Source organism: Stegostoma tigrinum, unplaced genomic scaffold (genome assembly GCF_030684315.1).
Source record: "Stegostoma tigrinum isolate sSteTig4 unplaced genomic scaffold, sSteTig4.hap1 scaffold_88, whole genome shotgun sequence".
NCBI lineage: Eukaryota > Metazoa > Chordata > Chondrichthyes > Orectolobiformes > Stegostomatidae > Stegostoma > Stegostoma tigrinum.
In genome coordinates this window covers 1,405,541-1,466,570 of record NW_026728813.1, presented here as the reverse complement: position 1 = coordinate 1,466,570, position 61,030 = coordinate 1,405,541, and the positions used below count along the sequence as shown (strand labels likewise).

The following is a 61,030-nucleotide window of genomic DNA, read 5'->3' as shown; positions in this document are numbered from 1 at the left end:
GGGACCGGCCCCCGCAGCCCTGCCGCGCTCCCGGGGACCGGCCCCCGCAGCCCCTGTCGCGCTCACTGGGGACCGGCCCCCGCAGCCCTGCCGCGCTCCCGGGGACCGGCCCCCGCAGCCCTGCCGCGCTCCCGGGGACCGGCCCCCGCCGCCCTGCCGCGCTCACCGGGGACCGGCCCCCGCCGCCCTGCCGCGCTCCCGGGGACCGGCCCCCGCCGCCCTGCCGCGCTCCCGGGGACCGGCCCCCGCCGCCCTGCCGCGCTCCCGGGGACCGGCCCCCGCCGCCCTGCCGCGCTCCCCGGGGACCGGCCCCCGCCCGCCCTGCCGCGCTCCCCGGGGGACCGGCCCCCCCGCAGCCCAGTCCCGCTTGACGGCGACTTGCCCCTCCTTCCTGATCTGCTCACAGGCACTTGTCCCCTCTGTCCTGTCCCGCTCACAGCGTCTTGCCTCCCATCCCTCTTGCACAGGTCACCCCTTGCTCAGAAACGGTCCCAATTACCCATGAGCCGGAAACCCTGCCCCCTGTGCCAGTTCCTTAACCATGCATTCATCTCACCTATCTTTCTATGACAACTCTCTAACATGTGGCACTCGTGGCAACCCATAAATTATTACCCTCTGTGTCCTGCCTTTCAGCCTCTTTGCTAACTCCTTGTCCACAGTCCGCAGGATGTCTTCCCTCTTTCTGCCTAGGTCATTGGTATCAACGTGCACGGTGGCCTTTGGCTGCTCACCCTCCACCTTAAGGATTTGTTGCAACCACTCAGAGATGTCCTTGACCTTGGCACCAGGGAAGCAACACACAGCCCTGGTGTCTCAAATGTGGCGACAGAATCTATGCCCCCCAATGAATGAGTCTCCAACCACGCTCGCTCACTTGGATTTGCCTGACCCTGTCCCACAGCAGGGTGGTTTGTCCCATGGACCTGGCTACTGCTGGTTATATAACTGACCCAGTTTAGTTTTAGATCAGTGTTAACCTTGGTTTAGTGGATAGCCAAGCACCTCAGTAGTCTACAATACAGGAGAAATACATTCTTAAGCTCACGGATTCTGTGACAGTCAAGGACAAGCACTGAATTGTTCTAACCTGATTTCCAACACCTGGCCCGTAGCCTTGCATGGCTTGCATAGCACTTGCACATTTAAAAAAAAATAAATGTAAGGATGATGTGAGTGTAAGGACATGGAATTTTTTTGATATGGTCATATTCTCACTTGTTGGAGCTGATTGCTGCTTAGCACTTGTATGGTGCAAATGTAACTTATCCTTTATCAGGCAAGCCTGATCGTTGTCCAAGTCTCACTGTATTTTCTCATCGTTGACTTCACGGTTGGGTCTAACCAACATTTTGTACATACCCTGCATATTCTGAAACTCTGTCACTTAATATTAAGTCGAATAAAGACAAGTATCCAATGTGCCTTCCAAACCCCTTCAACGACCTCGTCCATTACGTTGGGGGATCAACAGGCATACACATCAAGATCCTGAGATCCCTCTGATCATTGGTGCTTGTGAGGTCCCTATGATTCATCATGGGCTCCAAAATCTGTTTGTGCTGTGTCACCTAATCCTTATCCCGTTTGTCCTTACATGAAATAATGTTCTCAAACGCTGCTCAAAAATTCTTCCCAATCCTACTTTTTGCAATCATGATACAAGTGAGCATAAAACATGGAACACTACAGCAACAGGAATGTGCCCTTTGGCCCACCGTGTTGGGCCAAACATGACAAGAAATGAAATAATCCCTTCTGCCTGTCCTTGATCCATAGTCCTCCATTCCTTGCATATTCGTGCACTTAACTAAAAGACCCTTTTAAATGCTTTCATCGTATCTGCATCCACTACCACCCCGGGCAATGTATTCCACACTTTTAACATGCTCAGTGTGAATATTTGCCCCTCACATCTCTTTTGAACTCCCCCCCCGCCCCCTCTCAGCTTAAATGCATGCCCCCGAATAGTGGACACTTCAACTCCGGGGGAGAAATTTTCTGACCGTTAGCTGTATTTATGTATCTCCTAATTTTATAGACTTCTATCAAGCCTGCCCTCAGCTTCTACTGCCCCAGAGAAAACGAAGAGTTTTTCCAGCTCCTCCTTCTCGTTCATACCCTCTATTCCAGTCAGCATGCTGGTAAATCTCTTCTGCACCCTGTCCAAAGCCTGCACGTCCTTAGTGTAATGTGGCGGCCAGAATTGAATGCAATACTCTGTGTGGTCTCAACAAAGTCTTGTAAAGCTGCAATGTGACATCCTGACTCTTGCACTGAGTTTCCCTCAGCATAAAGGCAAGCATGCGATATGCCTTCTTGACCACCCTATCTACTTGTGTGGCTACTGTCAGGGAGTTATGGTCTAGGACCCCAAGATCCCTCTGGACTTCACTGCTGTTTGGGGTCCTGCCATTAACTGTGTATCCCTTTCCTTAACACTTGGTCTCCTAAAATGCAACACCTCATGCCTGCCCAGATTAAATTCCATCGGCCATTTCTCCGCTCGAGTTTGCAATTGGTCTGTATCTTGCTGTGTCCTTTGACAGCCTTCCATGCTGTCCACAAGTCCATTGGTCCTTATATCATCTGCAAACTTACTAATCCCCCGTCTACATTTGCCACCAAGTCATTTACATATATCACAAACAGCAGAAGTCACATCGATGCGGAACACCACTCGTCACTGAGCTGCAGCCAGAAAAACAGCTTTCCACCACTGAGACGGCAAGAACTGTAGATGCTGTAATCAGAGTTAACCAAGTGTGGAGCTGGAGGAACGCAGCAGGTCAGGCAGCATCAGAGGAACAGGAAAGCTGACATTGTTGATGCTGCCTGGCCTGCTGTGTTCCTCCAGCCCTACACTGTGTTATCTTTGTTAGCCTTCCACCGCTACCGTCTGCCTTATACGGGCAGGCCAAGTCACCATGGATCTCATGCATCCTAATCTTCTGGATGAGCATACCATGAGGAACCTTGTTGAAAACGTTCGTAAAATCCATGTATATGTTATCAACTGTTCTACCCAAATTGATCACCCTTGTCACCTCCGTGAAAACTTCAACTGACTTGGTAAGACATAACCTGCCCCGCATAATGCCATGCTGGCTGTCCGTTATTAGCCCATACTTTTGAGACATGAGACACTCACCAGTCTGTAGTTTCCTGGAAAGTCCCTGTTTTCCTGCTTGAACAGAGGAACGACTTTGTCCACTCACCAGTCTCCGCAACCCCTCCAGTGCCTGGCAAGGATATCAGATCCTATTGAAAGTAGTGTGTTGATGCATTTGTGTCATGATTGTGTTTTGTTTGAGCCCTAACATTCAAAGCAGTGTAAGAATGTCTTTGCGCAGCAGGCGAGGTGTGATGAGACTGAGCCTTCATACAATTGCAAGATGTTGAAAATTTGCCATTATTTATGAAAACAGTGATAAATTTCCATGATCAACATTTCTGTTACACTGCAATGATTATCCCATGGCGTGTAAAATCAGAAAGATACGATAAAATGAGACTGGGTCATATGCAGGGAGAATGTTTGCCTTTCATGTCTATAGAAGTAGTGAAATATTTCCATGAATCTAAAAGTCACTTTTCCGTTCATTGAAGGACACAATCATCGCCTTGGAAGCTTCATCACGATACTACTTTGCATTTCTGAAGAGGGAAGAAGAAATCAATGTGCAAATTCAATTCCATGGTTTTGGAAGTCCCATTAAGAACACGATTCATTTGCGCCGGCATAATGCTCTGACCGAGAAAGAATTGAAGGTGAGTTTGTCAGTTTAGAAGATCGCAGCAATTTATGCATCAACTTCTTCATCGATAACGTTCCATTGCTTTCAAACTGCATTTTCCACTCTGCGAGATAATAACTGTTAGAACAAGCAACAGCATCGGTAGATGGTCTATGGGGAATGCAATGTTACAAAACCCGATCCATTCAACAACATATTTCAGATATGTCAACAAATTAAATATTCCAGCACAGGATAAAACAAGGAAGATGAGAGTGAGGAGGCAATAGTTCTGATGACAAAAGAACAGAAATTTACCTTTCTCCATTCGAGCAAAAAAAGCAGGCACGCAAATAAATAATCATCTAACAATGCACGTGTGCAACGGAGGCTACAGGGGGACTAAAAATGCCGAATTGTTGTCATGCGTATTGCTGAAAGGGTGAGTGAAACCGATTCTGTGGTAAATTTGAAGAAATACAGATGATGCATCTCAGGATGTTGGAGAAAGAACATTTATGGACTGAGGCAAATCGTATTGCCCTTTTCAGGAGTTAAGAGGTTCAGATTGATTTGAAACACTTCCTTGTGTGCTGAAAGCTTTAGTTTCGTTGCAGCTGGATCGCAATTTCTGTTCCTGGTAGTATTTCGCAAACTGTTAACAGTGAATGTCACTGCACAGAATTCCAAACATAACTCCAATCAGTACAGAAAATATCCAAGGGGTATGATGAGTTGTATCCTCTCATGTTTAGCAACGCAGCTACAGATACAATGGAGGCACTGATGATAATGTTCCAAGAATCCTTAGATTGTGGAAAATTCTCAGAGGATTGAAAGATCGTGAACATAACACCATTATTACAAAGATACTTGGACAAAATAGTAAGCAAGTATTGCCAATTTAGGTCAACCTGGGTAGATGTTCATGCCGGCAATGAAAGATGAAATAACAGGGTACTGAGTGTGCTATAACATCCTACAGAGTTAACATCCTTTCATAAAGGGGAAATAATACTTGACAAACTTGCTACAGTGCTTTGAGAAGGAAACAAACATTACTGACGAAGGACCACCAGTTGATGTAGTACATTGAGATTTCAACAAAGCATTTGATAAGGTCCAGCTCATAAGGTGTCTCAAAAGAAAAGAGCCCGTGTGTTCAAGGGTAGTATGTTCGGATGGACGGAGGACTGCATCGTAAATAGAAGTAGAGTCGTAGCAGCAGGATGGTAACTTACAAGTCGTGTACGGCCACAGAGCGAGTGCTGCGGAGGCCGAACACCTCATGTTGACTGGGTTGATTTCAGAAATGGCAGGGGGGATTGCTATGCTTAGGAAAGTTGGGCTACGTTCATTGGAGTTTATAAGATTGAAAAAAAACTTATTTTTTCGACATTTATGTTTCTTAAGAGGCTTGATAGTGTATATCGGTAGAGATTACTCCCATTTGTGAAAGATTTTACGACCAGAGGCCACATTTTCAAATTGGTTGCCTATTAATTCAGGGAAGAATTACTTCTTTCAGGTTGTAGCAATTTATTGAACACTTCAACCAAGAGTTCAGGCAGACCCTCTAATAAGAGACACTTCGTCTGTATTAATTCTCTAGATTTGACAGAAGATCGGCCCTGTGAGAGCGTCAGTACTGAGGTATTGAAGCTTTGTCAGAAGGCGAATAATGAGTGCGGGCACTGAAGAAGTGCCTCATTGACAGGGGTTCAGTCCTGACCCCTGTGAGAGTTCATCATTGTCAGATGGTCAAAACTGAGACAATGGTTCCTTGTAAAAGGATCAGCACTAAAGATCTGCCACACATTTTTAGTGTCAGTATTGAGGAAATTGAGCAATATGAGTGGGTCCGAACTGTGGGAGTGCATTATTGTCAGAAGGTCAAGACTGAGGCAGCACCTCATTCTAAGGTGAGGCAATGCCATACAAATAGAAGGTCAGTCCTGAGATATTGCTACTGTGAGAGGGTCAGAAATAAAGGTGCCTCCTTGTCAGATGGTCAGAACTGAGGGATTGAAGCATTGTCAGAGCTTCAATACTGAGGCCTTGCTTCGTTGTCAAAGGGTCAAATCTGTGGGAGTTATTCGCGATATTGTCAGAGGATCAATGCTGAGGCAGTGCCTCATAATAATGGTGTGTTTTTGATGACAGCGTGCATCGAAGTGGTTCTTTTGTGATTCTATCAAGTGCAGTTAAAGGAATGCTTGCCAATTTTCTGAAAGATGAACATTTATTGAGGAAATAAAAGATGGAGAAAGAGTAATTAAAAAGAATAACAAGTAGAGAGTAAAAAAGAATAAGCCTCATGTTCTTGTGGCCGTGAGGGACCCCTCGATCAACGGCTGGCCTGGAGGCTGAGGTTGTTCCTGGCACCGTTCGCGGTCTCATTCCGAGATGACGTCCAGTGCCGAGGAACAAAATGCTCCCTCTGCTCCGGTGTAACAAACGACTTGGCAAAGAAAAAAACCAGTTACAGAAATAAAATTAACTGTAAAACAGGAATGCTGACAGGACTCATTCAAAGTCAACCATTTCTCAAATATCAAGAAATGTTACCCTTCAGCCCATCCTATTCATGGGGTTGGAACTGCTCGTACCACACGAATGCAGCATTACGACTGAGGCAATGCAGCACTGTGCGAGGGTCAGTATTAAGGGTCAGTTTTGAGGCAGTGCCTTGATGTTATGGAGTCAGAACATTATTGCCACATGTTCAATACAGACAGTGTGTTGACCCTCTGTCAATGCTTCAATGCCTCAGTGCCTACCCTCTGAAAATGAATCACTCCAACAGTTCTGACCCTATCTTGCAAGACCTCAGTATGACCTTTCTGACCCTATTACAGTGGGCCACTGCTGCAGTATTGACCATCTGATAATGATGCAATACCTCAGTTCTGACCCTCTGACAATTGTGCAACACCTCAGTCCGCACTCTTTCATCATTCGGCACTTCCTCAATTATGAGCCCTTTGTGAGTTCGTTGTGAGGCAAGACTTCATTGCTGCAGTGTCAGTGCTGAGAGCGGCCTTTTTATTAGCTCATCAGTACCTCAGCTACTGGCTAATTGTCAGCAGGTCAGTTCTGAGGCAGCGTCTCTTTGCCCGAACCCTGACTCAAAACCCAGCCTCAGCCCTAAACCCATACAAACGCTCGCCTCAGGCTAGCCCTCACCTCAGCATTAACCCTAACCCTAACCCTATCCTCAGCGTAAACCCTCCCTACCCTCAGCCCTAATGCTGATCCTCAGACCGAACATCTAGTCTCGGCCCTAAAGTGAGCCTCAGTCCTACCACTAGCTATGGCCTCAGCCCTAAAATCAACCGTAACACACAGCCCCAATTAACGCTTAGCCTCAACCCCAACCCTCGCCTAAGCTCCAAGTCTAACCTCAGCCCTAACCTAACCCCCAATACTTGCCTGCCAGAGAGTTAGTACTGAGGAAGTGCTTTAGTTTCAGAGATTTAGTCCTGAGAATGCGCTTCGTTTTCAGAGTGACCATCTGAAACAGCGTCTCATTGAAATGGCGTCAGAATTGCTGGAATGCTACAAGGAATGGTGACAGATTGTAGGACTGTCGGTGGGTCAGATCTGAGGTAGTGCATCAACGGTGGATGGTCAGTCTTGAGGGAGTTCAGAGGATCAACGAAGAGGGAATGCCTCGATGCAATGGCGACAGAACTGAGAGAGGGCCACAGGATTAGAGATATGCCACATGATTCGAGATGGTAGGAAGTGCCTCATTGTCAGCAGGTCCGTTTTGTGGCCGGTCGCCATAGCTGTAGAGTCAGTTCTGAGGCAGTGCGTCTTTGTCAGAGGGTCTGTACTGAAGCATTGCCTCGTTATTCGAGAGGGTTTGGTGTGAGGCAGTATCTGATTGGTGCAAGGTCAGCCCTAAGGGAGTGCCTCTTTGTCAGAGGGTCAGTACTGAGTTAGCGACTCATTGTGAGGAGTTCAGAATTGAGGGACTGCCACGTGATGAGAGGGTCAAAACGGAGGTAGTGTGGCTGTATCTGACAGTCCGAAGGGAGTGCCATTGTTAGAAGGTCAGTTCTGAGAAACTGCCTCCGTGTAATGGCATCAGCGTTGAAGCTAACCACGTGACGAGCCGATAAAAACTAAGTTATTGCAGTAGCATCAGAGGGCCAGATCTGTAGGAGTGCATTATTTTCAGAGGTGAATACTGAGGCACAGCCTCAGTGTAAGGGGGTCAAAATTAAGGGAGTGCCACACAATTACAGGGCAGTCCGGAAGTATTACAGCACTGTGTGCGGCGCAGAATCGATGGAGTGCATCATTCTTATACAGCCACAAGTGAGGCAGCGCCTCATTGTAATGGATCAGAATAGGGTCAGTACTGAGAGTCAGTACAGAGGTAGTGCAGAACTGTGGAGGTGTCAGAACTGAGGGAGAGCACCACTGTCAGCTGGTCAAAAGTGCCCCATTGTCGTAAGATCAGAACTGAGGGTGTGCCGCACGATGAGAGGGTCAATATAGAGGAAGTGACTCTTTGTCAGTGTTAATACTGAAGTATGACCTCATCTTGAGGGGATCAGGCTTCAGAGAATGCACTGTTGTCAGAGGGTCGGCACTGCAGCAGGGCTATGTTGTAAGGGGGTCAGAATTGAAGGAGTGCCACCCGTTTTAGAAGGTCAGTACAGAGGTAATCTAGCACTGTCAGAGGTAAGTCCTGATGGAGTGCCTCATTGTCATTGGATCAGTTTTCAGGCAGTACCTCTTTGGCAGAGCGTCAGTACTGACGCAATGCCTGATTGTAATGGGATCAGAATTCAAGGAGTGCCACTGCCTCACTGAGGTACTGCAGCTCTATCAGAGGGTCAGTGGCCTATTGTCAGAGGGTCTGTTTGAGCCAGTGCCTACTTGGCAGAGTGTCAGCAATTAGGGAGTTTGCCTTTATCAGAGGGTCAGCACTAGAGAGTGCATTTGTAGCAGAGTGTCAATACTCAGCCTTGTCCGCCCAAGTCCAACACCAGCACCTCCACATCATCCGCCCACCCTGAGGACTGACCCTCCACCAATGAGCTACTGCCTCACACTGGACTGACCAACAATGAGACACTATCCCTCCAGACCCCCTGACAAAGAAGCAGTGCCTCAGTACTGACCGTCAGGCAAGGAAGGCTCTCTGTCAGTACTGACCCTCTCACAAGGAGACATTGCCTCAGATCATGACCCTCTGACAATAATGCACGCCCACAGTTCAGATTCTATGACACTGTTGCAGTACCTCAGTACTGAGTCTCTGTTAGTGTGGCACTGCTTCAATTCTGACCCTTCTACAATGAGACACTGCCTCAGTATCGACGGTCTGACAATAGTTCACTCCCACTATTCTGATGCTCTGACAGTGCTGCTATACCTCAGTACTCACTAATTAACAATGAGGGTTAGCGTGAGAGGGTGGCGAGGGTTAGGGTTTGGGTTAGGACCAAGGCTAGGGGTTAGGTGTGAGGATTGGACGAGGTTTTGGATGAGGGTAGAGTTAGGGTGAGGGATGAGACTTGTGTTAGGGTGACTAATGAGGTTAAGTTTGGAGTTCGGGGTAGGGCTCGGGAGAGGTTTTGGGTTAAGGCTGAGGTTAGGCTTAGGGCTCAGTCTATGGTTAGGGTTAGAGCTCAGACCACATTTAGGTTTGGGGCTGAGGCTTCTGCTTAGGTTGAGGGTGAGTGTTAGGCCTGAGGCTAGGCTTAGGCCTGAAGCCGCGGTGAGGTTTGGGGTTGGACTGATTAGACCCACTCTGACCCATTACAATGAGGTACTACCACAGAACTGACTCTCTGTCGATAAAGAACATGAGATGCTGTCAGCTTGTCCAATCAGAGGTCCAATATTAAGGAAATAGTGCACTGTTGGAGGGTTGATAAATATAATATAATATAAAGGGAGTGCTGCACTGTCAGAGGGTTAATGACGTGGGAGTGCTGAAGTAGCGCAGAATCAGACCTGAGAGAGTGCTGCACGTTCAGAGAGTTAGAACTGAGGGAGTGCTATAATGTCAGAGGATTGATATCAAGAGGAACCGCCAAAGGATCAGTAGCGCAGCACTGTCCGAAGGCCAATATTGAGAGAGTTCTGCTGCGTCAGTGGGGGTCGACATTACAGAATTGCGACACTATCAGTGTATGGATGTCAGACGGTCAGTTCTGAGGGAGGGCTACGCTGTTGGAGGGTCAATATTGAGTGTGTGCGCGACACTCAGATGATCACTTTGTTGGAGCTCTGCACTGTAACGGAGTGCCACACTGGCAGCGGGTCAATATTAAGGGAGTGCTGCACTGTCAGAGGGTTAAAGATGAGGGAGGGCTTCTTTTTGTGGGGGTGGGTATGAAAGAGAACCTCCCGTTCGGGGATCAATATTAATGTTGTAGAGTCAGTAGAGAGGCAGTGCTGCACTGTGGAGGGTCAATAAGAAGCATGTAGCTCCACTGGCAAGGTGCCAATGATGACAGAATGCTGCACTGCCAGAGGATCAGCAATGAGGGAAAACTGTATTGTCAGAGTGTCTTCGTCAAGAAAGTGCCACTCTGTCGGAAGGCCAATATTAAGGGAGTGCTGCACTGTCGGAGGGTCAGCACTGAGGTGGGCTGTACTGTCAGATCGTCAATATAAATAATAATGTCAGGGGAGTGCTGCATTGTGAGTTGGTCCATATTCAGGGAACGCTGAAACTGTCAGTGATGCTCAGGGTGTGCAACACTGTCAGAGGGAGTGATGTACTCTGAGTGTCAGCACGGAGGCTGACCTTCACTGTAATTGTGTCAGAATTAAAAGACCGGTCAGAGGATATAAACTGAGGCATCTCAGAGCCATCAGAAGGTCGAAACTGAGGTGTTTCAGATCAGTTTGAGGGTGCCTCATTTTAATGTGGTCAGACTTGAGCAAGTGCTTCATTGTCAGAGGCTCAGAACCAAGTGAGTGCCTCGTTATCAGACACTGTCCTAAAGAGGGCCTTGTTGTTCGTGGCTGTGTTGTAAGGCAATTCCTCATTGCTGCAGGATCAGCCTTGAGAGTGTGCCAGTCTGGAAGGAGTGCCTAAAAACTGAGGGAGTGCTACACAATTAGAGATTCAGCGCTGAGTAAGTGCCTCATTGTCACAGAGTTAGTTCTGAGGCAGGGTCACATTGCCTTAGGGTCAATTCTGAGGGTGTATTAGGAGCAGACTGTAAATACTGAGTCAGTACCTCAGTGCATTGGATTCAGAGTTGATGGAGTACAAGATGATTAGAAGTTCAGTCCTGAAGTATCGCAGCTCTGTCAGAGGGTCAGAACTGAGGGGGCAGTGCTTTACTGTCAGCGGATCAGTTCTGCGGTAGTACCTCATTGCTGGAGGGTCAGATGTGGACGAGTGTCACATTGTCAGAAGGCCAGTTCTGAATTAGTGACTTTTTGTCAGAAGGCCAATACTCAGTCAGTGGCTCATTTTGAGCAGATCAGAATTGAGGGTTTGCAACACTCTTCGAGATTCAGTCTGGAGACATTACTGCTACACGCCTGAATTGAGGGAGTGCTGCAAGATTGGAGGGTGAAAATAAACCCGAAAACAGTGACCCCTTTCAATAACCTGTAAAACACAGGGATGACTGTAAATAATCCCTAAAACGCAGAGGCCTTTGTAGGAGTGCCTCAGTGTAATGTTTTCAGAATTGAGGGAGTGCCACGTGATTACAGATTCACTGCTGATGGAGTAGCTCATTGTCACAGGGTCAGTTCTGAGGCAGGGCTGCTTTGCTGGAGGGTCACTTCTGAGTGAGTGTACTAGTGTCAGCCCCATGTTGTAGGGACTGTACTTTTCCAGGAAGACAGTTAGAATAATCTTTAATTATAAACTAATCTGAAATACTGTTTGACTTGTTAAGGTTACAATACATCCTGAGTCACCTACAGAATACGCACTTGCTCTCCCTGTCTCTCTCGGTAAGCAAAGGTAGTTTCTTTCAGACTACTCTCAGAAATAAAGTGCTGCGCTGCTGGTCAGTATTGAAGGAATGCTCCATTGTTGGAGGATCAGTACTGAGGGAGTGCTGGACTGTCACAGGGCCAAGATTATGGGTGTGCTGTGCTTTCAGAAGGTCACAAGCAAACAAGCACTGCCAGACATAAAAAACAAAAGAACTGCGGATGCTGTAAGTCGGGAACAAAAAGAAAGTTGCCGGAAAATCTCAGCAGGCCTGGCAGCATCTGTGCAGGAGAAAACAGATTCAACGTTTCGAGTCCATTGACCCTTCCTCAGAACTGGGGATCTTCCTCAGAACAGTTCTGAGGAAGGGTCACTGGACCCGAAATGTCAGCTCTGTTTTTGCCTCCACAGATGCTGCCAGACCTGCTGAGCTTTTCCAGCACTGCCAGACAACTGACGCTCTGATTGTGAAACACTCCCTCAGTACTGACCCTCCAACACTGCGTACTCTCTGATGACTGATTCTCTGACGGTGCATCTCTGCCACAGAATTAACCCTCCGTCATACTGGTGTTCTCTCAGCAAGAACACTCTGAGAATGCCGTGCTCCCTTACCATTGACACTCTGGCCGTGGGACACCACTTCAAATTTAACCCTTCAGCAGTGCAGCACACGCTCATCATTGCCTCTCTGATATTGCAGTGCTGCCTTCATACTGACCCTTTCACAGTGCAGGACACACTAATATTGAACATCTTAAAGTGCCGCTCTCCCTCAGTGCTGACCCCCCTCTCGTTTCTGACCCATTCAGTGTAGCATACCCTTTATTCTGAGCCCCTCAGTGCAGCACTCCCTCAACGCTGACCTGCTTCAGTGCTGACCCCCTTCAGTCCTGATCCCCCTCAGAACAGCACTCCCGCAGTGCTGACCCCACACTGTGCTGCACTCCCTCAGAGCTCACCCACTTATCGCTGACGACCCCCTCACTTCAGCACTCCCTGATGACCTGGTCGTGCGTCACTCCCTTTCTCCGACCCCTCGGACGGTGCAGCACTACGTCAGCGCTGACCCGCCAGCAAGATAATGTCAGAGAGATGTTCTCCCATCACATTGACCCTCTGAGACTGGAGCATTTACTAATGTTGGCCCTCTCACAGTGAAGCTCTCCGTTTAGTCCCTCTGACAGGCCGCATGCCTTTTATTACAGGTCTTTTCACAACGCACTGCCCCGTCATCATTGATTCTCTGACGGTGCAGCCCTCTGTGAATATTGAATTTGTGACAGTGCACAACTCCATTAATATTTGCCCTCTGATAGTGCAGCTCTTCCTCAGTCCTGACTCTCTGACAATGCAGCAGTCCCCTAATTACTGTCAGAGGGTCGATACTGAGAGAATGCTGCACTGTCAGAGTCAGCTGCCCGCAGTCCGATCAGACATTCAGTATTGAAGGTATGGGAGAGGGTGAGTGTCAGTGAATTCTGCGCTGCAACAGGGCCAACAGTGTTGTCCCATGGCCAGAGTGTCCATGGGAAGGAAGAACTGCAATGTCAAGGTAACAGGGTCAGGACTGAGGTCAGAATTGAGACAGTACTGCAGGATTAGAGAGTCAGTGTTGTGGCTGAGGAGCACTCTGAGGTCCAGGACTGAGGGAAAGCTTCATGATCAATGGGTCAGTTCTAAAGCTGTGCTACTTTGTCAGAGGGCCATACTAATGCAGTGCCTCATTGTAATGGGATAAGAATTGAGGGAATGTCGCACATGCATCACTAGCTCATCATTGACTGTCTAACAGTGCAGCACACTCTTAGTATTGACCTTCCAACAGTGTAGAGCAGCGTGACACATTCAGTATTAAGAGAGTACTGCACTGTCAGAGGGTCAATGATGGGAGAGTGCTGTGCTGTTGGAAGGTGTGTACTGAAAGGGAGCCGCCGTGCCAGAGGGCCTATATTAAGGCAGTGCAGCATTGTGAGAGGGTCGATATTTAGTGCATGCTCCTGTCTCAGAGGGTCAATTTGATGGGACAACATGCCTCTGAAACTAACTTGTTGGAGTGCTGCACCGCCTGAGGGTTCGTCTGAAGGGAGTGATGCCCTGTCAGATGATGAGCTTTCCCTCATCTTTAACCGTCTGACAGTGCAGCACTCCCATAATATTAACCCGCTACCAGTGTGGCAGTTGCTTACAATTGAACTTCTGACAGTGCACAAGTCCAACAAAATGATCCTCTTGAGTGTCGCACACACTCAATATTGGCCCTCCAACAGTGCAGCACTCCCTCAGGACTGACCGTCTGACATTGATACGTGGATCGTGTAGCAATCCTGTAATATTGACCCACTGACACAGCAGAACTCCCTCAATATTGTTTTTCTGACAGTATTGCACTACTGATCCTTCTGCAGTGCCCCTTGATATCCATCTTTTCACATTAGACCACTCTCTCAGCACTAACTCTCTGAATGTGCAGCACTTCTCAGGACTGATTCTGTGATATTTCAGCACTCCCACATCATTAACCCTCTGACAGTGCAGCCCTCCCTTTATATCAACCCTCCAACAGTGCAGTGTTTCCTTAATATTGGACCTCTGATTGTGTGATACTCCCTCAGTGCGAAACTCTGACAATACAGCACTCTCTCTGAAATAACTCTCTGATTAAGCACTTCCTCTGTGCTAACCCTCTGAAAATGGAGCTTTCTCTCATTACTGACCCTTTGCAGTGCTGCACTGCCTCAGTACTCACTCACCACAAGTGCAGCACTCCATTAAGAGTGATCCTCTGACAGTGTGGCACTCCCCTAATATTGGTCCACTGACTGTGTGGCACTCCCTTAATACTGACCTGCTCGCGGTGCATCACTGCTCTAATATCAAACCTGCAGCTCTATCAGAGGGTCTGTCCTGAGCAAGTGCCCCATCATCAGCATGTCAATTCTGAGGCAGTGCCTCTATATCAGTGAGTCAACATTGAGGTAGCTCCTGACGGTCAGAATTACGGGAGTGCCTCATATTTAGAGGGTCATTAACTGAGGGACAGCCTCACGATCAGCGGGTCAGTCTTTACGGACTGCCTTATAGCCAGTGTGTCAGTTCTGAGGCAGTGCCCTCAATGTAACAGATTTAGAAATGGGGTAGGGGGCACATGATTAGAAGGTCAGTAGTAAGCTATTGGAACTTTGTCAGAGGGTCAGTACTCAGCGAGTGCCTCATTGACATGGGGTCCATACAGAGGGTTTGCACTGAGGGAATGCTTCCTTGTCAGAGATTCAGAACTGAGAAAGTGCCTCATTGTCAGAGGCTCATTCCTGAGGCAGTGCCTCATTGTCAGAGTGACATAATCAGATAGCACTCCCTCAATTCTAAACCTTAATACTGACCCTCTGACAATGAAGCACTGCCTCAGGACTGACCCTATGATAATGAAATGTTCCTCAGGATTGAACCATTGACGATGTGACTCTCCATTCGTGTTGACCTTCTGATAATGGGGTTCTCCTTAAGTACTGACCCTCTGACGGTTGTGCACTGCCTCAGTACTGACCCTCTAAATATCTGCCACTCCGTCAATTCTGACCTCCTTACGATGAGGCATTACCTCAATACCGACTGGGGTGCAGGTCTCTGGCACAGAGTCTGTCGCTCTTGCAACGAAGGGAAGGGGGTATAGGAGGAGAGTGTTAGTCATTGGGGACTGAATAGTTAGAGGGACAGATAGAAGGCTTGTTTGGAATCGAAGAGACTCAGGATTGGTGCGTTGCTTCCAGGTGCTAGGGTCCGTGTTATCTCGGATAGTGTCTTTGGGATCCTGAAGGGAGAGGGTGACCAGCCCCAAGCCATGGTCCACATAGGTACCAACGACATAGGTAGAAAGAGGGATAGGGATGTCAGGCAGGATTTCCTGGAGCTCCGCTGGAAGCTGAGAGCTCAAACAAACGGAGTGGTTATCTCTGGTTTGTTACCCGTGCCAAGTGATAGCGAGGCAAAGAACAGGGAGCGATTTCAGCTGAACACGTGGCTGCAGGGATGCTGCAGGTGGGAGGGCTTCAGGTACATGGACAATGGGGGCTCATTCTGGGGAAGGTGGGACCTCTACAAACAGGACGGTATCCACTTGAACCAGAGGGGCACTAATATCCTGGGCGGGAAATTTGCTAGTGCTGTTCGGGTGGGTTTAAACTAGCTTAGCAAGGGGATGGGAAACTGTGGTGTAGTTTCAGTACACAGGAGAAAGAGAATAGAGAGGACATGGACAGGATCTCAGTGTCACAGGAGTGTGCTGGCAAACAGCAAGCTGAATTGAAGTGTGTCTACTTCACTGCCAGGAGTATCCGGAATAAGCGAGGTGAGCTTGCAGCATGGATAGGTACCTGGGGCTTCGATGTTGTGGCCATTACGGAGACATGGATAGAGCAGGGTCAGGAATGGATGTCGCAGGTTCCAGGGTTCAGATCTTTGAGTAAGATCAGGTAAGGTGGGAAAAAAGGGGGAGGTGTGGCTTTGTTTGTCGAGGACAGTATAACGGAGGCTGAAACAACTTTTGAGGAGGACTGGTCTACTGAGGTGGGATGGGCTGATGTCAGAAACAGGAGAGGAGAGGCCACACTGCTGGGAGTTTTTTAATAGGCCTCTGCAAAGTTCCAGGGATCTGAAGGAGAGGATTGGCAAAACGATTCTGGGCAGGAGTGAAAGGAACAGGGTGGTCATTATGGGAGACTTTAACTTGCTAAACGTTGACTGGAAACGCTGTAACTCTCGTACGTCGGATGGATGAGTTTTCGTCCAATGCACGCAGGAGCGTTTCCCGACACGGTACGTCGAAGGGCCGACAAGAGGGGAGGCCACGCTGGATCTGGTACTTGACGGTGAACCAGGCCAGGTGTTTGATTTAGTGGTAGATGAGCACTTTGGAGAGAGTGACCATAATTCGGTTACGTTTAGTTTAGCGATGGAGTGGGAGAGGAACATGCCACAGGGCAAGACTTACAGATGGGGGAAGGCAATTATAATTGGGCAAGACTTAGGAGGCAAAGAATGGGGTAGCAAAATGCAGGGGATGGGGACAATCGAAATGGGGAGCTGGTTTAAGTAACAGATATTGCGTGTCCTTGATAGGTACGTCCCTGTCAGGCAGGGGTCAGTGATAAGGTAGGGGAACCGTGGTTTACTAAAGAAATTGTATCTCGCGTTAAGCAGAAGAGCGAGGTTTATGTGATGTTGAGATGAGATGGATCAGTTGCTGCGATGGAGAGTTGCAGATGAGCAAGGAAGGATTTAAAGAGAGAGTTAAGAAGAGCAAGGAGGGGTCCTGAGCAGTCATTCGCAGGTAGAATAAAGGAGATCGGTAAAGTTTTCTCAAGGTATGTGAGGAATATAAGGATGACTGGGGTAGGAATAGGGCCAATCAAAGACAGAAGTGGGAAGTTGTGTGTGGACCGGGTAGAGATCGGAGAGGTGCTAAATGAATATTTCTCATCTGTTTTCACTGAGGAAGAGGAGAATATCATCGAGGAGACGACTGAGATACGTGCTATTAGACTTGAAAGGATTCAGGTTAGTAAGGAGGAGATGTTATCAATTCTAGAAGGTGTGAAGCTAGATAAATCCCCTGGGCCTGAGAGGATTTTTCCGAGAATTCTCTGGAAAGCTCGGGCGGAGGTGGCGGAGCCCTTGGCTTTGATCTTTGAGTCCTTATTGTCTGCAGTTTTAACACCAGAGGACTGGAGGATTGCAAATGTTGTGCCCTTGTTCAAGAAGGGCAGTAGAGATGAGCCAGGCAATTACAGCCAGTGAGCCTTACGTCTGTTGCAGGAAAAGTTTTGGAAAGGGTTATAAGAGGTAGGGTTTATAATCATCTCGGAAGCAACAATTTGATTGGAGATAGTCAACATGGATTTGTCAAGGGCAGGTCGTGTCTCACAAACCTCATGGAGATTTTGAGGAGGTGACCAAGCATGTGGATGAGAGAAGGCCAGTTGACGTAGTATACATGGACTTCAGTAAAGCCTTTGATAAGGTTCCACATGGTAGGCTATTGGAGAAATTACGGAGCCATGTGATTGAGGGAGATTTAGCAGTTTGGATTAGAAACTGGCTTTCGGTAAAAAGGCAACCAGTGGTGTTTGATGGAAAATATTCAGCCTGGAGTCCGGTTGCTTGTGGTGTGCCTCAAGGATCTGTTTTTGGCCCACTGCTGTTTGTCATTTTTATAAATGACTTGGACGCAGGCATAGGTGGATGGGTTAGTAAGTTTGCAAATGACACTAAAGTCGGTGGAGTGGTGGACAATGTGGAAGAATGTCGCGTGTTGCAGGGAGACTTGGATAAAGTGCAAAATTGGGCGGAAAGGTGGCAAATGGAGTTCAATGTGAGGTGATTCGCTTTGGGAGGAATAATAGGAAGGTACAATACTGGGCCAATGGAAAGATTCTTGGTAGTGCGGATGTGCAGAGGGACCTTGGCGTCCATGTACATAGATCTCTGAAAGTTGCCACCCATGTTGATAGTGCTGTGAAGAAGGCATACGGTGTGTTAGACTTTATTGGTAGAGGGATTGAGTTCCAGAGCCGTGATGTCATGCTGCAACCGCACAAAACGCTCGTGCGACCTGTTCTGGTCGCTCCATTGCGGGACGAATTCGGAAGCATTGGAAAAGGAGCAGAGGAGATTTACCAGGATGTTGCCTGGTCTGGAGTGAAGGTCTTATGAGAGAAGGCTGAGCGACTCGAGTCTGTCCTCATTGGAGAGAAGAAGGCTAAGTGGGCCTTTAACAGAAACATACAAGACGATCAGAGAAAGATGAGTCAGGGTGGACGGTGAGAGTCTTTTTCCTAGGATGATGATGTTGGCTTGTACGAGGGGGCTCGGCTACAAATTGAGGGGTGATGGATTGAAGACAGATGTCAGAGGCAGGTTCTTTACCCAGAGAGTGGTAAGGGCGTGGAATGCCCTGCCTGCCAATGCAGTTAACTCAGCCACATTCAGGGCATTTAAACAGTCCTTGGATAAGCATATAGATGATGATGGGATAGTGTGAGGGAATGGGCTTAGATTAGTTCACAGGTTGGTGCAACATCGATGGCCGAAGGACCTGTTCTGCACTGTATTTTTCTATGTTCACAGATGACACTAAAATGAGTGAGAGAGTAAAGTCTGAAGAGGACGATGAAAATCTGCGGAAGTATGCAGAAAGTTTAAGTGAATGGACAAGGGTCTAGCAGATGGAGTCCAATGATGGTAGATGTGAGGGTATCCATTTTGGTAGCAATTATGGAAAAATGGAGTCTTGCTTAAATGGTGAAAAATTGTAGCATGCTGCTCCGCAGAGTGAGCTGGGCAGCCTTGTGTCTGAATCAGGTAGTTTGCAGATGCGGCTGGTAATTGAGACAGCAAATGGAATAGTGTCCTTCATTGCGAGAGTGATGCAGTTTAAAAATCGGGAGGGTATGCTACAGTTGTATAGGGTGCTGGTGAGGCTTGGCGTGGAGTAGTTTGTACAGTTTTAGTCTCCTCACTCGACAAAGGATGTACTTGCACTGGAGGGGGTGCAAAGGAGGTTCACGAGGTTGATTCCAGAATTAAAAATGTTGCTGTATGGGGAGAGATTGAGTCGACTAGGATTGCAGTCACTGGAATTTAGAAGAATGAGGGGTGATCTAATAGAAACTTTTAAAATTATGAAAGAAATGGATCGGAAATTGTTTCCACTGATGGGCGAAATTCCAACTCGGGGGCACAGCCTCAAAATAAGTGTGAACAGATTTAAAACTGAGTTGAGGATGAGCTTCTTCATCCAAAGGGTTGTGAATCTGTGGAATTCTCTGCCCACTGAAACAGTTGAGGTTCCCTTGTTGAATGTTTTGAAAGCCAAAACAGATAGATCTTTGAACAGGAAAGGAATTGAGGGTTATGGTGAATGGGAGGGTAAGTGGAGCTGAGTCCGCAAAAAAGATCAGCGGAACGAGCTGGAAGAGACAGATGGCCTACTCCTGTTTTATTTCTTATGTCCGTATGTCCTTAGATTGCCATCCTTGTCATTCCTCCTTCCCTGGAATAGGCCAGTTCTGAACTGAAGAGTAGGTCTTTAAATAACTCCCACGTATCAAATGTTGACTTGTTCAATAAAAGCTCCTCCCAATTAATACTGCTCAGCTCCTACCTAACACTGATGTAATTTTCCCTCCCCCAATTTCGTCCCTTCCCACAAGGTCCTGATTATCCATGGCTCTCTTAAAATGTAAGGAGATGCGATCGCCCATTTAAGAAGCTCCTGGTTCACTGTTTTTCCCAAGTGGGAATCGGCTGCAGGCTTTCTTGTTCCACGATGGGGGAGGAAATGGCCTAGTGGTATTATTGCTGGACTGTTAATTCAGAGACTGAGATAACATTCTGGGGACCTGTGTTCAAATTCCAGCACAGCAGATGGTGGAATTTGAATTCAATATGAAAGAAAATCATGAATTAAGAATATAATGATGACCATGAATTCATTGCCAAATGTCAGAAAAACTCACCTGGTTCACTGATGTGCTTGAGGGAAGGAAACTGCCACCCTTACATGATCTGGCCTACATGTGACTGCAGACCCACAGCAATATGATTGACTTTGAACTGTCCCCTAGGCAATTAGGGATGGACAATAAACACTGGGTAGCTAGGGGTATCCTCCTCCCATTAACAAATAAATAAAATTGGATTCTACATCTTCCGATCCAAGATCGTTTCTTGCTCTCGTACTAATTTCTTCGCTTATAGTCACTTTCCCTCCTGCCTGTCTTTTTGGAATGTCGTATAGCCCTGCGCACTTAGCTCCAGTGTTGATCTCCTTGTAACCATGTTTTTGTAATAGCTATAAAATCATGCCCGTCAACCTAGAAATGTGCTATTAATTTGTTGATTTTGTTCTGAATACAATGAGCACGCAAGCAAAGAGCCATGAATTTAGCTTTATCACTTGATTTCACCTCTTGACACTATTTACAGCTGTTTTCTGTTTGTACATGCTGTCTTTTCCAGTACCACGCTGAGTATTGTTATCCCGATAGTTCTTTCGTATCAGTCCGTGTGTATTCCTGGGCGAATGTGCTCGTGTGGTCTCAGGAGTTGCGGAGGTCACGGCTCTGGGACAGCCGTTTCATGGCCCTATGCTGCGGGTAAGAAGAAAAGAAAATCTCTTGCTCTGAGCTCTGCAAACCTGGGCAATGTCAAAAGGGAAACAAGGTCAAAAGAATTTCAACAAGAATCTCAAAATTAACTGCTGAATTCATATCAACATTACGTGGATCGCCCAACTCAGTGGCCACAACATCCCACTTTCTATTCTTCACAAACAATCCAAAGGCTCAAGTATCCGGATCCCTCTTTATTTTTATGGTTTTTGAGCTAATTTCTTGTTTTTAACTTGTGCATATTTGTGGTACCTTATGACTTCTTGCATTTAGCAATTGATAAACTCACTCTCTCACGAGTTCAGGAGAAGCTAGTTTTATCGAATCCCCAGTGTGGAAACAGGCCACTCAGTTCAACAAGCCCACAGCAAGCCTCCAAAGAGCATCCCACCTAGACCCATCCCCATTCCCCTACTCTATCCCTGTCAGCCTGCATTTCCCATGGCTAATGTACCTAACCTAGACATCCGTGGGCACTGTGGGTAATTCAGCATTGCCAATCCACCTCACCTGCACATCTCTGGACTGTGGGAGGAAACCAGAGCACCCAGCAGAAACCCACACAGACAAGGGGAGAATGTGCAAACTCCACACAGACAGTCATCCGAGGCTGGAATGGAACTCGGGTCCCTGGTGCTGTGAGGTAGCATGACTAACTACTGAGTCACCGTGTCACCCTGAGTTATCTTGACTCCTTCTGAAACATAGGAAGGTATCCACAAGACAAAGATCCTTTTTAATCAGCTTAATTCGTACCAACTGAGGTGGATCTAGTTGGGTGTGTAAAGAAGGGGAGTCTTTCACGAGGGAACTTAACAATTTGGGAGACTCAGTCACCGAGGGAGCCTGACCCGAAGACTGGTCAAAACAATAATGATTCGATATGAATTAGTTAGAATGCAGCTGTTAACAGTAATCCTCCATCCCTATGTGGGAGCGAGATTTAACATTCAAAATCAAAACTGAAACTCTTGAACAAGGTAGTTCAAAACAGCCAGTTCTCTGATTGAGGTTGTGGACTTGCTCGCCGAGCTGGCTTCTTCTCATTCAGACGTTTCGTCACCATGATCGGTGACATCATCGGTACAGCCTCCAATGAAACGATGTTATTCTACTCTGTCTGGAATTGACACTGTCCAGTCTGTTACCATGAGAACTGTCATTTCCGGTTTTGATCTGTATGGGTTTGTGTGTGGGGGTCCAATTGTATCTGTTTGTTGGTTGCATTATGGGTGGAGAATCACGCCTCTCAGAGGACACTGCGACAAGGTAACCGTAGTAGCCCAAGCCAAGCATAGACACGCACAGGAATTCCGAGAGGCATGGTTCTGCACCCATTCTCCAGCCTCACGTTCTTGGTCTCTTCAGTCTGAATATGATCACTCAACCATATCCTTGATGACAAACAACAGAGTCTTAGTTCCCAAAATCTACAAACAGGACTGTCCAGACAGATCCATTTGTTCTAATGATATCATCTTCTGCTGGAGGGATTCCGAAATGTCTGCATTCTTCCTCAACTGAGCATTCCTTGCATTCGTGGTTGACAGAGCTGTCAGCCATGTCCATTGTGCTGCAGGGTTCCCAAGCGGAATATGAGTTGCTGTTCCTGCAACTTTGGGGTGGCATCATTTGTGGCACTGCAGGAGGCCCATGTTCAGTTTGGTTATGACTTTTGAGGAACGGATGGTCCCTTTGAGATTGAAATTGGAGAAAGATTTCAGGATTTTTTCATGTTCTTGTCTTTCTGTTATGCCCCGAGGAAAAAAGCAATGAAAGTGCCGTTAATTTTTTGCATGGCGAGCTGCTGCATACTAACCGGTCTCACACCATTACCGACACCTTGCCCTTTTGAAGGCAGATATGGATAAGGTTCTCAAAGCTGATAGAAGATTGAAACCACTCTAATCCTGTGACGATGGTAAGTTTCCCTTCTTTAAAAAAAAATGCTTGCAGCTGAATTCGCATAATATAGAGCACAGTGGCTCTGGTTAACACCACTGTCTCAATTCCACCCTTTGGTGACTTTCTGTGTGAGTTTGCACATTCTCCATGTGCCTGCATGGGTTTTCTCCGGGTGCTCGAGTTTGCTCCCACAGTCAAAAGATGTGCAAGGTCGGTGGATTGGCCATGCTAAATTTCCCAAGGTGTTCAGTGATGTGTAGGTTAGGTGAGTTATAGGTGGATGGGTCTGGGTGGGATGCTGTGAGGGGCAGTGTGGACATGTTGGGCTGACCGACCTGTTTCCACACTGTAAGGGTTCTCTGATTCATGATTCCATGATTTTACTGAGCGCAAAGGTGCAATATTGACTCGTCATATTTGTCTCACCTCTTTACACATTGATAAGAAAGCTTTAATGTCAGTTTCTATGCATTTGCAACTTGTCTGCTGTCTCTGACAAGGCTGACTATATCTCCTTCTCTAATGCACATCTCCTGTCCCCTAACACTGAGAGGTGACACTTGCTTTTCATTCAGTACAATCTTCATTCAGTACAATCAATAAAACAATAGCCTCCATATTACATCCAGCGGCTTCTCTTAACACTCACACACTGTTCTTTTTTTCCTCCAGGTATTGACCACTCATCATTTCTAATTCCTCATCTCATCTCTCTCTCATGCGCTCTCTCTCTCTCTCTCTCTCTCTCTCTCTCTCTCTCTCAGTCTTTATCTCTCCTCTCCCTGTTCTCCCCCATCACTTCACTCACAGGCACCAACAGAGGCTCACAGTCACACTATGTTGCACATGCATATTCTGTCCCTCATGCACAAACACTACACACACACAAAAAAAAAGTCAGGAACACAGTCTCTCACGAACACAGTCTGTCACATTCTCACTCATTCATACTCCATACCGTCACACAGTCGTACACGGTCTTGCACACATTCTGTGGCACACTTGCATGCACTGTCGCAGGATCTTTTGCCAATGCTCTTACTCTCAAGTACACACACACTACCACAAATCTCTCCCTCACACACTTAGGTTTGCAAATTCACTTGCTGTCAAGCTCACTCACACTTACAGACACACTCACTCCCTCATGCATGCTGTAACACTCCCTTGGTGTGCTAACTCCCTTTCACACACTCTCAAGCACAGTACTGGCGCACACATTCTGTCGTGCGCACACACGCACTTTCATGCACTGTCTTTGCACTCTTGAGCACAATCATATGCTCACCTCTCTCTTGCACACAGTCAATTTGATTTGAGTCAGAGATAATGGGAGCTGCAGATGCTGGAGAATCCAAGATAATAAAATGTGAGGCTGGATGAACACAGCAGGCCAAGCAGCATCTCTGATGAAGGGTCTTGGCCCGAAACGTCAGCTTTTGTGCTCCTGAGATGCTGCTTGGCCTGCTGTGTTCATCCAGCCTCACATTTTATTATCTTGATTTGAGTCATAATTGTCACATGTGCCCAGGTCCAGTGAAAAGTTTTCTTCTGCATGCAGTATAGACAGGTGATATCAAACAAGGCGCATTAGTGAAACGGAACATAGTGACAGCTGCAGAGAAGATGCACAGAGAGCAAGATCAAAATTAGATTTAAGCTTTTCAGTGTCCTATTCAGATGTCCAATAACAGCGGTGAAGAAGCTGTTCTTGAATCTTTTCACGCATGTATACAAACTTTTTTTACATCTTCCCTTCAGAAAAAGGGAGAAGAGAGTGTAATTGTGGGGTGAGAAGGGCCTTTGATTATGTCAGTTTCTTTCCCGAGGCAGCGGGAAGTAGAGGTGGAATCAACGAATGGAAGGCTGGTTTGCATGATGGACTATGCTGTGTTCATGACTCTGCAGTTTCTTGTGGTCTTAGGAAGAGCTGTTGCCAAACCATGCTGTGACATGCATCCAGACAGGATGCTTTCTCTGGTACATGAATGAAAGTTGACCTTGCGGACACTCCAAATTACCTTAGCCTGCTGGGGAAATAGAGACATTTGGTGTGCTTTTTTGCCCATTGCGACGATCTGGGTGGACCAGGAGAGATTGTTGGTGATCGACACTCTCAACTATCTCCACCTCAGCAACATCTCTCTCACTGTCTGATGCAGGCACTCACACACTCACATTCTGTCACCTATTCTGTCTGTCTGTCTCTCCCTCTCTCCCTCATCGCCCATCTCTCTCTCTCGCTCACTCTCTCTCCCTCGCGCTCTCTCTCTCCCTCGCGCTCTCTCTCTCCCTCGCGCACTCTCTCTCTCTCTGGCGCTCTCGCTCGCTCTGTCTCGCGCGCGTGCTCTCTCTTGCGCGTGCGCTCTCTCTCTCTCTGTCTCTCTCTCTCTGTCTCTGTCTCCCTCCCCCACCCCCCCAACCTCTCTGGCTTTGTCTCTCTCTCTCTCTTTTTCTCACACACCAACTCATTGCTCAGTATTCCATGGTATCTGAATTGTTGGAAGAATTAACTTAGACTGAGCGTGGATTTTCTCCCAAATTAGTTATGACAAAGCAGAACCAATTCTGCCTGGAAGAAGAAAGGCAGGAGCCATAATAATTAGGGATTGTTTTGCTAGAGGAACCGTGCTGTGATATGCATCCAGATAGGATGCTTTCTGTGGTACATCAGTGAAAGTTGCCCTTGTGGGCACACGGAACTGCCTTAGCCTCCTGGGAAGTAGAGACAACGGTGTGCTTTTTTGCTCATTGCGATGATGTGGATGGACCAGTGAACTAATCTAAGCCCATCCCCCTACACGATCCCATTATCATCCGTATGCTTATCCAAGGACTGTTGAAATGCCCCTAATGTGGCTGAGCTAACTGCATTGGCAGGCAGGGGGTTCCACATCCTTACCACTCTCTGAGTAAAGAACCTGCCTCTGATATCTATCTCAAATCTATTATCCCTCACTGTTTAGCTGTGCCCCCTCATACAAGCTGACGTCATCATCCTCGGAAAAAGACCCACACTGTCCACCCTGTCTCATCCACTGATCATCTTGTATGTCTCTATTAAATCCCCTCTGAACCACCTTCTCTCCAATGAGTACAGACCCAAGTCCCTCAGCCTTTCTTCAGAAGACCTTCGCTCCGGACCAGGCAACATCTCCTCTGCACCTTTTCCAATGCTTCCACATCCTTCCTGTAATGGGGCGACCAGAACTGAACGCAATATTCCAAATGAGACCGCACCAGCTTTTTGGACAGTTGCTCTGGATCTCAATCCCACTGCCAATAAAACCTAAAACACCGTAAGCCTTCTTCACTGCACTATCAACCTGGATGGCAATTTTCAGGGATCGACATCGATGGACACCCTCTGCACAGCAACACTACCAAGAATCTTTCCATTGACCCAATATTCTGCCGCCTTATTATTCATCCCAAAGTGAATCACCTCACGTTCATCCGCATTGAACTCCATCTGCCACCTTTCCGCCCAATTCTGCAGTTCATCCAAGTCTACCTGTCACCTGCAACATTCTTCCACATTGTCCACCACTCCACCGACTTGAGTGTCATCTGCAAACTTACTAACCGATCTACCAATGCCTCCGTCCAAGTCATTTCTAAAAATGACAAACAGCAGTGGTCCCAAAACAGATCCTTGAGACAAACCAGTAGTAACCAGACTCCAGGCTGAATATTTTCTATCAACCACCACTGGTTGCCTCCTTAGCCAAAGCCAGTTTCTAATCCAGCCTGCTAAATCTCCCTCAATCCCATGTCTCCATGTTTTCTCCAATAGCCTACCATGTGGAACCTTATCGAAGGCTTTACTGAAGTCCACGTCCACCACGTCAACTGCCCGACCCTCATCCACATGCTTGGTCACCTTCCAAAATTACTCAATGAGGCTTGTGAGACACGACCTGCCCTTGACAAATCCATGTTGACTATCTCCCATCAAATTGGTGCTTGCTCGATGATTATAAATCCTATCTCTTGTAATCCTTTCCAAAACTTTTCCTGCAACAGACGGAAGGCTCACTGGGTTTATAATTACCTGGGTCATCTCTACTGCCCTCTTTGAACAAGGGCACAACATTTGCAACCCTCCAGCCTTCTGGTCCGAAACCTGTAGACAATGAGGATTCAAAGATCAAGGCCAAAGGCTCCGCCACCACCTCCGTAGCCTCCCAGAGAATCTGAAAGTTTCGAAGGATGATGCGTTGTATCCGGAGGTTGGTGGGGTGGTACGTCAGGACGAGGGAGACTTTGTTTTGGTTGTTGTTGCGGGGTTGGGTGAGAGGGATTTGTTGCAGGAAATGCTGGAGACACCGTCGAGGGCGTTATCAACCACAGAGCGGGGCAAGTTGTGGTCCTTTAAAAATGAGGACATCTGAGATATACGGGAATAGAATACCTCATCCTGGGAGCGCAGATGCAGAGGCAAAGGAATGGGGAATAGGGGATGAATTGTTGCAGGAATATGGTGGGAGGAGGTGTAATCTTGGTAGCTGTGGGAATTGGTGGAGTTGAAATGGATATTTGTTTCTCAGTGGTTGGAAATAGAGTGGTCCAGGTAGGAGAGAGAGGTATCAGAGATTGTCCAGGTTAACTTCAAGTTCGGGAGGAAGGTGTTGGTGAAGCGGATGAACTGTTAGAGCCCCTTGTGGGAACACAAGGTGGTGCCGATACAGTCATCAATGTAACGGAGGAAGAGGTGGGGTTGAGGGCCAGTGTAGGTACGGAAGAGGGAGCGTTCCGTGTAACCTACAAAGAGGCAGGCATAGCTTGGGCCCATTTGGCTACCCTGGCCACCCTCTTTGTCTGTAGGAAGTGGGAGGAATTGAAAGAGAAACTGTTGAGGGTTGTTCAAGGACCGGAACTCCCCCCTCCTCAGTGGTCAAAAACGCCCTCGACCGTGTCACCCGCGTTTCCCACAACTCATCCCTCACACCCGCACCCCATAATAACTACCAAAACAGTGTCCTCCTCGCCCTCACATACCACCCCACCAACATCCGGATTCAATGCGTCGTCCTCCGACCCTTCTGCCATCCGCAATCCGACCCCACCACCAAAGACATTTTTCCCACCACCCTTAGGTGACCCCCTTATCCGCTCCACACTCCCCTCTAGCACTCCCTACACCCAGCACTTTTCCCTGCATATCCATAAATGTTGTCATCACAACGTTTAAAATTCACTGGTCCCGATACCTCACCCCCATCCCAGGCCCCAGGAAGAATTTCCTCATCAAACAGATGTTTACCTGCACATCTGCTAATGTGGTAGACTGTATCCACTGTTGCCATTGTGGCCCCCTCTACATCGGGGAAACCAAACAGAGGTTTGGGGACCGCTTCACCTGTGCTCAGTTTGCACTAAAGAACTGCACCTCCCAGTCGCGAACTGTTTCGACTCTTCCTACCAATCTTCAGGTAACATGTCCATCCTGGGCCTCCTGCAGTGCCACAACGATGCCACCTGAAGGTTGCAGGAGCAGCACCTCATATTGCGCTTGGGAACCCTGCACTCCATGGTATCAATGTGGACTTCACAAGCTTCAAAATCACCCCTCACCCTCCCGCATCCCAAAACCAGCCCACCTATCCCATCCTGCCACCTCAAACCCCACCCCCATTTCCTACCTCCTAACCTCTTCCCGCCCCGGAGACCTGTTCGTCCTCCCCGGACTGGCCTATCCCCTCCCTACCTCCCCACCTACACTCACCTCTGCTGGCTCCATCCCCACCTCTTTAACTTGTCTGTCTCCTCTCCACCTATCTTCTCCTCTATGCATCTTTGATCCGCCTCCCCCTCTCTCACTATTTATTTCAGAACTCTCTCCCCCTCCCCCTTTTCTGATGAAAGGTCTCGGCCCAACGTGTCAGCTTTTGTGCTCCTCAGATGCTGCTTGGCCTGCTGTGTTCATCCAGCTGCACACTTTGTTATCTCTACATCTCTTAACAACCTCATTAAGTGAGTTCTAGAGCGAACTATGCAGGGTAGACTTTGGGTTTATCATTCTAACTTGCCAGTCCTGAAAGATGAAAGTTGGTTTGTGTTGGATGTTTGTCTCATAGCTATGAAAGATATCCTGAAAGGATTTTTCAAATCTTTTGTTGAGAATTGTACCCATTTAGTCACTAATCCTTTTCCTTCTTTAAAGTTTCCTTGGTAGTGACAAATTTCAAATATCTGCAGAATTTTATTTGGCTTTGTATTGGTTCTCTGTGATTCTCTGTTAATGGCTCCGCGACCTGCCAGCTAATTACAGAATTTATCATTCATGTGCCTGTACCAAAATCTTTCATCTGATACTATATATCCCAATTCCAGGAGAAAGTCCATAGAGACGTTTTAAAGGAAAGGGGATTAGAAAGAAAATCTATCGATCAAAATCATGAATAGTTGATAAATTGTTTGCATTCCATATTTCCAGAACCTGCCCCGGAAGAGAGAGCCCAGAGAATTGCCAAAGCTGTCCGCAAACAGTCAATAGAAGTGAAGGAAAATTGGGAACAACTGAAAATCCGTGCGAGCAACTGGCAGAAACAGGTGGAAAAGGCGTTGGAGAAACTTCAAGAACTGGAGAAAGCTCTGGATGATCTTGAGGCTCATGTGATAACAGCTGAGGGGGTCCGCACTGATCGGCAACCTGTGAGTGACCTGCTTATTGACTCATTGCAGGATCACTTTGATAAAACCACAGTAAGTGCAATTACATTACACTTCACTTATGAACAGATGTAACCACAATGTCGTATCGAGACGATCAGTAATATGAGTACTTCAGTAATATTGATTGAATGGTTGTTAACTTAATTTGCAAATTAAAACTTAGTTGAGCATGCCTTCTGATGATATCACATCGTTAATATTAGTATAGTTGAGGATTCTATTAGTCAGTTACATCAGCTGAGTTATCTGCTTGTTGCCATGTTATCAGGGTTAAAGGTAAAGTCTTAGCACGCCATTTGGCGACTCCTTAGAGAGAGACAACTGGTTATGATTTAACCTGAAGATCACCATGCCTCAGGGAAGTGGAGGGGTTGAGGCGATGACCCTTTGTGGTCAGCTCACTGGTGTGGCAATTGAGCCCTCTGTGCAGGGCATCAGTCTGCATCACAAACCAACTGAATTTGAATAGAGTTTAGGATTGGAGAGCAATCCATGCAATTATTTTTTTTTAATGAATGTTTCTCACTGGGACTCTCTCACGGGCAAACTTTTTAAAAGCCAGCTCAGCCATACAGGCGAGATCAGTTCCTGATCTCAGCTGAATTTTTTGACCTGGGGTGGGTCAGGGTTAGGAGTTCATTGATTGGAATGAATTCTCATTAAGTTAGCGAGAGGGATACTACACGTGAATAGATCGATGTTTTGAAAAGAGGATGAGATATGAGCAAAAGTTGAATTGATGTGGAAGACCAGCCACAATCATCATCGACGGTGGAGCAGGCTTGAGCGGCCATGCAACATTGTGCTGCCGCTATTTGACTTGTTCTGTGGAAAGGAAGGAAAATGGTCCAAGTGTCAAAAATGCCGAAGACCACATCATTCTACAACCTCAAAATTTGATTGTGTTCAGCATATTATCACTCCTGGTACCCCTAAATCCTGGTCTATCATCTCAGCAGCTCGACTCTGCCCAAAAGCTGGTTACTTGTGACATTTTTGAGGGATCTTCCCAAGTCTGAAAATCATTTTTGTTTTTGTACAATCAGAGTTGGCCAGTGTGGAAGGAGGTCGTTTGGCATATCGTAGCTCTTTGAAATAACTCCCCAATTCGTCCCCCTCTGCTTGGCAATGACTTCAACCACTTATAAAATCTCTTTAATGGAGGGAGACTTTGAAGGCATCTGATTGGAGTATTAACGATCCCAGAATACAACTGAGCCTTATTAAGTTGTTAGTTCTGATGATCAAGAGCTTGATGAAAGAGGATTGTTTGAAAAAGTGCCTTAAAAGAGGAAATGTACAGAGGCTAATAGGTGTAGGAAGTTAGCGAGTTTTGAGAGGATTTGTTGCTTGGGTTGAGGTTCTGGATGTGAGTTTGCTCGCTGAAGGTGTAGGAAGTCTCTTCTTGGGTTTGAAGCCGACACAATTAAATGTTTGGCAACTAGTAGTGGGCCGTTTAAAATCAAGAGTGGGCAAGAGGACATAATTAGACGAGTGCAGTTATCCTGAAGTATGGTTGGACTGGTGGAGATTACCAAAATAGCGATAGGCATAGCCAAGTAACGATTTCTAAACAAAAATGAGAATTTAATAAAATTACTGTTAATGGTATCAGTCAGGTGGAAAGTACAGAGAATAGGAATTGGTTCAAGTTGAGACTCAGGCAGTGGAGTTTTAGACGACCTCAAGTGTTCAATGGACAAATGTGGGTCTCCATCAGGGAATGCATTGGAATAGTCAGGTCCAGAAGTGAAGTAGTTCCAGGTGAAGGTTTCACTGCTAATGAGCTGAGACAAGAGACAGGTAGGCAGGATTGAAAAGATGTAAAGAGACAGCTTTAGGGATTGCATGAATGTGTGGTCGGACGTTCATCATGGGATAAACAAGATGCCAAGGTTGTGCTGAGACAAGTGTAATATTACATTGTTGCCAAGGCGGAGTAATGCAATCAGTAGGTCGTGAATAGAGATTGGTGTGGGGACCACAAAGTGGTCTTCCCAGTTTGAAATTGTTATCTCTACATAGTTGCGCAACTTTATGTTCTGTTCAAAAGGCATTACTGACAAGGAAACAGAAGTTAGCCATTTGTTTACTTGTCAATATATCTTGATTTTTCCACCATGTTCTCCAATTATTGACACAACATGTGCACTGTACGAAGTGAACCGTTCAAACCTTAAAAGGAGATGTTAAAATTGTGGAATATAAAGTTAAATTTATTTTATTGAAAATTTAAATAAATTACATGAAGGTTTGACCAAGACTACAAGGAATTAGATGGAACACCAGATGAATAAAACAAGCAGTAGTAAGGTGGTATTAGCTGGATGTTCCTGAAGAAACAGAACGCAGCCAACCTTTCTTCCATCAGGGGGATTAATTGTGTGGTGTCAGACACAGTCGATGAAATCATTCCTTCTGTCTTTACTGTCTGACTAGACTATGGTTGTAATATTTCCTTTTTTAAGCGCTCAAGGTTAGACATAGTTCACTTGACATTCTCATTTTATAAATTTTAAGAAGTTGACTTATTGTCAAGTCACGATAGGATTGAAAACACATTCTATAACTGTTTGAAGTCAGAAGTCACATGACACCAGCTTGTCGTCCAACAGGTTCATTTGAAATCACACAAGCTTTTGGAGTGCAGCCCCTTCATCAGGTGCAGTTAGTGAGGTGACCACAGAGAGAGAGAGCTTATAAGCAGAGAGATCAAAAGATCATAGAATTGGTGTGAGTGGAGTGTCAGATAATAACTCTGTGCAGGTGACCAAGAGTGTTAGAGGCAAGTAAAGCGTTTATAAAGTCAATGTCAGTGCTGTGTTGTCATGATAATCAGGCAACGCAACAGGAATGTACAAAAGGTGACATCTCAGGTCAGACTCTGACTTGTAGTTTAGAGGCTTGTGTTCAGAATCTGTCTGAGAGTTTTAACCTTTATTTCAAAAGCAAGAATTTATAAGATACCACACTGACTGTAACTACAAGTTGTGTGTTTCTTCAACAAAATATCTGCAAACAAACAAACATCCTGGATGAAGACTTATTATCTGACACTCCACTCACACCAGTTGCATGATGTTTTGATCTGTCTGCTTATCAATTGTGTGTCTGTGTGTTTTCCTCTCTGACCGCACCTGATGAAGGGACTGCACTCCCAAAGCTTGTGTGATTTCAAATAAACGTGTCAGATTATAACCTGATGTCATGTGACTTCTGACTTTGTCTATCCTAGTCCAACACCAGCACCTCCACATTATAACTGTTTGGAACCAAGTCAGTGCAACAGGTACATATCGAACATTTGACTTCGGAAGAATGCCGAGTGCTGAAAAGTTCATTAATAACAAAGGATTTCTTCATTTTGCCATCTATCGTAACATGCTGCGTCTCACAGTCACAATGAAAGGATGGCCACTTGAATTTAGCAGGGCCAAGAACAGTTATGGACATTTTTAGCATGGGAGGAGGCCATTCAACCTATTTTAACTGTCCCAGCTCTCTCCCAGCGCAACAAAATTAATCCTTCTCTCGAACTCATTCCACATATTTCACAGAATTGAAATATTTAGGTACATACTTAAGAGATTTTAACATCAAGCGAGCAGTTCTCGCACTTCACCTTGTCACTAAAAATGGAAAACGTGACTTACAAGGAGTGGGTCTTTATTTTGTTCTGTTTTGATGATGAAGCAGATGCAAGTCAAAGTGCTGGAACTGGTGTCTTGAACTTGGCAACTGTTCAACGTGTATAAAATGAATTCTGTGCACATCTACTAAAAGCAGTTTTATGGAAGGAAAAGGTACCCAAGAAGATTTGGTGTATTGTGCTTGATGCTATTATCCTGCAACCTGTGAAAACAGAACTCTACAACTGTGAGTGTTGAGTTCTGAGAGGGTGCTATCTTGTTTGAATGTACATTGCTAAGCCTAGGCCTATTTTCCCAACAGCAAAATTGGTAATCCAGCAAGAAATGGCTATTTCTCACATTTGTTGGCTGTAAGTGTCTGTTTAAAGTTTGAGTACAGTTTCCTCATATACAGGTGCTTAACCTGCTTTTACAGTTGGAACATTTGTTGTGCCAATGAAAATTTTTTGAATGGTTTCACCTCCAGTTTTCCTCTTTATACATATTTGGTATTTTTTCAGGGGAAGGACTATCTTCAAAATCTGAGATTGGGCTTTGAAAGACAGCAGCCTTTGTTTTGGAGAGATAATGGGAACTGCAGATGCTGGAGAATGCGAGATAACAACGTGTGGAGCTGGATGAAGACAGCAGGCCAAGCAGCATCTTAGGAGCACAAAAGCTGACGTTTCGGGCCGAGAACCACCTTCAGAAAATGGGGAGGGGGTGCGGGTTCTGAAATAAATAGGGAGAGAGTGGGAGGCGGATGGAAGATGGATGGAGGAGAAGATAGGTGGAGAGGAGAGTATGGGTACGGAGGCAGGGAGGGGATAGGTCAGTCTGGGGAGGCCGGACAGGTCAAGGGAGCGGGATGAGGGGAAATAGGGGTGCGGTATGAGGTGGGAGGGGGGATGGGTGAGAGGAAGAATAGGTTAGGGAGGCGGGGACGAGCTGGGCTGGTTTTGGGATGCAGTGGCAGGACAGGAGATTTGGAAGCTTGTGAAATCCACACTGATACCATTGGGCTGCAGGGTTCCCAAGCAGAATATGAGTTGCTGTTCCTGCAACCTTCGGGTGGCGTCATTCTGGCACTGCAGGAGGCCCAGGTTGGACATGTCCTCTCGGGAATGGGAGGGGGTGTTGAAATGGTTAGTGACTGGAAAGTGCAGTTGTTGATTGCAAACTGAGCGTAGGTGTTCTGAAAAGCGGTCCCCAAGCCTCTGCATCGTTTCCCCAACGGAGAGGAAGCCACACCGGGGACAGCGGATGTTTTGGATATTTCTTAAGCATTGATTTACATTCAGAGTTGGTTGGATTTTGCTGAAGCAATAGACATAACTCACTATGACGTAGACAATGTCAGAGTTAATGTTTCGCGTCCTGTGACCCTTCCTCAGATCTCACTCTTCACTGATGCTGCCAGACCTGCTGAGCTTTTCCAGCAACTTCTGCTTTTGTTGCTGATTTACAGTGCCCACAGTTCTTTTGTTTTTTACGACACAGACAAAACTTGATCTCTGCAGGAAGCATGATGCTGCATTCTCAAACTTCCCTGCCTTTTTGTAATATAATATTGTCTTTTTAGGACAGAAGTGGCTTTTTTTTGTTTGTTTTAACTTCCGCACATACTTTCTATGCAGGTTAAAAGTCTACACCTTTTCAGTTCTCTGCTGCATAATGAAGACTTGGAACAATTTTTTTTATAAAGTAGAAAATCAGTGTGGTTTGTTTTCCAAAATGTGATGTGTAAGTGCAACACTTAACAGTGTGTTCATCAAACTATTGTTTCCTTTGATCGTTGTGTTGTAGAAATTTCTAGAATCATTTCATATATTTTTTTTGATATATTTTAGCATCGCATTATATTTAGCATTATATTTTCCTGGAGCAAGTCTGTTTTCCTTCGGATGAGACGACTTTCAGACATACTCCCTTTATTATGAGATTTAATTACGGTAAAATGAGGAGGATTTTGATTCACTGAGACACACATGACGATATGTTTAAAGCATTGGAAAATGCGTTCTGTTCGGACTGTCATGTTATCTGGTGTTTGTACCAGGCTTTCCGATTAAATGCAAGTGATTAAGGATGCTAATGATGCCACATGTTATTACAAGAGGAAATGAACATACAAGTAAGGATTTTATGCCACATTTATACATAGCATGGACCATGCAGCATGGATGCAGTGACTGAGGGAAATGGGATGCAGTGACTGAGGGAAATGGGATGCGGTGACTGAGGGAAATGGGATGCGGTGACTGAGGAAAATGGGATGCGGTGACTGAGGGAAATGGGATGCGGTGACTGAGGGAAATGGGATGCGGTGACTGAGGGAAATGGGATGCGGTGACTGAGTGACATGCTCACAGCGAATTGCCCCCTCCATCCTGACCCGCTCACAGCGACTTGCCCCTCCAGTCCAGACCCGCTCACAGCGACTTGCCCCTCCAGTCCAGACCCGCTCACAGTGACTAGACCCTGCAGTCCTGACCCGCTCACAGCGACTTCTCTCTGCAGACCTGACCCGCTCACAGCGACTTCTCTCTGCAGACCTGACCCACTCACAGCGAATTCCCCCTGCAGTCCTGACCCGCACGTTGCGACTTGCCCCTGCAGTCCTGACCCCCTCACAGCGACTCGCCCCTTCAGTCCTGTCCCAATCACAAGGACTTGCCCTCTCTGTCCTTACCCGCTCACAGTGACTTGCCCCTGCAGTCCTGACCCCCTCACAGTGACCTGCCCCCTCACTCCTGACCCGCTCTACATTGAGGAAACCAAGCAGAGGCTTGGGGACCGCTTTGCAGAACACCTCCACTCGGTTCGCAACAAACAACTGCACTTCCCAGTCGCGAACCGTTTTAACTCCCCCTCCCATTCCTCAGACGACATATCCATCATGGGCCTCCTGCAGTGCCACAATAATGCCACCCGAAGGTTGCAAGAACAGCAACTCATAATCCGCTTGGGAACCCTGCAACCCAATGGTATCAATGTGGACTTCACCAGCTTCAAAATCTCCCCTTCCCCAACTGCATCCCAAAACCAGCCCAGCTGTTCCCTTCCCCCGACTGCATCCCAAAACCAGCCCAGCCTGTCTCCGCCTCCCTAACATGTTGTTACTCTCACCCATCCCTTCCTCCCACCTCAAGCCACACCTCCATTTCCTACCTACCACCTCATCCTGCCTCCTTGACCTGTCCGTCTTCCCTGGACTGACCTATCCCCTCCCTACCTCCTCACCTGTACTCTCCTCTCTACCTATCTTGTTTTCTCTCCATCATCGGTCCGCATCCCCCCCTCCCTATTTATTCCAGTTCCCTCTCCCATCCCCCTCTCTGATGAAGGGTCTAGGCCCGAAATGTCAGCTTTTGTGCTCCTGAGATGCTGCTTGGCCTGCTGTGTTCATCCAGCTCCACACTTTGTTATCTTGGATTCTCCAGCATCTGCAGTTCCCATTATCAGTGGCATTTTCCTCTTCATCAAAGTTTGTGCAAAAGCAACACGATATGGGGCGGCACGGTGGCTCAGCGGTTAGCACTGCAGCCTCACAGCACTGGGGACCCAGGTTAAATTCCAGCCTCAGTCTGTGTGGAATTTGCACCTTGTCCCTGTGTCTGTGTGGGTTTCCTCCAGGTGCTCCGGTCTCCTCCCACAGTCCAAAGATGTGCACGCTAGGTGGATTGGCCATGCTAAATTGCCCATAGTGTTCAGGGGCGTGGGTCTGGGTGGGATGCTCCAAGGTTTGGTGTGCACTTGTTGGGCCAAAGGGCTTGTTTCCACACTGTAGGGAATCTAAACAATCCTGTTCCCACATCTCCATGCACCTTGCTGATCACTGCACACAGAGATGTTTGATAAGAAAAGGATAACAATAATATTCAAACCCAGTGCTGGATTTATTTTAAATACACTGAGGCCAGTGTCGATCTCCAATTCAACTTTTATTTACAAATGAAGTGTCTTCAACTTTAGCACTGCCTCATTCAGAGATAGTTGCCAGGGTGTCAGCATCTCTGACCCTCACACTTCTTATCTGTCAGCCAGGGCTCCCTGATTTGGGCTGTTAATATGGAACAATCAGGCAACTCATATTCTGTGAGGTTCAACTGGCCGACCTGGTCACAAACCAGTGCGGTGTGTTCATCGAAAATCAAACGTACTAGAAAGATACCATTCCATACCAGTGTAAAGGAAGGCATGAGGCTAAACTGGGGAGGGAAGGGAACTGCTTATTGGGGGTGGCCCAGAGAGTGGAAGAAAATCGAATGGGAAGAAGACCATTTGAGACTGAGGGAGAGAGATGTAATTGCCTGAATGAGGCATTCCAATTGCGAAATGGATTTTTGTGTGTACACCATGTTCAGTTTCCCCGATCTTAATCTGTACTCCTCTTTAAATCATTAGTATCTGAAATTTCTGTATCATTTCCAAATGTTCTGTCTCTAATGTTATGCTGTTGGAATTGGTTGAACTGCAGAGATATTATTTATTTGCACAAATGTGTTCAGTGAAATGAGTTGCATGCTATATATGTATTATTCTTCCTGATTCTATTGTACGCATACAAATTAAAGTTAGTTCCACTTTTGAAGAACAAACTGCTTTTAGATGTCTGATGTCTCTCATTTGCCTGCCACTTAGTCTTGTTGATGAGTTGTGTTTCTGTTTTGTGAAGAAATATGAATGAGCTGGAGCACTAATGGCAATGCCCAATGTGGTGATCTTCCAAGATTGCAGCTGGAAGGTGGGGCAGGGAGGGGGATGGGTTTCACAAGAACTATTACAGAGGGAAATGGAGAGACAGGTGATGTATGTGGCAGCACCGAGACAGGGAGGAGAATGAAATGCAGCCTGAAGGGGAATCTGGCTCTCGTCGCAAAGGCACGGGCTGAATGGAAGAGGACAGAAAGGATTCACTCAGAGGAAGAGAAGATCAGACTAGACTGACTGTGAAACAGGCAGTCATCATTGGCAAGTTACTGACAGGAGGGTGAATCAATCGGGCTCACTTTAAGACTGTTTACAGTTACCATATAGTTCCTGGGAGATGTGTAGATCAGGCCAGGCTCATAGAGAAACGCTTCCTGGAGTAATTAACATGGAGACCCCACTGGGTCTATACATCCATTGGATAGATTTCCTGTTTGCGCCCACACGTCCTCGATCATATCCATTGAAGTCAAGCCGGTGTTCTTCTCTGACTACTGCCTCCTGCTGGCTGACTGTCACCTACAGGATGACCAGCGGGCTGGCAAGGGAACATGGAAGCTGAATGTGAAACTGTTGACCCCAGAAAAATCATTAAGAAGCTCAAAAGAGAGCACTCAGGTTGGAGAACGATGAAGACCCTTTTTGCACTTGGTGGGAGGCAGTCAAAGGGAACACTAAGAAGTTCTTTGTCCTGAAAAGTGTTCAGAAGGTGAGAGAGAGTTGGGCAAAACTGTTCAAACTCCAGAAACCCGTGCGACACCTACTCTTACTACAGACAATCGGGTCAATGTCGCCGAGGAGCCCCAGGACGTGTCGAGGCAGCAAGCCCCACTCTCTGCCTTGGAGGCCTCCAAGATAATCTTGCGGTTCAGGGTCTGCACTGTGGAGCAAGAGAGAATAACAGTCAGAGACAGACAGCACTGAAACAGACCGTTTGGTCCAACTTGTACATGCTGACTCGATATCCTAAATAAATGTAGTCCCATTTGCCAGCATTTGGCCCATATCCCTCTGAACTCTTCCTATTCATTTTCCCATTCAGATGGCTTTTAAATGTTGAAATTGTACCAGCTTCCAGTCCTCTCTCGAGCAGCTCATTTCATACATACACCACCCTCTGCATGAAAATAATGTACCTTAAATCCCTTTTAGATCTTTCCCCTGTTACTTTAAACCTCTGCCCTCCAGTTATGGCCTCTCCCACACCAGGGAACAGACAATGTCTATAAACCCTATCCATGCCTCTCATGCTGTTACTAATCTCTATCAGGTCATCCCTCAGCCTTTGATGCTCCAGGGAAAATAGACCCAGTCTATTCAGCCTCGTCCTTGAGCTTTAACCCTCCAACCCAGTCACCATCCTTGTAAATCTTTTCTGAACCCTTTCCGGTTTCACAACATCCTTCCCACAGCACGGAGACTGGAATTAGATACAGTATTCCAATGGAGGCCAAATCAGTGTCCTTTAAAGCTGCATGTGACCTAATGAGATGTGTTCACATTCCTTCTTGAAGATGCTAAAGGAGAGCTCTGTGCTCAGCAGCCTGAAGGATGAACATAGCTCGATAAGTTTGTCTCAATCTGACATCCTGAAGCTCAGCAAATCCTTTTAAGCCAGTCCGTATGACACTCTGACCACAGCCAGCGCAATGACACCCAGACATTCCTGTCCTCGATCCTGGGGGTCTTCGACAACACCAAGCAGGAGAGCCTGGACCGACCATTATCTCTGGATGAGCTGGAGAAGGCCTTCGAGTCCTTAGAAAAGAATAAAACTCTGGGAAGTGATGCCTTTCCAGCCGAGTTGTATTCAGCTCTTTGGGAGTTGATTGGCCAGGGCCTGCTGGAGCTGTACGACAGTACGCTTCTGTCAGGTACTATGAGCGAATCCATGAGGAATGGTATCATCACCCTGACCTGCAAGTGGAAGGGATTGAGGGAGGAAGTTAGAAAGCAGCGACCAATATAATTGGCGAATGTAGCCGACAAAATCCTGTCTCAGTCATTTGTAACTGGGTCAGGTCTGCTCTGCGATTGGTGATTGACCCTGACCAAACCTGTGCTGCAGGGGACAGGACGATCTCTGAGAGCCTCGCGCTCCTAGGGATCCGGTCACCGACAGGCAGAACAGAGGGGTGGATACCTGCCTCATCAGCCTGGACCAAGAGAAGGCCTTTGGCAGGATATTGCATACCAACATGTGGGATGTGCTTTATAAAATGGGCTTTGGGGAGAGAATCTGCAATTGGGCCCGACAGATCTACTCCGACATCATTAGCGCAGTCTCAATCTGCGTATGGGAATCACAGAGCTTACCCATCAGATCCAGGGTCTGGCAGGGCTGCCCACTCTCTCGTGCCTTTTTGTGTGCTCTATCGAGCCCTTTGCTGAGTCCATCAGCAAGGATGTGAGCCTGAGAAGTGTGATTATTCCAGGTAGAGCGGGCCTGCAGGTCAAAGCGTCCCTGTACGACAACGATGTCACCGACCTCTGCTCAGCCCCAGTGTCAGTGCGCGGGTTCATGAGCATCTGTGACCTTTCCAACTGGCCTCGGGAGCCACGGTAAATCGAGACAAGAGTGAGGCCATGTCCTTTGGGATCTGGCCTGAATGATCCTTCATTCCCTTCACCGTCAGGGCAGATTACCTAAAAGTGCTGGGCACACAGTTCAGAGAGCCTGGGGCGTGCAGAAAGCCTTGGGAGGTGCACATTGTGGGTAAAATCCTGGTCATCAGGTGTGAGGCACTCTCTCTGTTGTTGTGCATGGCACAGTTCTGGCCCATCACCCACACTGCACTGTTTCCCTCATCCGAGCCATCTTCCATTCCTACTGGAAGCCTAAGATAGACCGTGTCTGCAACAACTCCATGTACTAAGCTCTGACTAAGTCGGGGAAGAACGTACCCAATATCACCCTCATCCTGATGTCCATCTTGTTGTGCATTAAGCTGTGTGTAGACTCTCAGTACGCAAAGACCAAGTGTCACTATGTACTGAGGTACGACCTGATCCCAGTGTTGCGAACGAAGGGACTGGCCTCTCTGCCACGGAAAGCTCCAAGTATTTGGACCGTTCTATAACATATATCCTTTGTTGTGAAATTTGCAAAGAACCAAACGTCTGACCGCCAGTCCATCAGGTAGTGGTCAGCACGCAGCGTGCTCGAGACCCTGTGGGAAAAGGAGAGGCTGGATCCTGTCGTGTAGTTCCCAGAGCAGACTGACAAAGTCATTTGGTGCAATGTGTCATCATCAGAACTTTCCAACAAACAACAAAACATAGATTGGCGGGTGGTGAGAAGGGCACGACCTGTCAGATTGTTTATGTGCACCTTGTTGGCCTGTGCCACAGTACACTGCCCTGGAAGTGGCTGTGGGTGAAACCCGAAACATCAGCTTTCCTGCTGCTCTGATGCTGCCTGTCGTGCTGTGTTCATCCAGCCCACACCTAGTTATCGCAGACTCCAGCATTAGCAGTTCCTACTCTCTCTCGGCTCAGTGTGAGACCTTTTACAGTTACCGTTTCGCTGCAGGGAGTGTGTGGATGAGGCCAGGCTCAATGTTTACCTTCAGCGTATAGTTATTGGGAGGTGCACGGATGAGGACAGACTTGCTGTGAGACTGTTCACAGTCACCGTATAGTAAGTCGGAAGCATGGAGATGAGGCCAGGCCCACTGTGATACTGTTTACAATCACTGTTTAGTTTCTGGGAGGAGTGTAAATAAGGCCATGCTCGGTGTGAGACTGTTTTGTGTCCCTGTATAATTACTGGAGGTGTGTCAATGAGGTGAGGGCAATTGTCAGACCGTTTACAGTCAAGTAGGACTTCCTGTGAGTTGTGCGAATGAGGCCAGGGCCACTGTGAGACCATTTCCAGTCACCGCATCATGACGCGGAAGCGTGTAGATGCTGCCAGGCTCCCTGTCAGTAACCAGGTGGTGTGTCCACGAGGCATAACTGGGATGCACTAAAAGCTTGGGGCATAACTGGGACGATGGGGCTGCTGCTGCCGAGGCACAGTCGGGAAGGACCACTGTCTGAGGTTTTCCTGCTGAAGGTAAATGAGGGTCCATTCAGTTATCGGACCCTCCCCGTGTCTCACATGTATGTAAATATTTTTGTTGTATGTCTAAGAGAGGTCTTTGGTTCATTGGGTGGAGCCAAAGTCCAATGCTTTATTTGTTTATTTGATATGCAGCTGGACAGAACGCAACTGCAGTTGTGACATTGTACATATACAAAGAGATTTCTTGTGAAAAAGGTGTATTTTTCAAATCAGAAATGTGACTGGGAGGAGTGTGGATGAGCCCAGGCTCACTGTGGGTCTGGTTACGGTCACCACATTGTCTCTAAGATGCGTGTATATGAGGCATGGCTGGCTGTGAGACTGTGAAAAATCACTGTAATTAATAAGAGTTTGTTTCTTCAATTATTTGTTGGATGTGTGTGTCACTGACTGGTCCAGCATTTATTGCCCATCCCGAATTGCCCTGGAGATGTTGGTGGTGAGCTGCCTTCTCGAACCGCTGCAGTTCGCCTGCTGTGGGTTGCCCCCACAGTGCCATGAGGGAGGGAATTCCCATCTTTTGAACATTCGCAGTGAAGGATTCCGGATATATTTCGAAATCAGAATCACGAGTGGCTTGGAGTGGGATAGAAGGAGGTGTTCCCGTGTACTTGATGCCCTTGTCCTTCGAGATGGAAGCTGTCATGGGTTTGGAAGGTACTGCATGAGGAGCTTTGGCGAATTTCTGCCATGCATCTTGTAGATCGTACACAGTGCTGCTGAGGCCGCTCATCATTGGTGGTGGAGGGAGTGGATGATTGTCGATATCGTGTCAGTCAACTGGGCTGCTTTGTCCTGGATGGAGTCAAGCTTCTTGCATGTTGTTACAGATGCAGCCATCCTGGTAAATGGGGAGCGTTCCATCAAAGTCCTGACTTATGCCTTGTAGACAGTGGACACGTTCTGGGGAATCAGGAGGTGGGTTAGTCGCCGCAGCATTCCTCACCTCTGACCTGCTCTTGTAGTCACTGTGTTTATGTGGTGCGTCTGGTTCAGTTTTTGTTCAAAGCTCACCCCCATGACGGTGACAGTGTGGGACGCAGTGAATGTAACAAATTGTTTGTCAAGGAGGGGGTTGTCTCTTGTTGGTGACGGTCATTGCCTGGTATTTCTGTGGTGTGAATGTAACTTCCACTTGTCTGACCAAGCCTGGGTATTGCCCAGATCTAGTTGCATTTGGACAAGGACTGCTTTAGGATCTGAGGAATCATGAATGATGCTGAACATTGTGCAATCATCAGGAACATCCCAACTTCTGGCCTTATGATGAACGCAAGTTCATTGATGAAGCAGCTGAAGATGGTTATATCGGACACTGCCACGAGAAACTCCTGCAGGGATCCCCTGGAGCTAAGATATCTGACCTCCAATAAGATCATTCATTTTCCTGCGTGCCAGGTATGACTCCAGCAAGTGGAGAATTTGTCCCCTTCTACCCATTGAGTCCAGTTTTGCTCGGGCTTCTTGATGCCACACTTGGTCAAATGTAGTCTTGTTGTAAAGGGCTGGAGCTCTCACTTCCCCTCTGGAATGCAGCTGTATTGTCCATGTTTGAACCAAGGCTGTAATGAGGTCAGGAGCTGAGCTGCCCTGACGTAACCCAAACTGGCCGTCGCTGAGCAGGTGCTGCTTGATAATAATGTTACTGACACCTTCTATCACTTTCCTGATGATTGAGTACAGCCTGATGGGGCAGTATATGGCCAGGTTGGATTTGTCCTATGTTTGCAATACAGCACATACGTGGGCAATTTTCCACATTGTCGGGTAGATACCAGTGTTGAAACTGCACTGCAACAGCTTGGCACGGGGAGCGGCACGTCCTGGAGCACAAGTCTTCAGTTTTATTGCCAGAATATTGTCAGGGCCTGTGACCTTTGCAGTATCCAGTGTCTCCAAGTGTTTCCTGACATCACGTGGGGTGAATTGAATTTACTGAAGACCGGTATCTGTGATGCTGGCGGAGCCCGAGATGAATCATCCACTTGGTCCTTCTGGCTGAAGATTGCTATGAATACTTCAGCCTTATCTTTTGCACTGATGTGCTGGGCTCTTCCATCATTGAGGATGGGGATATGTGTGGAGTCTTCACGTCCAATCAGTTGTTTAACTGTGCACCACAGTAAATGACGAGATGTGGCAGGACTGCAGAGCTCAGATTTGATCCAGTGATGGTGGGATCACTTTGCTGTGTCTATCACTTGCTGGCTATGCTGTTTGGCGGCTTCACCAGGTTTCTTTATTTATTCATTCACAGGACAAGGGCATCATAGAATAGAATCAGAGAATCCCTACAGTGTTTTGGTATTTCCAGGCGGTCCCGGGAGGGGTGGTGTGTCGGTATTTCCAGGGGGTCTCAGCGAGTATGTCAAGATTTACAGTGGGTCGCGGGGAGTTTGTCTGTACAGGGGTGTGGGGCTGTGTGTCAGTATTTGGAGGAGCTCCTGGGGAATGTGTCAGTGTTTAGAGGGGACCCTGGGAAATGTGTCATTATATACAGGGAGTCCCAGGGAGTTTCTCAGTACTTATAGCGGGGACAGGGAATGTGTCAATATTTGCAGCTGGTCCCGGGGAATATATCAGTATTTACAAAGGGTCCTGGGGAGTGTTGCAGTATTTTCAGGGGTTCTCTGGGACTTTGCCAGTATTTAAAGGGTGTCTAGGGAATATGTCAGTATTTAGAGGGCTTCCCGAGGAGTGTGACAGAATTTACAGGGGTCCCGGTGATTGCATCAGTATTTGCAGGGTGTCCCAGGGAGAGTATCGGTATCCGGGGGTGGAGTGTGTCAGTGTTTACGGGAGTTCCGGGCTGTGTATCGGTATTTACAGGGGGAATGGGGAATGTGTAATTATTTCCAGGGGGTCCTGGCAGTTTATCAGTGTTTACGGGGATTCCGTGGAATGTGTCAGTGTTTAGGTGAAGTCCCAGGGAATGTGTTCGTGTTTAGAGGGGTCCCTGGGAAATGTGTCCGTATTGACATGCAGCCCCAGGGAGATTCTCAGCGGATTCCAGGGAATGTGACAGTAGTTACAGTGTGTCGTGAGGTGTGTGTCGGTATTTACGGGATATCCCAGGATTTGTGGTTCGTTGTGCAGAGTGTGTCGACACGTACAAGGGTCCGGGGATGTGTGTCAGGAGACAGAGGAGGCCGAGGGAATTTTTCAGTGTATAAAGCGGGCCCTGGGAAATGTGTCAGCGTTTACAGAGGGTCCCTGGGAGTGTGGTGGCATTTTCAGGGATTCTCAGGTACTATGTCAGTATTTACAGGGAATCCTGCGGAGCGTGTCAGAATTTATAGGGGCTCGGTGCATACTGACACACACCCCTGGAATCCCTGTAAACACTGGCACACTCCCTGGTACCACCTTGAAATACTGTAGCTCTCCCTAACACCCGCTGAAAAAACAAAGTCCACGGGCCCCCCTGTAACTACTGACGCTCTCCCCAAGTCTCCCTGTCAATGCTGACACAATCCCTGAGACGCCCTGTAAATACTGACCCTCCATGGGACCGCCTGTAACTACTGACACACTCCCGGGAGCACCTGTAAATAATTACAAATTCCCCGGAACACCCTGTAAATACTGACACTCTCACCAAGAGCCCCTGTAGATACTGACACAGTCCCTGAACCCCTGTAGATCGCGGGAATTTTTCAATATTTAAAGGGGGCCCCGGGAAATGCGTCAGTCTTTGCAGAGGGTCCCAGGGACTGTCAGTATTTTCAGGATTTGCTGGGACTGTGTCAATATTTACAGGGGGTCCCACGGAGTGTGTCAGTTTTACAGGTGATTTCAGGGGCTTTGTCAGTATTTCCAGGGGGTCACACAGATGTGTCAATATTTACAGTGTGTCCCCGGGGACTCTGTTGGTATTGACAGGGGATTACCAGGTCGTGTGTCAATATTTACAGGGTGTCCCTGTGTGTGTGTGTGTGTGTGTGTGTGTGTGTGTGTGTGTGTGTGTGTGTGTGTGGGTATTTACAAAGAGTCCCTGGGGAGTGTGTCAGTGTTCATTGTGAGTCCAGGAGAGACTGTCAGTATTTATAGGACGTCCAGGGAGACTGTCAGTCTTTACAGGGGGTCGTCAGGAGTTTGTCAGAGGGTGAACGCTGAGGCAGTGCCTCATTATGCAGGTGTCAGAATTCAGATAGTGTCCCTTGATGAGAGGGTCAGTACTGAGGTATTGCAGCTCTGTGAGCAGGTCAGTTCTTAACCAGTGTCTCATTGTCAAGTGGTCAGTGCTGAGGCAGTGACTCCATGCTGGATGGTCAGTCTTGAGGAAGTGCCTCATTGTTAGAGGAACATTACGGAGGGTAAGTCTCAAGGTAATGGTGACAGAGCTGAGACAGAGCCACATGATCAGAGATTCAGGGCTAAGGGATTGACTCAATCACAGCATTGTCTTGAGGCAGTCCCTCTTTGTGAGAGGTTTCGTTCTGATGGAGCGCATTTGTCAGAGGCGGTCCACACTGATCCAGTGCCTCATTGTAGTGGGGTCAGACTGAGAGGCTGCGAAACAATTATCAGGTCAGTTGTGACATATTACACTTGTATCCTGGGGTCAGTCCTGACAGAGTGCCTCATTGCCAGAGTATCAGTACGGAGGTATTGAAGCGCTGTCTGAGCATCAGGGGTTAGGGAGTGCCTCATTGTCACAGGGTCAGAAATGTGGGAGTGCGTTATTGTCAAAGGGTCAATGCTGAGGGAGTGCTCCATTTAAGGGGGACAGAATTAAGGAAGTTGCTCACATTTCAAGGGCCAGTACTGAAATAGTTTTGCACTGGGATGTCAGTGTGGAGGGAGGGCCTCAGAAGCAGTGGGTCAGTATGACGGGTTCCCTTATTGTCAGGGGGGCAGTTCTGAGGCACTGACTCGTTGTCAGAGGGTCAGTACTGAGGTATTGAATCACTGTCAGCGTATCAGAACTGTGGGACTGTTTTATTGTCACAGCGTCAAAACTGACGCAGTGCCTCATGAAAAATGGGTTAGAATTGCGAGAGACCCACACATTACACAATCAGTAATGATGTATTGCAGCATTGTGAGATGGTCAGAATGAGAGAGGGCCTCATTGTCGCAGGGTCTGTGCTGAGCGATTTCATCATTTTCAGACACTCCGTACCGAGGCAGAGCCTCATTGTGATCGGGTCAGAATTGAGGGAGTGCCACTTGATTACAGGGGCAATACTGAGGTATTGCAGTTCTGTCAGGTGGTCAAATCTGATGGAGCTCCTCATTGTCAGGGGATCAGCACTGAGGTATTGGAAACACTGTCAGAGCATAAGGGCTGAGGTGTTACAGGTCTATGAGAGGTCAGTACTACGGGAGTGCCTCATTATCAGAGGTCCAGTACTGAGGGAGTCCACAATCGTCAGACTGTCAGTCCTGAGGGAATGCCTGATTGTTCAAAGGGTCAGTACACAAGGAATGTCTCAATGTAATGTATGATTAGAGAGGCAGTGCTGAAGGAGTGCCTCATTCTCAGTGTCAGTTCTGAGGCAGGGTCACATTGCTGGAGATAATGGGAACTGCAGATGCTGGAGAATTCCAAGATAATAAAATGTGAGGCTGGATGAACACAGCAGGCCAAGCAGCATCTCAGGAGCACAAAAGCTGACGTTTCGGGCCTAGACCCTTCATCAGAGAGGGGGATGGGGAGAGGGAACTGGAATAAATAGGGAGAGATGGGGAGGCGGACCGAAGATGGAGAGTAAAGAAGATAGGTGGAGAGAGTGTAGGTGGGGAGGTAGGGAGGGGATAGGTCAGTCCAGGGAAGACGGACAGGTCAAGGAGGTGGGATGAGGTTAATAGGTAGCTGGGGGTGCGGCTTGGGGTGGGAGGAAGGGATGGGTGAGAGGAAGAACCGGTTAGGGAGGCAGAGACAGGTTGGACTGGTTTTGGGATGCAGTGGGTGGGGGGGAAGAGCTGGGCTGGTTCTGTGGTGCAGTGTGGGGAGGGGACGAACTGGGCTGGTTTAGGGATGCAGTAGGGGAAGGGGAGATTTTGAAACTGGTGAAGTCCACATTGATACCATATGGCTGCAGGGTTCCCAGGCGGGATATGAGTTGCTGTTCCTGCAACCTTCGGGTGGCATCATTGTGGCAGTGCAGGAGGCCCATGATGGACATGTCATCTAGAGAATGGGAGGGGGAGTGGAAATGGTTTGCGACTGGGAGGTGCAGTTGTTTGTTGCGAACTGAGCGGAGGTGTTCTGCAAAGCGGTCCCCAAGCCTCCGCTTGGTTTCCCCAATGTAGAGGAAGCCGCACCGGGTACAGTGGATGCAGTATACCACAGTGGCAGATGTGCATCACATTGCTGGAGGCTTGTTCTGACTTGGTGCATTAGTAACAGAGGGTCAATACTGAGGCAGTATCTCATTTTAGGGGCTTAGAATTCATGGGTGCTGCATAATTTGGAGGTTAGCCCCGAGGTAATGCAGCTCAGGTGCGGTCATTAGTGAGGGGGGAGTGCAACATTGTCAGGGGTCAATTCTGAGGTGTCAGAAAAAGTCCTCCCAGAAACTTCAGCAGGACTTGACAAAATCTGTACAAGTGAAGCAATGCCTGGCCCGTTTAGTAAGAGCAGGTTTGTTGGAGCCTATATAAACGATAGACCTCAGTGTAATGGAGGAAGCATTGAGGGAGTCCTGTACTGATAATACAAGATAATAATTCATACATAATTGCAGCATTGTCAGAGGATCAGTACAGCCAGAGTGCATTATTATGAGAGACTGAACACAGAGGAGGAGCTTCATTGCAACGGGTTCAGAATTAATGGTGAGCAACCCATTCAGAAGGTCAGTACGGAAGTACTGCATTTCTATTGGAGGCTCAATACTGAGGAATTACCTCTGTCAGAAGTTCGTACTTTGTCAGTCGTGAGGAATTGTGGCATTGTCACTGTGTTGGTCTGAGAAAGTGCCTCTTTATCAGAGGGTCAGAATTGATGGGAGTGCTACATGATTAGATACTCAGGACTAACAGATTGCAGGACTGTCGGCGGGTCAGATCTGTGGGAGTGATCATTGTGAGATGGTCGCTGATGTCCAACCCTAAAACATAGAGCGCCCTGTAAATAACGCCTTAAAAAAAAGGCCCCTTTAACTGAACCCGAAAACAGAGCCCCCGTATCTAAGTCCGAACACACAGAGCCCACTAAATAACCCCTAAAACACTAAGCTCACTGTGAATAAACCCCAAACACAGATGGCCCTGTAAATGAACACTAAAGAATAGAGCCTCCTAAAACAAACAGCACCCGTGAAATAAAGCCTAAAACACAGGAACCCCAGTGTATAAACCCTGACATTCAGAGCCCCCTGTAGATAAACACTAAAAAAAAGTAAAAACTAAAAGGAACTGTGGACACAGTAAATTCAGGAACAAAAACAAAATTGCTGGAAAAGCTCAGACCTCACGCTCGCCCAATCCGGCACTCACCAGAGCCTCAGGCCCGAACTAAACCAAGCTTCAGCCGCACTCCTCGCCCTCACACACGGAGCCGCCTGCACAGAGGCCCTCAAACACCTTTGTATAATCCGTAAAAAGCGGGCTTCACTGTAAATAACCCATAAAACACAGAGTCCTGTTCAAACAAACTTCTACAATATCAACTTCACCCCCTGTAATTATACTCTTAAATACAGAGACCCCTTTAAACGAACACGAACACATATCCCCCAGGAAGGAAAAGGTGAAATACCGGGCTCCTTCTAAACAAAGCCGAAGGCACAGAGCACCTGTCAATACACCCCAACACCGAGCCGACCTGTATACTATCCGTAAAACAGGGCCCCTTACAAATAAACCCTAAAAGACAGAGCTGGCTGTAAGTAAAGAGCCCCTTGTAAATAAATACCAAAAACACACAGTAAAAACCGGAAGAACTGAGGATGCTGCAAATCAGGGAAAATATCCAAAGTTGCTGGAAAAGCTCAGCAAGTCTGACAGCATCTGTGAGGGAAAAGAAAGAGTTAACGTTTTGGGTCAGGTGATCCTTCCTCATAACCTCTGGCTGGCGCGTCTTCAGTAATGCAGGGTCAACTGCTTTAAAATATCCTTTTTCTGTGAGGCTCGATAACATTATAATAGAAAAACATCAGAACTAAGCAGGAGTAGGCCACCCGGCCCCTCGAGACTGCCCCGCTGTTCAATAAGATCCTGGCTGATCTTTTTGAGACTCAGTTCCACTCACCCACTCGCTCACCATAAACCTAAATTCCTTTCATGTTCATAACGTGATCTGGTCTTGCCTTAAACACATTCAGCGAGGTAGTTTCAACTGCTTCACTGGGCAGGGTATTCCACAGATTGACAACCCTTTGGGTGAAGAAGTTCCTCCTGTCCTCAGTCTGACATCTGCTTCCTTTTATTTTGAGCTGTACCCGCCTCGTCCTCGTTTCACCTGCCAGTGGAAACAACCTCCCTGTCTCCACCTTATCTATTCCCTTCATAATCTTGTATGTTTCTATAAGCTCTCCCCTCATTCTTCTGAATTCCAATGAGTATCATCCCAGCCAACTCAGTCTCTCCTCATATTCCAACCCTCTCAAGTCTAGAATCAACCAAGTCAATCTCCTCTGTGTCCCCTCCAGTGAGAGTATATCCCTTCTCAAGTCAGGAGACCAAAACTGCACACAGTAGCCCAGGTGGAGCTTCATCAGGACCCTATACAGCTGCAGCATAGCCTCCCTGTTTTAAAACTCCATCCTTCTCGCAATGACAGACAAAATTCTATTTGCCTTTATAATTACCTGCTACAATATTACTTTTAGCGATTCCTGCACAACGACACCCAAGTCACTTTACACAGTAACATGCTGCAATTTTTTACCATTTGAACCATAGCTTACTTTGTTGTTATTCCTATCAAAATGGATGACCTCACATTTATTGACATTGAACTCCATCTGCCAGACCATTGCCCACTCACTTAGATTGTATAACCATCTGCAGGCCTTCAGTTCTTCTGCACACTTTGCTCTACCGCTCATCTTAGTGTCATCTGCCAATGTTGACACACCACACTTCATCCCCGACTATAAATCATCTGTATCAATTGTAAACAATTGCAGTCCCAACACTGATCCCTGAGACACACTACTAGCCACTGACCACGAACCAGATAAACACCCATTTACCCCTACTCTTTGTTTTCTGCTACTCACTCAATCCTCTGTCCATGCCAATACAATACCTGTAATGTCATGCAACTTTATCTCATGTCGCAGCCTTGGCATCTCGTCAAATGCCTTCTTGAAATCCAGATACATGATATCCACAGGTTCCTCATTGTCCACCATGCAAGTATATCCTCAAAGAATTCCACCACAATTAGTTAAACATGACCTCCCCTTCATGAACCCATGATGGCTGTTCCCAATGAGACAAGTTATATCCAGTTGTCTTGCTATTACCTTCCTTAATGATGGATTCACGCATTCTCCCAACAACCGAAATTAAGCTAACTGGCCTATAGTTACGTGCTTTTTGGAAAACAGCCAATGTGACACCAGTGTTTAAAAAGGAAGTTTACAATCTGTGGGAACCAGCCCAGATTCCAGTGAATTTTGGTAAATAATTACTGGTGCAAGCCTCTTGACTATACTGTTGTACTAAAGGTCCTCTTTACCAATGCACCCACAAGCACTACATATTAGCGCTCTCACGCTCTCATTCATTCATAACTTTACTGACCTCTTACTGGCATAGCTTGTTTAATATTACCGCATTTCATTCAAAAAATTGCCAGCTAGTCATACCTTTCACTATGAAAGGGAGACTGAATTAAAATGCTCCTTCCACCCCATTTACAGCCCTTTCACAGTTTTAATCCTCACGGCTTTATTTTGCTGACAGCTGCAAAACGTGTGTCTACATCAGTGTCTATCCCTGAGAACATGTTAATTTTCTAACCTATTCAGAACAATGCCATCGTGTCATCGTTTGAAGAAGCATAATATTAATCAGCCCTCAGCAACCGTCTCCCAGGACTTGAATAGCTTGCAGGATATCAAACAAGTTTTCTGCATTAGCAGAGATAGTAGGAACAGCAGATGCTGGAGAATCTGAGATAACAAGGTGTTGAGGTGGATGAACACAGCAGATCAAGCATCAGAGGAGCAGGAAGATTGATGTTTCAGGCCTAGATGCTTCTTCAGAAATTGGGAAGGGGAAGGAGGTTCTGAGATAACGAGAGAGAGAGAGGGGGAGACGGATAGAAGATGCATAGAGGAGAAGGTAGGTGGAGAGGAGACAGACATGTCAAAGAGGTGGGGATGGAGCCAGTAAAGGTGAGTGTAGATGGGGATGTAGGAAGGAGCTGGGTCAGTCCAGGGAGGATGGACAGGTCAAGGGAGCGGGATGAGGTTAGTAGGTAGGAGACGGAGGTTGGGGCTTGAGGTAGGAGGAAGGACAAGGGTAGGGAGGCAAGGGCGAGCTGGGCTGGTTTTGGGATGCGGTGGGGGAGGAGAGATTTTGAAGCTTATGAAGCCCACATTGACACCATTGGGCCGCAGGGTTCCCAAGCGGAATATGAGATGCTGTTCCTGCAACCTTCGGGTGACATCGTTGTGGCACTGCAGGAGGCTCAAGATGGACATGTCGTCTGAGGAATGGGAGGGGGTATTGAAACAGTTCGCGACTGGGAGGCGCAGTTGTTCAGTGCGAACTAAGTGTAGGTATTCTGCAAAGCGGTCCCCAAGCCTCCACTTGGTTTCCCCAATGTAGAGGATGCCACAACGCGAGCAGTGGATGCAGTATACCACATTGGCAGATGTGCAAGTGAACATCTGCTTGAGGTAGAAAGTGTTCTTAGGGCCTGGGATGGGGAGTGAGGGGAGTGGTGTAGGGGCAGGTGTAACACTTCTTGCAGTTGCAGGGAAAAATGTGCCAGGTGTATTGGGGCTGGAGGGGAGTGCGGAGCAGACAAGGCAGTCACAGAGACAGTGGTCCCTCCAGAAAGCAGATAAGGGTGGGGAGGGAGATATGTCTTTGGTGGAGTCGGATTGCAGATGATGGTTGGAGGATGATACGTTAGATCCAGAGGTTGGTGGCGTGGTACGTGAGGATGAGGGGGATTGTGTTTTGGTTGTTATTGCGGAGAGGGGGCACGAATTACGGGAAATGTGGGAGACGCGGTCAAGGGCGTTCTCGACCACTGTGGGGGTCGGGGGGAGGATTTGCGGTCCTTGAAATATTTGGAAACCTGAGATGTATTGGAGTGGAATGCCTCATCCTGGGAGCAGGTGTGGCGGAGGTGAAGGAATTGAGAACAGTGGGTGTTATTTTTGCAGGAAGGTGGGTGGGAGGAGATGTATTCGAGGTAGCTGTGGGAGTCGGTGAAATAGATATCAGTTTCTAGGTGGTTGCCGGAGATGGAAACAGAGAGATCCAGGAAGGTGAGACAGGTATTAGAAATAGTCCAGGTGAACAGGTATTAGAAATAGTCCAGGTGAACTAATGGTTGGAGTGGAAGGTGTTGGTGAAGTGGATGAACTGTTCAAGCTCCTGGTGGGAGCACGAGGCGGCGCCGATACAGTCGTTAATGTTATGGAGGAAGAGGTGGGTTTCGGGCCAGTGTAACTTCGGAAGAGGGACTGTTCCATGCAACCCACAAAAAGGCAGGCATAATTTGGGCCCATGCGATGTTTCTTGTGACTGCAGCCCCCTGGCGGCCCGCCCGTGGTGGTGCTCATCTTTGCTGCGATCTGCCGGCTCGGTCCCCGAAAGGCAGCATCGGTTCCCCATCCCCGCCCTCCCTACAAACCAACCCTTTAAAGGCGGAAGGCACCCACCCCCTTATCATAAAGGTCAGGTTGCGGGGTGGGGGGGCACGGCGAGAGGGTGCCAGAGGCTGCTTTTATTTTGGCGCAACCCTAATCTGGGGGTTATCTAGCACGCCCGCGCCCCCAGAAATAGGGATTATGGGTGCACACCGCTAATTTTGGATTCCTCTTTAGAATAAAAAGTAGAGGGGGAGTGTGAGTAGGGTTTTGGGATGGGGAATGGGATAGGGTGTGGGTGTGGGGGTGGGGGTGTAGGTCGGGTTGGGGGAGAGGGGGAAGAAGGTGCCCCTCTCCTTCCATTTAAGGGTGCGTACCCACAATTTGGCCCCTTAGGCTCTTTCCTAAATCCTTTGCCCTAAATCACAGAGTACCGTGTAAATCAGCCCAAAATAGAGAGGGCCCTGAAGATAAGCCCTGTAACGCTGAGTTCACTGTAAATAAACCCTAAAACACAGATCACTGTAAACAAACCCAAAGACACAGAAAACCCTGTAAATAAACCATGAAATACAGAAAACCCTGTGAATAAACTCTAAAAACACAGATCTCACTGTAAATAAACCCTAAACACAGATCTCACTACCGACAAACCCTCAATCAGAGAGCTCCCTGTAAATAAACCCTAACACAAAGCTAGCTGTAAATAAACCCTAAAACACAGTGCCCTCTGTAAACAAGCTCTAAATCAGAGCTCACTGTAAATATTCCCGAAAACACGGAGATCACTGTGAAAAAGAAACTCAGAACAAAGAGCCGCTCGTAAATTTTCCTAAGACACAGAGTGCCTTGTAAAAAGCCCGAAAACACAGAACCTCCTGTAAATAAAAGCTAGAACACAGAACCTTCTGTAAATAAACTATTAAACACAGAAACAAAGTTGCTGGAAAAGCTCAGCAGGTCTGGCAGCATCTGTGGAGGAGTAAAATGAGTTAACTTTTCGAGCCTGGGTCCCCTTCCATTCTGAGGAAGGGTTGCTGGACCTGAAAAGTTAACTCGTTTTTCTCCTCCACAGATGCTGCCAGACCTGCTGAGCTTTTCCAGCAACTTTGTTTTTGTTCCTGATTTACAGCATCCACAGTTCTTTTGGTTCTTATTAAACACAGAACCCACATTAGATAAAACCTAAAGCACAGAGCTCAAGTACATAAAGTACATAACCATAAACGCAGAGCCCCCAGTAAATAAGATTTAGGGCTGAGGCGAGGTTTCATGTTTATGCAAGTGTGAACATTAGGGCTGAGGCTAGGCTTAGGTTTAAAGCTGGTGTTATCTCTGAGGGTAGCGTGGAAGAAAGCAGCTTTGCATTCCCAGAGACAGAGCTGAGGGAGAGCATCTGTGTATTCCAGAGGAGGCACGGGAACCATTGTAACCTTAACAGATCAAATTATATGACAGATCAGTTTACAATTAAAGATCATTGTGACTGTGGTCACAAGGTGAAGAGCTGGATGAACGCAGCAGGAAAAGCAGCACCAGAGGAGCAGGAAAGCTGACGTTTCGGGCCGAGACCCTTCTTCAGAAATGGGGGAGGGGAAGGGGGTTGTGAAATAAATAGGGAGAGAGGAGAGGCCGATAGAAGACGGATAGAGGAGAAATTAAGTGGGAGGACGGGATAGGTGGGAGGAAGGACAGGTTAGGGAGGCAGGGACCAGCTGGGCTGGCTTTGGAATGCGGTCAGGGGAGGGGAGATTTTGAAGTTTGTCAAGTCCACATTGACACCATTGGGGTACAGGGTCCCTAACCTGTCATTCCTCCCAACTCAAAACCCCGCCCCATCTCCTACCTACTAACCTCATCCTGTCTCCTTGGCCTGTCCATCCTCCCTGGACTGACCTATCTCCTCCCTAACTCCCACCTACATTCACCTTTACTGGCTCCATCCCTGCCTCTTTGGCTTGTCTGTCTCCTCTCCACCGATCTTCTCCTCTATCCATTTTCTGTCTGCCTCCCCCCTCTCCCTATTTATTTCAGATCCCCCTCCCCCTACCATTTCTGAAGAAGGGTCTCGCCCAAAACGCCAGCCTTCCTGCTCATTTGCTGCTGCTTGGCCTGCTGTGTTTATCCAGCTCTACACCTTGTTAACCCTGTAAATATGCTCTCAAGCACAGACACCCATTTAAATAAATCCTAAGAAGGGTCATTCAGGAAATAAAATGTAAAAGAAACCATAAAAGCCAGAGTCCCTGTAAATAAAGTGTAAAACATAGAGCTCCAAGTAAATAAATCCTGAAACACAGTGCCCCCTGCAAATCCTCCCTTAAACTAAGCCTCCTGCAAATAAACTCGCAGAGGCGACTGCAAACAAACCCCAAAACACAGGACATCCAGTTAATAAAGCCTAAAACAGAAGGCCCACTGTAAATCAACATGAAAAAACACAGCTCCCACTGCAGCACTGCGAATTAGTCGGATTGAGTTAGTACCTCAGTCAGCAAGTCAGTTCTGAGGCAGGGCCTCTTTGTCAAAGAGTCAGATTTGAGGGAGTACCATTGGATGATGGTTATTGCAGCACTGTGAGAGTACTGGAGTGAGAGAGCACCTCACTGTCAGAGGGTCAGTACTGAGGGGGTACCTCACTGTCAGAGAATCAGTACCGAGGGAGTACCTCACTGTCAGAGGGTCACTACTGAGGGTGTACCTCACTGTCAGAGAATCAGTACTGTGGGAGTACCTCACTGTCAGAGGGTCAGCATTGAGGGAGTTCCTCACTGTCAGACAATCAGTACTGAGGGAGTACCTCACTGTCAGAGGGTCAGTACTGAGGGAGAACCTCACTGTCAGAGGGTCAGTACTGAGGGAGTACCTCACTGTCAGAGGGTAACTACTGAGGGAGAACCTCACTGTCAGAGGGTCACGACTGAGGGAGAACCTCACTGTCAGAGGGTCAGTACTGATGGAGTACCTCACTGTCAGAGAATCAGTACTGTTGTCATGTTCGTTTTCGGAGACCCTCACGGATTTGTTGCAATAACAAGACACTGACCTGTTTATAAAAACACGAATCCTTTTTTTACCAAGCAAGTACAAGCTGTGGAGAATCACAGTACTTAACCCGGCACAGAGCGCAGAGTCTCGCAGGTAATTCTCCCCGAGCAGCGGACAGTCCCCGCTCTTCATACTTTACAAAATACATGATACATAAAATAATTACACATGTTACAATGACATGATACATAAAACAATTACTACAACAGACAAAGACAGGATACCAAACAATTATTATATCAAGAACATAAAAGACCAGGATATAGTCCCGAAGATAATAAAATGTGAGGCTGGATGAACACAGCACATCTCAGGATGCTGCTGGACTTGCTGTGCTCGTCCAGCCTCGCATTTTATTATCTTGGATTCTCCAGCATCTGCAGTTCCCATTTTCACAGGATATAGTATCGATTGCTCTTGAAGTGGCTGCTGATGGCATGAGGCGATTTCAAGTTGCTATCCGGACAGATTGTTCTAGCCAGACACACTGGCAACTTGAAATCACAAATTCAGTGCCCTGGCCCCTTTGTCAGCGACAGAAATTGCATGCTTTAGAAGTTTCACACCTTGACAAATGTTCCCCACCGAACCCTATTTGACACAGTTTAATTCTAATTGTATTCAGTCAGGAAGCTTAAGACAGTGTCTGCATACCGATGTGTGGGAAGACAAAGAGTTACAAAAGTTTTACACTGAATTCCTAGCTGGGCAGGAAGCTTCAGGGCAGTGCCTGCATCCCTGTGCGTAGGCAGGTAAAAGACTTTAATTTGTAGAAGTATAGAAATCAATGGGATGTTATACAATAACATCTCATTGTGAGAGTACTTCATGTTCAGAGGGTCAGTACCGTAGACGTGCAGTGTTGTCTGACTGCCAATCGGGTCAGGATTGAGGGCTATTACAGGGACAGGACTGAGGTATTTGAAATAGGGCAATGACTGGTGTGGATCCTTTTTATTTTTTAAAAATTAGACGACACCAGAAAGATTATCAACCCGATGTGATTTGATTGGGCTGACAATCAGTTGATGACAGCAGAAAGGTCAGTAGCCTGATTACCGCGGCCGGGACTTGAGATTTCACTATTGCCGACCTTCTCATTCTTCTCACTCAATTTCACGGAAGAGCTATTTTGAGAGAGAGTAGGAACTTCCTGAAAGTGATCGCGGGCCCTATTCAATATGTATCTAACAGAGACGTGGTAAAGCAGAAACTTGTTTGATGTCCCGCCAGCTATTCAAGTCCTGGGAGACGTTTGTTGAGGGCTGATTAATATTAGAATTATTCATAGTTTCGGGTGACACGATGGATGGGAAGATATTGTTCTGAATAGATTAGAAAATTAACACATAGTCAGGGATTGATTCTGATGTAGACACAGGTTTGGACACTGTCAGCAACACGAGTTCAAACTGTGGAAAGGCAGTAATGCGTGGAAGGAACATTTTAATTTATAGTCTCCCTTTATTAGTGGAAAGTATGGCAAGACCGCAATTTTATGAATGAATGAATGAAATACGTAACAGTAAACAGAGGACCCGAGTGAGTGGTCAGCAAAGTTATGAATGAATGAGAGCGCGATAGTGGTCACATGGAGCGCTGTGGGTCCTTCGGTAAAGAGGACCTTTCGGACAACAGTAAAGAGGCTTATGATATAATGTCACACAAAAACCACACAAAAGGATATTTGAAGGCGATTGGCCCTGTATCACTAAAGACACACCAGCCAGCCTCCGGAAGCCTTGTTAAGTGCTAACCGATATGAGTCAACAGGGCAGACCACAGGATATTCAGGGGCAAAGGTTACAAGATTAACAAGTGATCACTTTTCTGTAGAAGGGTCTAGGCCCGAACCGTCAGCCTTCCTGCTGCTTGGCCTGCTGTGTTCATCCGGCTCGACACCTTGTTCTCTCAGACCACGTGAGCGAACGAGTTTGGCGTGTTTGAGTCTGACTGGGATACACAACCATTTGATGTTACTGACTGCCTGGTGAATTGAAAACTGAAATAACTGCGGATGCTGCAAATCAGGAACAAAAACAAAGTTTCTGGAAAAGCCCAGCAGAACTGAGGGAGGTTCTGTGGAAGGGTCACCGAACCGGAAGCGGTTAGCTCTTTTTCAACTGACAAATGCTGCCAGACCTGCTGAGCTTTTGCAGCAACTTTGTATTTGTTTTCTGATTTGCAACATCCGCAGTTCTTTGGGTTTTTACTCAGTGTTTTCGAGTTTATTTACAGGGCGCTCTTTATTTATCGCGAGCTCTGTCTTTTAGGGTTTATTTGTGAAGGGCCCTGTCTTACAGATAGTTTACAGGTCGGCTCAGGATTCGGGTGCATGAAGAGGTGCGCTGTGTTTTCGGCTTTATTCAGTCGTGTCTTTTCCTCTCTACTTCCTGGGGGATGTGTGTTAGAGTTCATTTTAAAGGGGTCTGAGTATTTGAGTGTACAATTGTAGGGGGCTCTGTGTTTTTCAGTGTCCTGTATGTTTATGACTTAATTTACAGGGTAGATCTGTGCTTTATGGCTTATTTACAGGGGGCTCTGTGTTGCAGTGCTTCTACACTGGGGGGGTGGGGGTCTCTGTTTTAGAGTTTATTTACAATGAGGCCTGTGTTTTTGGGTTATTTACAAAGAGCTCTGTGATTTAAGGTTTACATAGAAAGGCTGTATTCTAAGGTTTATTTACAGAAGGCTCTCTGCTTTAGGGTTTATTTACAGTGAGCAGTGTAGTTTAGGATTTATTTCCAGTGAGCTCTGGGTTTTAACATTTATTTACAGGAGGATTTTCATTTCATGGTTTTATTTCAGTTGGATTTTTGTTTCAGGGGTTTTTTTTAAACAATGAGCTCTGTGTCTTATTTACCGTGCCATCTGCGTTTTTGAGTTTATTTCCAGGAGGCTCTCTGTTTTAGGGTTTGTTTGCAAGATCCTCTGTGTTTTAAGATTTAATTTACTGTTTATTTGCATGGGTACTCTCTGTTTGAGGCACTGACTGAGTACTGACCTTCTGACAATGTGGTACTCATTCAGATCTGACCCTCCAGCAATAAGGTACTGTGTCAGAACTGATCCGCTGACAGCAAAGCACTGCCCCCTCAGTTCTGACCCTCTGACAGAGCTGCAATCGTTCAGGACTGAACTTCTGATCATGTTGTACTCCATCAACTCTGAACCCAATGCACTGAGGTACTGACTCAGTATTTATTGTGTGCAACTAATATACTCACTCAGAACTAACCCTCGAGCAATGTGAGCCTGCCTCAGAACTAACCCTGTAACAATGAGGCACTGACCGCAGCACCAAATCTCTAATTACGTGGCTCTCCCCAGTTTTGAGGCACTCCTTCCATACTGACCCACGAACAATGCGGCACACACTCGAGAATGATAGTTCAATGAGGTATCACCTTATAACAGAGCTACTGACATCAAGGCCCTCTCTTTGGACTGTGTCTGATAATGAGGCACTGACTTGGTTCTGACCCTCTGACAGTGAGGCATTCTGTCAAGTCTTACTGAATTAAAATGAGGCACCCTCTGACTGATCTGAAATGCCTCAGTATAGACCCTCTGACTGATCTGAAACACCACTTCTTAGACCCTCTAAATGACAATCTTTTAATTCTGACACCATTACAGTGAGGGTCTGCCTTGGTGCTGACACTCTGTCAAAGAGATGCTGCCTCAGAACTGAGCTGCTGACAATTAGCCAGTGCCTGAGGTACTGATGAGTGAATAAAAAGACCCTCTGTCAGCACTGACACTGCAGCAATGAGGTATTGCCACAGAACGAACCCACAAAGGGCTCATAATTGAGGGAGTGCCTACTGATTGAAGGGTGCGGATTGAGGTGTTGCAGAACTGTCAGAGGGTCAGAACTGAGGTATTGCATCATTGTCAGATGGTCCATTCTGAGGCAGTGCCTCGGTGTCCGAGTGTCAGAATTGAGGGTATGCACATGTTTAACTCATCAGGAATGAGCTTTATGCAGCTCTATCAGAGGCTCAGCACTGACTGCCTGCCTCATTCTCATAGGATCAACACTGATATATTGAAGCACTGTTAGATCTTCAGTGCTGAGTGGGTCAGAACTGAGGGAGTGCATTACTGTCAGAGGCAGTGCCTCATTATGCAGGTGTCAGAATTCAAGGCATGCCCCATGAATGGAGGGTCAGTACTGAGGTATTGCAGCTCTATTCAGAACCAGTGGCTCGTTGTCAAGTGGTCAATGCTGAGGCAGCGACTCAATTCTGTATGGTCAGTCTTGAGGAAGTGCCCCATTATTAGAGGGCCAATATGAAGGGTAAGTCTCAATGCAATCGTGATAGAACTGAGACAGAGGCACATGATCAGAGATGAGATTACCTACAGTGTGGAAACAGGCCCTTCAGCCCAGTAAGTCCACACCGCCCGTTGAAGCATCCC

General features: G+C 47.1%; 1 protein-coding gene across 1 annotated transcript; it reads left to right on the top strand.

The window, feature by feature from the left end:
- The first annotated feature begins 4,166 nt into the window (after window positions 1-4,166).
- Window positions 4,167-36,854, top strand: LOC132209343 (utrophin-like). The gene is made up of 4 exons (XM_059644465.1): window positions 4,167-4,179; window positions 20,686-20,822; window positions 29,182-29,450; window positions 33,571-36,854. Exons 2-4 carry the CDS (start codon window positions 20,750-20,752, stop codon window positions 33,715-33,717), a joined length of 489 nt encoding a protein of 162 aa, XP_059500448.1. The 5' UTR covers window positions 4,167-4,179; window positions 20,686-20,749; the 3' UTR covers window positions 33,718-36,854.
- Window positions 36,855-61,030: the final 24,176 nt, after the last annotated feature.

Excerpts from the sequence above, each read along its gene's own strand:
- LOC132209343 (XM_059644465.1), top strand. The coding sequence starts at position 20,750 with ATGTGCTCGTGTGGTCTCAGGAGTTGCGGAGGTCACGGCTCTGGGACA. Across the intron at positions 20,823-29,181 it reads TTCATGGCCCTATGCTGCGG|AACCTGCCCCGGAAGAGAGA; the intron begins GTAAGAAGAAAA and ends CCATATTTCCAG. Across the intron at positions 29,451-33,570 it reads ATCACTTTGATAAAACCACA|GGGAAGGACTATCTTCAAAA; the intron begins GTAAGTGCAATT and ends GTATTTTTTCAG.